Source organism: Panthera pardus, unplaced genomic scaffold (genome assembly GCF_024362965.1).
Source record: "Panthera pardus isolate Hobbes unplaced genomic scaffold, ASM2436296v1 HiC_scaffold_8, whole genome shotgun sequence".
Taxonomy (NCBI): domain Eukaryota; kingdom Metazoa; phylum Chordata; class Mammalia; order Carnivora; family Felidae; genus Panthera; species Panthera pardus.
Genome location: NW_026527013.1, coordinates 135,758,294 through 135,830,382, shown reverse-complemented (window position 1 = coordinate 135,830,382; position 72,089 = coordinate 135,758,294). Strand labels below are relative to the sequence as shown.

The 72,089-nt window shown below is 37.1% G+C and overlaps 2 protein-coding genes across 2 annotated transcripts; one reads left to right on the top strand and one right to left on the bottom strand.

Annotated features, from left to right (window-relative positions):
- Positions 1-19,346: 19,346 nt before the first annotated feature.
- ANKRD7 (ankyrin repeat domain 7) lies at positions 19,347-37,204 on the top strand. The gene is made up of 7 exons (XM_019418023.2): positions 19,347-19,746; positions 22,316-22,430; positions 22,584-22,757; positions 24,459-24,565; positions 25,236-25,373; positions 34,031-34,140; positions 36,028-37,204. Exons 1-7 carry the CDS (start codon positions 19,517-19,519, stop codon positions 36,033-36,035), a joined length of 882 nt encoding a protein of 293 aa, XP_019273568.1. The 5' UTR covers positions 19,347-19,516; the 3' UTR covers positions 36,036-37,204.
- A 20,619-nt stretch (positions 37,205-57,823) lies between these two features.
- On the bottom strand, positions 57,824-70,623 carry LSM8 (LSM8 homolog, U6 small nuclear RNA associated). Its single transcript, XM_019418024.2, has 7 exons — positions 70,539-70,623; positions 69,399-69,456; positions 65,584-65,782; positions 65,380-65,542; positions 64,201-64,241; positions 60,789-60,916; positions 57,824-58,082 (listed from the first exon to the last, which is right to left on the bottom strand). The coding sequence occupies exons 1-7, from the start codon at positions 70,621-70,623 to the stop codon at positions 57,992-57,994; spliced, it is 765 nt and encodes a 254-aa protein (XP_019273569.2). The 3' UTR covers positions 57,824-57,991.
- Positions 70,624-72,089: the final 1,466 nt, after the last annotated feature.

Below are 72,089 nucleotides of genomic sequence, written 5' to 3'. Positions count from 1 at the left end.
TTTCAATATATAGCAGGGCTGGAGATTTACTAGACAGTTTACAGCACCAACAGGTTATGCTGAGCTCAGCAGAGTTGCCAAGCAAAAAGAAATATTATATGAGGGCAGCATTTGTTCTAAACAAAAAATCCAAGCATATTTCTTCCTTATTTAAATTTGCTCATGGAAACCATTTTCCACAGGTAAGTGAACAGTGAATGTGTTTGCAATGTGCTATTGCATTCCTACCCGGTGCAGAAAAGATGGGAACCATGTTTTCATAAATAAAAAGCGACAGGCCATGTCATTGCCCTCCTCTTTAACTCTTCCCCCTGTGAGTGTATGTGCAGTAGGGAAGGTTCTGCTTCACACCAAGCCAGGGAATTGAATATTGATGGAATTTGCTGACAGTTAGTGGATGAACATTTCAGCATAGAACACAAAGGTCATGTTTGCTCTAAATTCAGTATGTTTAATTTGATTTGGCTAGTTAATTATGAATATAGTGCTTGCAAAGGTAAATCAGGTAAAAAAGAACCACAGTACAAGGAATCCATAAACTATTTAATTTTCAACCATGTTCTCTCCAGTTACACAACTCCTTTGGTATGGGGTCCAAATTTAAAAGTTAATGTAGTTTACTTTAAAAGAAAATTTGGGTGTACTATTAAATCATTTGTAAATGTCTTTGATAATTTATAGACAGCATAAACTAAGGAGTAAAAGGAAAACCATTGTTGAGACATGATTCCTTAAGTCACCGAAAATTTATTCTGTGTGTCCTGCATGAGTCAAATTCACAGTAAATTCTGAGAGAATGCTCAAATAAGTCATTACGTTACCTCCACTGCTCTCAGGACTTTTTTTTTCACTTATGCTAATTGTATGCAAGGTCTTAGGCAAAACATTTGCCTCATTACCTAGACCTAGCATCTACAAATTTATTTTAAGGATACCAGCCATCTCAGGGAAGAAATATAGTTAGGGGTCTCCCTATCTTTCTACTACAATGAAATAAATTTATAGAAAATAAATAACTTGATTAAGAAAGTGGCTACAGTAAATCCTTGAAGAACATAAAAGTAAAACCTGAAAGAAAATATAACTTCAGAGTTACATAAAAATCATTTTATAGTTGGGATGCATAGTTTAAGAATTTATTTTTATAGATGTAGAGGCTAATTTAAGTCATCTATTATATAATCAGATTATACATAATAGTGCTGGATACTCTAAGGGACACAAAGATTATAAAGCACCACCACTCAGAAGGCTGTGCTTACAGAGATAAGATATATTCATATATTCCCACAAAGATTAAATGCCTGACAGTATACGACAATGTGTGATAGTATATTGCTGTGAGATGATGTCTTCCTTTAGGTTTTTAAACCGTGTGTTCACACCGTTGATTCAGTATTGGTATCAGCCTCTCCCACAACTCTTCCTAGAATGTCACAGCCCTTCAAATGCTGCTCAGCTCTCCTTAAGGCTGTCCTTACCTTCTCCAGTGAAAGTAAGCCCTCTGCATGACAGCTTCTGCTGTTCTCAGCTCAAAGATCTTATAGCAATGTTTTGATCAAGCAAGGTGAGACTGTGACAATAGTAGAGTATTTCTACCCTGAGCACTAAATTCCAAAATAGAAAGAGAAAAAAAGAAGTTTTTTTCCAACTTTTTTCCTCTTTTTTATATTTTTTATTCTTCTTTTTTAAAGTTTATTCATTTATTTTGGGAGAGACAGCGACAGTGTGGGGTGGGGGGGAAGGGGCAGAGAGAGGGAGAGAAAATCCCAAGCAGAGTGCACACTGCCAGTGCAGAGTCTGACACAGGGCTCCAACTCACAAAACTGCAAGATCATGACCTGAGCTGAAAGCAAGAGTTGGACACTTGACTAAACCACCCAAGCACTTCTCTCTCTCTCTTTTTTTTAAATTTAAATTTTCTATAGCTGACAACTGCTGGCTAGGTATTACTGACAATTTATTTTTAATACTCTGCTAATATATAGTGTGAATCTATACACTGAATTCATTTTTAAAAATTTTATATTTTAGTGATCAAAAATGAATAAGGCCCCTGTTATAGACTAGGTTACACATATATTATTTAACTTAAATTCTCCCAACAGATCATGTTGTGGATGAAACTGAGGTTTGGTTTGGAGACCTACTCATGGTTTCAGAGGTCAAAAATGACTGGGCATAGATTCAAATCCAATCTCTCAGTGGAAAACATGGAAATTTTTTTTACCACTCATTGAGTCAGGGTTTATGATTTTATCCTGTTATGCTGGGGGGATAGAGACTGAAGACCCAGATATAATCATAGCAAGGCTGGAAGGTGATTTTCTTCATGGCCTCTTATGAAGGGTTATATACTGGTAGTTACCATGACAAAATGACAACGTAAAATATAAATATGTTCAGAATAATATAGCCTACTGGTTCTTAGGGAAGAATAAAATCAACAGCTCTGAATATGTTTGTGAGTTTATAAACAAATAACACACAGAAAACTCTAGGCTTTGTGTGTGTGTGTGTGTGTGTGTGTGTGTGTGTGTGTGTGTGTGTTTTGTTTGTTTGTTTTTTTAATGGAGTAGAGGTAGCCAACAAATACCAAACACCTGGAAGCAACAGGAAGTGATAAGTCTCACCTAAGGTTGTTCCTCAGGTTTGAAAGAGCCCCACAATAAGTTTTAAATACTAAAGAAGAGGAACAAGGAAACATCTGGTGCCTAAGAATATAAAAGAATTGTCAAAGTTCATAGAGTTGGAAGGGTAATATTCCCAAATAATGTAAACTTTATTAGAAAATAAAGTTATGTGTTAGTCATATACTGAATACTTATGTTAGCTTTTTCTACACATCTGAATAATATTATCTAAAATAAGAAAAGTTAATATTTAATATGCCCTAGAATTTACTAGATTTTAGTTACGTATAACTTAGAATGCATTGAAAGAACACATAATTGCATTATGAAATCTATGGGTTATTTTTATATTTTTCCCAAAAAGTAGCAGCATTCCCAGTGTTAATTTTAGAAAAAAGTGTGTATTTTCTCAGTCAGTTAACAAATACTTACAAATACTTATAAACTATGAGGAGTACTATGTATGTAAGTTAAATTTAAATTCATTTGAAAAATACAATTACATTTCCTGATATAAGAGCATGAATCATCAATTTTATTTGTGAAACTCAGATGCCACCTATTGTTTAGAAAAATAAATACATCATTTTTGTTAAAATTCTATTTTTACTACCAATTTTCATGTCTCTGGAGAAATATGAACTCTGTACACCTAGAACAGAAGCTGGCTCTCCAACTGTACAGAATAATTGGCGGTTTCAAGGACATAAAAATATTAAGTGAAGCTGTGATATTTATTATTAGGTGGGAAGAAGTAAACTATTCTTAAATACCCATATCTTCAGAGGAGTACATTTTGCCCTAGTAATTATTTTTATATGTATATAGTTTTTACTTTTAGATCAATGTCATTTCATATGCAATCGTAAAAAATAATAGAGAAATATTATTTATGCTTTAGTCTGTTTTCCCCCATACAAAAACTAAACTACAAATAACCAGGATATTGACATTGGTAGGGTCAGGACATAACTTTCATCATCACAAGGAAACCTTCTGTGACCTTTTTATAGCCACACCTGCTCCCTTATTACCTCCCACCACCTCCTTAATCCCTTGCAATCACCTATCTGTTCTTCATTTCTATAATTTTGCATTTAAAGAATGTTATATAAATGATATCTACCATACAATATGTAAACTTTGGGGACTGGCTTTTTCACTCAGCCTAATTATCTGGAAATTCACCCAGATTGTGGTATGTATCAATAGTCCATTTCTGTTTTATTGTAGTAGTACTTTATTGTATTTATTTGTTTTATTGTAATAGTATTCCGTGCTATGGATATACCATGGTTTGTTTAACCATTCACTCCTTGAAGGCCATCTAGGGTATTCCCAGTTTGTGGCTATTACAAATAAGGATACTATTAACATTTGTGTACTGAGTTTTGTGTGAACGTAAGTTTTCATTTCTCCGGGATAAACTCCCGGGAGTGCATCTGTTGGTTTGTACAGTAGTTACATATTTATTACTTAAAGAAACTGCCAAATAATTTTCCAGAGTGGCTGTACCATTTTACATTCCATCATGATGTGTGAGGGGTCCAGTTTCTCTGTATCCTAACCAGAATTTGACACTGACTCTGTTTCTTATTTTAGCCATTCTGATAGATATGTAGTGGTATCTCATTATAGTTTTAATCTGCATTTTCCTAATGATGTTGAAATCTTTGCATATGCTTATTTGCCATCTGTAGATCCTCTCTAAAAGGTGTTTTCGTGTATTTTGTCCCTTTTTCTAGCTGGATTGCTTTATTTTTATAATTTTTTTATTCTCCAGTTTTGATAGTTCTATATATATTGTAGAAGCTTCTAGTGTTTTGTCAGATATGTAATTTGCAAATGTTTTCTTCCAGAATTTGGCTTGTATTTTTATCCTCTTAACAGAGCATAAAGCAGGGCCTTTCATAGAGCAAAGTTTTAAATTTTTATCAAGTCTACTTTATCAGTTTTTCCTTTTATAGACCATTCTTTTGGTGTCAGGTCTAAGAACTCTCTCTAGCTATTGAGCCTGAAGATTTTCTCTTATTTTTGTTTTGTTTAGAAGTTTCATAGTTTTATATCTTATATTTAAGCCCATGATCTGTTCTGAGTTTATTTACATATCAGATGTGAAACTCAAGTCAAGTTTCATTTTTTGTCTATGGATGTCCAATTGCTCCAGCACCATTTTTTGAAAAGGTTATTTTTCCTCCATTGAATTTCTTTTACAAAATAAAAGAAAAGCCAGGCTTCGTCAAAAGCCAGGCATATTTGTGAGTCTATTTCTGTGTTCTGTCTTCTATTCCATTGATCTGTATGTAGATCTCTCCACCGATACCACACAATCTTGACTACTGTAGAAATAATAAGTCTTTAAATCAGGTAGAATGATTCTTCCCACTTTATTCTTTTTCAAGAATTTTCTAGTGCCATTGCCTTTGCAAATAAATTTTAGAATCTTGACTATATCTACAAAAAGTCTTGCTGAGATGTTGAGAAAATTGCATTAAACCCACATCTACTTTAAGAGAACTGTCATCTTTACTATAAGACTTCTAATCTACAAACATATTGTGTCTTTCCATTTCTTGAGAATTTTTTTTATGTTTCATCAATATTTTGTAATGTTCACTGTACAAGTTCTATACATGTTTTCTTAAGTATTTCATTTTTTCATTTATTAGTATGTGGAAATACTGATTTTTGTATGTTTATCTTATTCTTGCAACCTTGACAAACTCACTTACTTTAGCAGTTCTTTTGCAGATTTCTTCAGATTTAATACATATATAATCTTCTCATCTGAAAATAGAGACAATTGTATTTTTTCCTTTCTAATCTTTATGCTTTTTGTTTTCTTTTCTTGCCTTTATTGCACTGGCTAGAACTTCTAGTACTGTGTTGAGTAATTAAGTCATCTGAATCAGAATTTTCTTTGTGGGAATGTGTTTAGCTATGTTAGACATCTAATAGATGTCTACTCATATATTTCTCCTTTAGTGAGCTTTAAAAATTTTCTTTTTCTTTTCAGAAATTTGTATATTTCATCTGTGCAATTAAATTTATTGGAAGCTGCAACATTATTCCATTATAATCCTTTTAATGTCTGTAGAATCAATATTGATGGTCTTATTCATTTCTTTTTGTGTGTGTCTGTGTTTATTTTGAGAGAGAGTGAGAAAGGGGGAGGGGCAGAGAGAGAGGGAGACAAATGATCCAAAGTGGGCGCTGAGCTGACAGCAGAGAGCCTGATGCCAGTCTCAAACCCATGAGCCGTGAGATCATGACCTGAGCCACTTTCAAAAGCTTAACCGACTGAACCACCCAAGCACCCTAGCCTTATTCATTTTTTATTTTAATTTGCAACTTCTGTTTTCCTGATCATTTTGGCTTTAGGTTTAGTAATTTTAGCTTTGCTGAATTGTATTGCTATTTCATCAATTTCTGCTCATGTATTTTTTTCTTCATGCTTTATGTTTTTTCCTAGTTTAAGGTGAAATTTTAAAGCATTCACTTGAGACAATTCTTCTTTTAATATAAGCATTGATAGCTATAACTTTCTAAGGACTGTTTTAGTCATTTTGCTAAAGGTACTTCAGAAGCATTCTACACTTTTTACAGGTTCTCATTTCATTCTCTTTTAATTCAATATATTTTCTAATATACCTTGTGATTTCTTTGAGATAGGATTAATTAGAAATATGTTGTTTAATTTCAAAATATTGAGGGATTTTCCAGATACATTTTTATTAATTTCAAATTTCATGTTTGTCATAGAACATAATTTTAATATTTCAGTCTTTGTAAGTCTGTTGAGATCAGTATTGTGCTCCCAGAATATGTTCAATGTGGGTAAATGTTCTATGTGCACTTGCAAAAAAAGACAATACAAATGTGTTCTTCTGTTGCAAAGTGGAGTGTTCTATAAATGTTAATTATGTCAAATTGGGTAATAGTCTTTCCATATGCTTGCTGATGTTTTTGTCTATTTGTTCTATAAATTAATGAAAGAAGAGTGTTTAAGTTTGAAACTAGAGTTGTAGATTTGTCTCTCCTTTTAGTTGTATCATATCAATTTTACTTAATGTATTTTGAAGCTCTGTTACTATATACATACATGTTTAGGATTGGATATTTTCTTCATTATATGAACCCATGTCATTATGCAATGTCCTTCTTTATTCCTGGTAATATTTCTTGTTCTAAATCTACTTCATCTAATATTGATATAGCTAATCTAATTTTATTTCAATTAGTGTTTATATGGCATATCATTTTGTTTCATTTTTAATCCCTCTTTGTCCTTGTTTTAAAGTAGGTGTTTTATTTATTTTTTATTTTTTTCAATATATGAAATTTATTGTCAAATTGGTTTCCATACAACACCCAGTGCTCATCCCAACAGGTGCCCTCCTCAGTACCCATCACCCACCCTTCCCTCCCTCTCACCCCCCATCAAACCTCAGTTTAAAGTAGGTGTTTCATAAATAGTATAGAATTGGATTTTGCTTTTTTGTCTGATAGTGATTTTCTCTGCCTTTTGATTGGGTGTTTAGAACCTTTATATTTAATGAATTATTGATATGTTTAAATTTAAATCTGCCATATGTTACTTGTTCTCTACTTATCCTCACTTTTTGGGGCCTTTTCCCTCTTTTCCTACCTTCTTTTGGAATGACTGCATATGTATTTTTATGACATCTTATCTCCACTATTGACTTTTTGGTTAGATTATCTATTTTTTTAATTTTGTGTTTGTTCCTAGATATAATACACACACACACACACACACACACACAGACACACACACACACACACACACACATACACACACACACACACCTCATCACAGTCTTTCAATAATGTTATACCACTTCACATGTAGCATAAGAAATCTTATAATAGTATATTCTATATCCCCTCTTTTTTTATTTGTATTTATTTTTAATTTTTTTAAACAAAAATTTTTATGCTTATTTATTTTTGAGAGAGAGAGAGCATAAGTGGGGAGGGGCAGAGAGAGAGAGAGAGAAACACAGAATCCAAAGCAGACTCCAGACTCTGAGCTGTCAGCACAGAGACCAGGGTGGGGCTCAAACCCATGAACTGCGAAATCATGACTCAAGCCGAAGTGGGATGCTTAACTGACTGAGCCACCCAGGCGCCCCATATTTCTCTATCCTTTTCTACTTTGCGTCTCAAATCAAGATATTCACAAGCTGTATTCTTACCTGGTGCTCAGGGGTTTCTTCCAAGCTCATATAGATGCTGAAAGAACTCAGTGGTTAGTGTCTTTAAGACTAAGGTCCCTATTTCTTGCTGGCTCTTGGTTAGGGGATGCCCTCAGATCCTAGAGGCTACTCTCATGTTCTTGCCACATGGACCCCTTCATCTTTAAAGCCAATAAGAGGATTTCCCTCTCGTCAAATATTTCTCATACTTACATCTCTGACTTCTGTGTCTGACCTCTAGATCTAGATTTAAATGACTCATATGATTAGATCAAGCTCAAAAAGAATAAGCTCCCTTTTGCATTTAAGGTAACATAATCATAAGAAATGCTAGCTTACCATATTTACACATGCCATCCACATTCAGGGCAGGGGTCACTTGGAGTCATCTTATTAATTCTGCCTATCACGCAAAGCATGGAGACTCATATAAGGTAAAACATAAGTCTTAAAGAAGAAAGATAAGAGACTTTCTTTTTTTTTTTATTTTTTTTTTAATGTTTATTTATTTTTGAGACAGAGAGAGACAGAGCATGAATGGGGGAGGGTCAGAGAGAGGGAGACACAGAATTGAAACAGGCTCTGGGCTCTGAGCTGTCAGCACAGGGGCCCGATGCGGGGCTCAAACTCACGGACCGCGAGATCGTGACCTGAGCCGAAGTTGGCGCTCAACCGACTGAGCCACCCAGGCGCCCCGAGACTTTCAATCCATAACCTCTCCATTTAACTAAAAATCTCACTGGACAGTAAGATGTTTTTCGTTTTACAGTGTCATGTCTACCACATGCCTGACATATAATAGGAATTCAGTCAGTATTTGTTGAATGGAACCCCTGACTTCTCTTTGTAAATAACAGAAGTCTAAAGTATCTGTTGATTAACATTATTCTCCAACAATCTCAATTGCCTTAATTGTTCAAGTCAATCAGGTGTCCTAGATTACACTTGTAGGGGCGTACTGGTTGAATACTCCAACAAAATCCCAAGTGAAATCAGTTTCTAGTAAAAGAAACACAACCCTAATCACTATTTCCCTGCATTGTGAGAACTGTAAGTATGAAAGATGCAAAAGGAAAGCATCAGTCATCACACATGCATATGTGATGTAAGTCTATACATTAATATAGTAACCAGGAAGTAGGACCTATGGAGCACTTTCTTGGTTTCTGACAGATGAAATCAGAGAGGTGATGTTTCTAGATAGCTGACACATTGCAACCATTTCTGTTGTCTCTCAACTCATTTTTAATCCCATCTTTCTTTTTTTCTGAGAAAACTTTTAATACCCTTTTCCATTTCCACTTTGTCTAGTTGCCTCTTTTCCCAGCTCCCTCTGTTTCTTCTTTGCTACTGCTTTCAGTCTCTTCATTATCCTTTCTCTCCATGTATCCTTCTCCACTCTCCCTTTCTCTTCTCTCTCATTAAATCCCTTGTTCTTCTCACCGCTATCCTATCTACTGGTTCACCTCCTCTCCCTGACTAGTACTTGTTCTCTTAAACAATTGTTACTTGCTTTTTTATAAATGAGCTTTTCATTTTCTGTTTCTGAATACTAAGTCTGTAATAAGAACAATATGTTGCTTTATCTATGATGAGTATACATATCTCTAATATCAGCATATAAGGACAAAATGAAATATTAAATTTTATCTTATGTAATCTGAACTCTTATACACAAATAGAAATCACACATTGCACCAGAATGTCTCTAATCAGTTTCCATCTCTATATACACCCTATACAGAACCCTCTTACAAAGCTGAGCAGTACTTATATTGTCCACTAGATGGCAAATGATCACTCAAGGAGACTGACAATAGAGAAAAGATCTTATAGAATTAAAGATTTGTTATAAAGAAAAGTCAGATTTTTTTTTTTTACAAGTACAGTAAGTACCAAATAAAATATCCTAAAATCACCTTAAATCTTTATCCAGGACAAAATCCTTCCAAATTCCTATTTATAATTATTTATGAATCAGAAACAAAGCAAAAATTAAAAAATAGAAGTAAGTTTATAAGGAGGAAATGTTTCTTAGCTATAGGGACTAAATAAATGGTTCACAATTATTCATCATTTAAATATAAATAAATAAAATGAAAAGGTACCATAAGCAGCTCTGTCAGTAAAATGGTCTAGGTTTTAAAACACTGTAATCACTTATAACTTATGTCTAGGGGGGAAATATGAATGATCATATATAGAGGACATATTTAAATAACAGTTTAGTGAAGGATAAATATATTACTAATGAGGGTGGAGTTCATTTCTACAAGGAATTACCAATTTAAAATCTATTGAACCAAATCAAAATCATCTCTACATTTATCATATGCAATAAAAAATGACAGGTAATACATCAGTAGCCTTAATATTCCAGGTATTCATACAATTCAATAAAAAAGTGGGACTACATCAAACTAAAAAGTTTCCGCACAGCAAAAGAAACAATAAAATGAGAAGGCAACCTACAGAATGGCTCAACATATCTGCAAATCATATATCTGATAAGGTGTTAATATCCAAATGTATATAAAGAACTCATACAACTGAAGATAAAGAAAGCTAACAATCCACTTAAAAAGTGGCCAGAGGAACTAACTGTACAGACAGTTTTCCAAAGAAGACACACAAATGGCCAACAGGTACATGGATAGGTGCTTGACATACTTCTCATCAAGGAAATGCAGATCAAAACCATAATGGGGTATCACCTCACACCTGTTAGGATGGTCACCATGAAAAAGTGCCTTTCCACAACATTGTAATTTACAAAAGGAAAAAATATATGATTAGGGTAAGTGTCTTGAGATGGGAGATTATCTTGGACCCAATGCAAATAGTCTCCTTACATGTGAAAAGGGGAGGCAGAAACCTAGAAAAGGCAAGGGGACAGATTCTCCCAGAGAGCCTCCAGAAAAGAAAGCTGGCATCTCAATTTTAGCCCTGAGAAACCCGTTGGGGACTTCTGATCTCCAGAACCGTGGGGTAAAAAATTTGTGTTGTTTTCAGCCACTGTGTGGTAAATTATGACAGCAATAATAAGAAACTAATGTAATTCCTTAGCAAAGAAATATCAGATATTTCTTTTAAAGTAAGAAAGTGATTGCCTAAACTTGAGTAAGATTTGCTTAATAACTCAGAAAATACTGCAGGATAAAAAGCACTCATCTTATGGAACACATAATGAAAATTATTTTCCTTGTAGCTGATAAAATAATTATTTGTGGAGAAAGGCTTGATTTCTTGATAATGTACTTAAGTAAGTACATTTTAAGTGAGATATACACTCTGGAGCTGACAAGTTTCTTGCAAGTTTCATGGGCAAGAGGAAAAACATTCTGCATCATAAAAGAGATGGATGGTGGAGTGCTGGGCTGAGCTGCTCTGGGTCAACTAGGGGAGGGGAGGGATGTAGAATCCAGGAATAGAACCCAGAGTATGTGTCCTGGGAACTGGGTGAAGGAAATGCCAGAAGCTGCAGGGCCCCTTCTCCATTTCTATACTGATCAGCCTTTTGCTGGGGTAATGAACAATCTCATAGTCTCAGTGGCTTAAACAGTAAGTAATATGTCTCACTCATGAGTTTTGGCAGTGGTTCTGTTGGGCCCAGCTGGGTTCCCAGTAGCAGCTAGACTTGGGTTCAGAGCTGCACGATGTGTGTTTCATGCTGAGACTCAGGCTGCAGAAGCAAGCCTGTCTAAGCATGCTGTTCTCACAGAGGATGGTAAGAGTGCAGGGGGGTAATAGGCTTCTGTTAGAGGAGAGCAACTTGTCACTTCAGGGAGAAGAGGGTGAATGTTTGCTGAACAACACTCCAGTCCACTGTAATCCCAGAACACTTCAGTCAACTAGGAAACTAATGGTGAACCTGGTGTCATTTGAAATGTGGTAAAAGCCGTAGTGTATGTTGAGTTTTGCATTAAAGTCTGCACAGGACTGAAACAGTAAGCCCAAGGGAATATGGAAGATAGCAAAAGAAAAAACTGGGTTAGTATTACTTCTTTAACCTAAAGGAAAAGGAGGGTGAACCCCAACATTCTGATAAGCAACATTTCTATCAGGTACTGTACTGAATAATTTCATTCTCATGTATTTTCTCAGGCTTGTGAAGTAAAGGGGGAAAAAAAAAACTCAGAAAGGTTAAGAATATTGCCCAAGTCCCTGTAGTTTGTATTCCATGATGGTAATTCGGGAATGTATCATTAAGGAAAATTGAAAAACTAAGTCAATGGGCATAAGAAATGACTCTAAAAATAGAAGGCTAGAAAAACACAAAAAGATGGCAACCTCTATCAAAATTGGGAAGGATGGTTTTGCATGGAAATGAGGTTAAAACAAGCTGGATCAGTAGCCCAGGAGAAGTCATGGTCCATGGATTTCTGGAAGACAGCAGTGCAGCCTCAGACCCCAGGAGACTAGCTGGAGCCAGCAGAAGCTACAGTTTTAGAGAGATAGCCAAGGAAACAAATTCAGAAGAGTTTGTAGTGGAGCTGAAACAGGGGCACTACTGGCCCATTAGAAATACCTTTGAGGGGCACCTGGGTGTCTCAGTCAGTTAAGTGTCTGACTTCAGCTCAGGTCATGATCTCACAGTTCACGAGTTCAAGCCCCACATCAAGCTCTGTGCTGACAGCTCAGAGCCTGGAGCCTGCTTCAGATTCTGTGTCTCCCTCTCTCTCTGTCTCTCCTCCCTCTCGCACTCTTATCTCTCTCAAAAATAAATAAACATTTAAAAAAAAAAGTACCTTTGAAAGTTAGAAAAATGTGCCCTTTTTTCCTTTGTCACAGACCTGTGTCAAAGTACGTGGTTTGGCCGTTCCCACTTGTTTCTTCCAAGGAGGCAGCCTAGATCTGCACCACCTTATGCCATCGTACTAGTTTGGCTGGGATAAGAAGGGAGAGATGGAGGTTAAGGACTTCAGTTATAGAAAAGGGTATTCCTCTAAGCTGTCCACACGAGTGAGAAAAAATAGTCTATTTATATGGCTGTCTAGTCGAGATTTAAATATTCACCTTATGTTGGATAGGTGTTAAATAGTTGTCTTTTTGTTGTTAAACTTCTTAAAGGAAGAATAAATGTGCTGTATCTTAGATATTACCAGACACAATAAAAAGTAATTCACAATTTGGCAACATTCTAAGATTTTAAATACTTAGAACTCACAACAACGAGTCACAATTAAATCAAGTACCATTGCACTAAACTTGCACTACAAAATACTGTTTCAGAGTATGCATTTTCCTGAAATGGGCAGTCAACATGAATTCAGTTATAAAATATACAAAATTATCTATTCTGTCTATTTTTTTATTAGATGTCCCACATCAAAATTCCACTCAACCTTCAGGACCTGATTCAGATCCCAGGCTAACCTTGGTCGAGGTTCCACAAATAATATTAGATGATCCTGATTCTTGTGTGTTTTGCTTGTGCCTCTATTGTGGATTTTTTTTTAAATTTTATTAGTGTTTATTTTTGAGAGAGAGATGGAGAGAGGGACAGAGTGTGAGCAAGGAGGGGCAGAAGGAGAGAGACACAGAATCTAAAGCAGGCTCCAGCTGTCAGCACAGAGCCTGATGCAGAGCTCAAATCCACAAGCCATGAGATCATGACCTGAGCTGAAGTCGAATGCTTAACTAAGTGAGCCACCCAGTCACCCCTGTGCCTCTATTATGAATTAACTTTTATGATTATAGGTAAGTTTTGATTAGAAAGCCTAGAAAATCTACTTATTCTTCAAGCCCAGCCCAAAAGTTCTTTTTTATTTGAAATCACCCCGACCGTCCATAACCTACTCTGTCACTCCCTCCCTCTAGGCTAATATTAAAGGTAGAGTACACATCATGCGACCCTCACTAACTTATATAGCTGAGAAAGAATTTCTTTAGTGGTGGGGGCTAGAAGGGTCGAGGTTAACTAAACATTAGTGAGCTCATTGAAGGCAGAGAATGTAAGATATCTTTTTCATCTTTGCTCCTCTGAAATAATATAGAGCCTAGATCAGAGTTTCTAAGCCTGGGAACTATTGACATTTGGGGCCAGGTAAGTACCTGTAGAGGGTTGCCCTGTGCATTGTGGAATATTTAGCAGTATTCTTCTTCAGTCTCCACACCCAAAAATATCTCCAAACATGGCCAAATATTCCCTGGGGGATAAAATTGCCCTGGTTGAGAACCACTGATCTAAACCATTGTGGGAATTAGTGTGCATTGACTTGATGTAAAGAATTATCAGGTTTTGTTCTCCACCTTACATCTTCCACATCATGTAGCACTAGAAAGGAGTTCAACAAATGTATTCAAATGAATAAATAAATCTTTCCTCTGAGCCATTAAAAATAGGGTTTACAGAGATGGTATGTTTTCATCTATTCATGAAAGAGACAGTATGGAATATTGGCTAACGAGGCAAGTTCTGGAGTCAGATTGGGTGGGTTCAAATCTATGTCATATGAGTTTATATACCAACTCTCAGCTTGCCAGTACAGTAACCTTGAGCAAGTCATTAAACTTTGCTGCACCTCAGTATCCTCACTATCAAATGTTGATACAAATAGTATTTAGCTCAATAAGACTATGTGAAGATTACATGATAAGCTATGCAAAACACTTGGAGCAGTACATGACAAGAATCAGTTATTATGTATATATTATGTGCATATATCAGTATACTGTATAATACAGTATAATGTATGTTGTCTATTACAGAACATGTATCAGTATACTGTATAATACAGTATAATGTATCTTGTCTATTACAGAACATACAGACATATACAATCATTTTCAAAGCAACACATAATAATTGGTATAAAAAGGTTCTGATATCCACCCAGTGGATTTTTTTTTTTTTTGTATGCTTTGAGTGCTATGTACTATTCTTTGAAGATTTCTGATTTTAGGAGCACACTGAGGATAGATTAGGGATTGGCATTCTTCGTGGCCGGGAAGCTGCTTACTGAAGGCTCCTGTGGAGATGGACTGGGGTCTGTGATTTTGGCAGTTACTTCTGGTGGACCAGTTTCACATTAAGTTCTGTGTTCACACTCCCATCTGCCACCCTCAAGTTCTTGTTTAAACAGTACATCCTGCTTTTTACCTCTGATCCATGGAATTAAGGAGAAGTTCTGTGTCCAAAGTTGCGTTCAAGAATTTAAAAGGTAGATAGAAGCAGAGGTCATTATTCAATTGTTTATCCATTCATTTGACAGACATTTATTGAGCATTTAGTGTGGAAAATCTTGTTATGGAAGTTGAGAATTAGCCTGGAACAAAGCATTCAAAAGTGGCTGCCCTCTCAAAGCTTACTTTACGGTGGCAGGAACAGCACTTCAGGAAAGGAAAGCAACAAGGTCAGAGGCTATGAGACAGGAACATGCTTAGTGCGTCAGGGAGCCACTGAGAAACCATGGTGGCTGGAGCTATGTGAGCTTGAGTAAGAAGGACCTGAGGTAGAGAAGTAAAGGGTGGAGTGTGAAGGAGGAGGTCACAAATTGCACAAGCCCAGGTCATTATAAGAAATTCAGCTTTTACTGCGAGGGAGTTAGGAAATCATTGAAGTATTTTTATCAGACAAATGATACCATCTGAAGGCCCTTTAACTGGATCATTCAGGCTGCTGGGTTCAGAATAGACTGGGGCAGGGTGGCATACAAGAGCAGAAGCATGAAGACCAGTCAGGATTTTCCTATAAAGTACTAAAGTAAAACTACAAATGAGAGAAATGATGTTGGCCTATGCTACATGGACAGCAGTGGTAAAGTTCTGCATGTATTTTGGAGGCAATACATTTAGATTTTGCTAACTTATGAGCTAGCTGATGTGGCCATTGAGAAAGGGGGAAGTCAAAGATGATGCTAAGACTTTTGACCTGAGCAACTTTTGACCTGACTTTTAAAGAATGGAGTTACCTGTTTTTAAGTAAGAGAGTGACAGAGTGGAATGTCAGGTAGAGATGTGAAGTGTAACATTCACGTAGGAAGTCAGTAGGATTCGTGGTCCACCCTGACAATAGGAGTTGTTACTGGAAGTAGGGTGACATCCAGCCCCATGGCACTCACCTAGAGTGGGAAACAGACTGTTGTGCTATCTTCCTGGATAAGGGGAGAAGCTGATTGCAGTGGACAGCTTGTGGGCCCAGAGACCATGGCTACAGCATAGAAGACGGATTCCAGAGATGTAGAGTATAATGGCGCCATGGACAATGACTGTGGGGCCCCAGGCCACCATGTGACAGAAACAGGGCATCTGGGTGGAGACATGACAGAGTAGTGAGGAGTGAAAAGTCCACTTGCCCACCACAGAATCACACTGGAAGGGGAAAGGGGACAGCAAGTCCACTCAGCATGGAATGGGCAACAGCCAGCAAAGCAAGGCCAAGACCCAGCTGGCCAGCTTCAACCCCTTCACATTCAGAATGAGTTCATGAAGGTTGATCTGCCAGATTGAAGGCCTCGCTGAAAGAGATCTAGGCCCTTCTGAAGGACAAACAGGTACTCCTTTTCTTGTGCATGCCCAGCGCTCTGACGCAGCAACACGACATGTTGAGGAAGAAGAATCTATAGGCAATAGATATACTAGTCCAGAATTCAGGACAGGGGACCAGATTAGAACTCTCACTTTTGGAGTTGATAATGTATAGATAACCTAAAGCCATGGGACTGAATGAGAGAGATCACCCAGAAGGGAATATGGATAGGGGAAGAAATCAAATGAATTCTGGATATATTTTGTAGTTAGAGTTAACAGGATTTGCTGGCAATTTAAATGTAGGTATAAAAGATAAGATTCAAAGATGACTGACTCCAAGGATTTAGGGGGGGGCACAAAATGAAGCTATTGATGGACTGACCCTGGGGTTCTCCAATACTGGAGATAAAGAGGAATCAGCAAACCGAGAAGGAATTGTTATAAAGGAAGAAATCAAACTAGGGAAGTGTGATATCTTAGAAGCCAAGTGAAGACAGTGTTTCAGGGAGCAAGTAATGGTCCTTGAAACCTGTGTCGAATGCTACTGGATTAATATAAAAACTGAGTGATGACAATGGGATTTCACATGCTAGAGATCATGATCAATCATACTTAAAGCAGTGTTGGTTGAGAGGGATGGGAACAAAAGAAAGGTTGCTAAGAGAGTGAATCTTAAAAGTTCTTAATCACAAGAAAAAAATTTGTTGTAACTTTGATGACAGATGATAAGTAGAGTTACTGTGTTGATCATTTTGCAGTATATACAAATATTGTTGCAGGATTGTTTTACCTTAATACTCAGGATTCATTGTCTCGCTACTTTGAAGAATGAAGAGGTGGACCCAAAATGAGCAGCAGGCAAAAGTTTATTAGAGTTTAAGATTGGAAAGGAAGAATAGTATTAAAACTCTCTTTACAGAGGGGTGCCTGGGTGGCTCAGTCGGTTAAGTGTCTGACTTCGGCTCAGGTCATGATCTCACGATCCGTGAGTTCAAGCCCCACGTCGGGCTCTGAGCTGACAGCTCAGAGCCTGGAGCCCGTTTCAAATTCTCTGTCTCCCTCTCTGCCCCTCCCCTGTTTATGCTCTGTGTTTCTCTGTCTCAAAAATAAATAAATGTTAAAAATTTAAAAAAAAAACTCTCTTTACAGAGAGGGGGATATTAGAAAGTGAATGCCCATCGATTGTAGGCAAGGGTCCTTGTTTTATAAGGTTCAGGTCAACACCCCCCCCCCCTTTTCCCTTCCCCCTAATTCCTTCTCAGGTCCTATCCTCACTGGCTTGATAGCTCTAGGTGCTGGGTGGTCCTTTCCTGATTGGCTCGTTTCCTTTGTATGAGGGATGGTCTATGGCCATATTATTCCTTGTGGGTTATAGGTCTTATGGTCTACTACTTATTTTTAGTCAGGTCTTTTGTCAGATCCCTGAGGGGAACCTGAGGTAAAGTAGGTGGTGTGTTACTTTCTCAAGAGGAGCCTTACACCTGAGTGGGGCAGGGTATGCTGTGGTCAGACACTCCCAACTTTGTTCCAAAATATGTCTCTCCACCCAGGGATCTCAGGTCCTAATCCTTTTCCTCTCTGCCTATTTTATCCTATCTTTTCCTATCATAATATCAATTCATTATGTTGTATACCTGATACTGATATACTGTTTTATGTCAGTTATAACTCAATAAAAAATAGGTAATGATAGGAATTGCTATGGGAACAGAAGAAGAAAAATGATATAGAGAGATTATAAGATTATAGACAACTCTAAGGAGTTTTGCTGTAAAGGAGAGAAATGAGGCAATGAATGTTGTGGAGGAAGGTGTGGTCAGTTTTGTTTGTTTTTAGTTTGGACAAATATTAGTATGTATTTATGCTAATAAGAGTTAGTTAACAGAGAGACAAACTTTATAGACACATGAGAAAGCAAGAGGTTGCTGAAGCAATGTCCCTGGGCAGGCTACAGAGGATGGGTTCCAGTTCACAGGAGAAGTGCTAGCCTTTGCTAGAAACATGGACATATCATCAATATGAACAGAAGAGAAGGTAAAATATTTTTTGGTAAGTAGGTGGGTAGATGTCCTGGGAGTGTAGAAATTTCTTTTGTGATTAATTCTTTTGTCTAAATGGATCAGGATACCAGGTCATCAGCCAAGAATGACTTTGGAGAGAAGATAATGAAATGGTTAAGGAAGGTGTGAGTGTAAATGAATCGGAAATATTTGAGGATTGCTGGAACGTAGGGCAATCTTCTTAAGGTGAATCTTCATGAACTAAAGATGAGACAAGATAATGTGGCTTTGTTTTTTCCTTCAGTCACATTCAGTGACTCAAGAAAGATAAGTTTAGTTGGGAGTTTTAGATTTACCCAGGACTGTGGTTTAGGCAGCAAGTAAGAAAAAGATTGAGGGCTAACATGAAGGTATAAGCATTGGAGTGATGATAATGATTAACCATGGAATTTAATCTCGTTAAGTAGGGAAATGTGGACACAAAGTGCAGTGGTCAAGGTCAGTGAAGGTTGCAGAATTAGTGCACTGTAGGTGCAGTGAGTTGGAAGGATTTTTGAAATTTTGTGACGTGAAAAGGTAAGCTGGAATATGAGAGGTAACATTGAAAAGTAAGTTTGATATTGAGATTATAGAAGGATCTCAGTCACTGTTAACTATGTGTTAGATCCTGTGAACCATATGGATGAGGGTGGGGGATAGGCTGGAGGGCAAGGTCCCTGGAGAAGATCCATCCCCACCACAAGGAGGGTAAATCTCAGCTTTCAAGAGTTTAAGTCATTAGGTTTATACTCGAACGAGAAGGGGTTATTTCTAAGAAAGTTGGTAGGTTTCTACCAAAAGGCTTTTGATCTACTAGTAAGACTCACGGTGTAGCAGTCAGTCAAAGATCTTAAGTGAGAGTCCGGGTTTGGGCGTCTACAACCACTAAATCCTGGTTGTCGCTCAAGGTCCTGGGCGTTGCCAGGCAACTGAGGCGCCTGCGTTGCCCCAGGCAAGTGGCCCAACCCCTTTGTCTTTGCCCGCTTCCTGTCACTGGTTCACTTCCTGTCTCTGGCTAGCTTGGACTGCTGGAGTGGGGTGAGGACCTGCCCGGGCGCACCCTCAAGCCAGGGGGTCCAGGCCCCAGGGGCAGGTCGGGGGGTTAGGAGTGACCGGGACATCCTGGTCCAGCTGAAGGACTGTCTCCTTTGCCACCATGAAGAAGCTTCTCACCTTCTGGAGAAGGAAGGATGAGCCTCAAGGCCCCTCCTCGCACCTGCCTGTGGCCCAGGCCAGTACCCACCACCCCGCCCAGCCAGGCTACAACCTTCGAGATAAAGATTTAAAGAAACTTCACAAAGCTGCCTGGGTCGGGGATTTGGAGAAGGTGAAGGAGTACCTTCAGCTCAAGAAACGTGATGTGAATGTACGGGACAGACAGTACAGGTGACCAGACGGATGAAGGGCAGTGTGGAAGGGAAGTTGGGTCCACTGGGTCCTGTAATCAGGAGCAGGACTTGTCTGGGCTCCTTCATGGGTTGTCGCTACAGGTTTTCCACAGTGGAGAGGTCAGGTAACCACTGACAGAGGGTCACGTGCCCAAATCCAGCTTGTTATTTTGTTTAATGCTTACTTGGATATTTGAGGGCATCTGTGCCTTCCCTGATTGCCACCACTTCCCCCGCTGCATTAATCTACATCTGGCATTTCACCCTTTACCCAAACTACTGTTTTTAACTTGATACATATATATTGTCCTAAGCCATCCAAGATTTACCATATTACTAATATACTAATAGGAAAAGAGTAGAGAGACCTCTCAGAATAGTGGTTGTTAAGATTTTAATATTTTGAGACAGCAAAACAATTGACTTTAATGTGGATCTCTGATGATTTTTTTCAATTGCAGAGTCTCTTGAAAAAGTCCATCAACAACCACTTACTGCAAAAACAAAATTAATTTTATATATTAAGAAACATAGAAGTTATGTGTTTGACATTAATAACAAAATATGTACTATCTGTGCCTACCTTAAAATCTTTGGGGGCATTTTCAACTTATAGGGTATGAAGAGCATTATTTTTCACCATAACTGGGTAACTGGAAACTATGGTTATTAAGATTTATGTCAGTTTGCTGATAGTATTATGCCCTTTGACAAAAACAGAGTTATCTAAATTTATCCAACTTTTATCCTACACCACCCCATTCAATTACTTTACAAGGTCATAGATAACCTCAAAATGACTTCATTCAGTGGTCAATTCTCAGTCTTACCTGGCTCATATCTCAGCCAAGTATCTTCCATGCCCTATAAGTTGTATTCGAAATATTGACTTGTCTTTTAGGACACTTGGTTCACCTGGCATTTCTCCTACCTCTGTGGACACTGCTTTTCAGACTCCTTTGCTGATTTCTTTTCCTCTCCCTGCCTGGTAAATATTTGAGGGCTCAGAACTTGAAACGATTCTGTCTCTTAATCTTCACTTGCCTGGTGAAGAGAGATTATCTTTAAATGTCCATATTCCAATGCCTTCCAACTTTTTATCTCAAGCCAGACCTCTTCCCTGAACTCTGGACTCATATACAAATACCTATACTTCAGTGTGGATATCTAATAGCCTGTGGTGTACTGGTAAATGTTTAATAGCAAGCTCTGAGGTGAGGGTGGGAGTGGAGCTAAGGGAGGAGAAGCCCTGATTTCAGGCTACCAGTGTGATGTCATTTAGCTTGAATAGTTCCTGAAAATTTAGTAATTGATTTGTGAGAGCCACTGGCTCCACTACTCACTCTTTACAAATCTCAAGCATCCCCAAACGGCGCTTCCATTTTCCCTCCTTAGATCTTCATTTCTCTTTCTAGAAATCCCAAATCCTTTCTTTCAGTTGTTTGGTCAGAAACATTCTTGCCTCCTGGAGTCATTCTTGACTCTTCTCATTCTTTCATACCACCCATGTGATTTTCTTGGCTCCACCTTCAAGTTGTATCTAAAATCCAACTATTTCTTGCCACCTTCACAGTTACCGTTCTAGGCAAAACCTCCATCGTATCTTAACCAAAATTGCTGCAATGGCAGGAATTTGTTTTTTGTCTTTTAACCCTTTCAATTTATTCCCAACACAGTAGTCAGAATGATCCTATAAAATGTATGTAAAATGAATCATTCCTTGCCTTAACAACTTCCCCTGGCTTTCCATCTCATTAAGGATAAAGGCCAAAGTCCTTCCAATGGCTCATTCAGCCTTACATGATATGCACTCTCACCCTATTCTCTCTCTCATCTTACATCCTATGACTCTCCCTTTCCTTCATATCCAGCTTCCCTGGCCTCCTCAGTGTTCCTCAGAAATGCCAGAAATGTTAGGACCTTTGGACTTGCTGTTCCCTTTGCCTCGAGTGTTTTCCCACCAGATACACACATGGCTTCCTCTCTCACTTCCTTACAGTGTCTATTTAATAATCACCTTATCAACGAGGGCTTCCTGGGCAACTCTATCTATAATTATAAGTTCTCTCCTTGCTGACATTTCCTGTCCTTCTTCCCTGCCTGATTTTTCTCTTTAGCACTTAATACTGTCTGGCATGCTTTTCTATTTCCAGCTTTTTATTTACCTTTTCCACTAACATTTATGATCCATAAGAGCAGGTGTTTTTGTCTGTTTTGTTTGCTGCTGGATCCTCGTCATCCAGAACCCTGCCTAGCCATAGTAAATGATTACTAAGACATTTTTATGATGAAGGTATGCATACATACATACATAGGTATTTTTTGACACATTATAGTTAAATTTTCCTTGAAGTGAAACCAGTTAAATATTTGATCTTCAAGGCATTTGCACAGCCTTATTAGTTCAGTAAAAAGCAATTAATATAAATTTTCTATAAAGATCAATAAGTACCTGAAGCAAATACCTTAAAAGTATTTGATCTGGCATGTTCTTGTGTATCGCAACTTCTCAAACTAAGACTTATCTTAGACTTACCTTAATTTTGTGTTCTGTCATATTGATATAGAACCCCTTTGCACCTGGCCTGTGCTAATGGATATTCAAATATTGTATCTCTCTTAATTGAGAAACAGTGCGAAATAAATGTCTGCGATGGTGAAAAAAGATCTCCATTGACTAAGGTGTGTTAATTTTTTCCTTTTCAATTGAAATGCATTTGAGTTCTTCTACTTAACTTGGGTTGGATTTCATCTTTTAAAATATAGTACCACACGTTAGTTTAATATATCCTGGATAGTAAGTTGGTTACTCATTTATTCTTGTTGTATCGACAGGCAGTACAGTGTGCAAAGGAGGACTGTGCTACTATTCTTCTGGAGCATGGTGCATACCCAAATCTGGTAGATTTCGATGGCAATACTGCTCTCCATTATGCCGTCTGTGGCCACAGTGTCTCATTAGTTGAAAAATTGCTTGAACACAAAGCTAATCTTGAATATCAAAATAAGGTAGTGTATTAAAAATAACATATTTTAGAAAGCAATGGAAGAAGGTATTTATTGCAGATGATTTATGTCTGTTGAAACACATGTTATATGAAGCATGAATTTTCCAAAATGAAATTGGGGAAAAGGAGAAGGAGAATAAGATGATGAAATACTGATAAGGTTTTCTTTTTTAAAAAATCTTGGTCCATTTCATGTTAGACTATAATGCTGACCTCCAAAACAGCATTATGTTTAACAATGATAACTGTTCAAAGGCTTATATCAAATGAGAAATATCTGATTTCCCTAGAAGTGGATATTGGTTAAAAATCATAAGCCTACATTTTTTTCCTGTCTTATTTATATACTCATAGATAATGAAAATGGAGTTGACATAGAAAATCACTTACTATACTAAAAGTAATCCAACTCTCCTATAGAGATGAGGGGTTTTGTTTGTTTGTTTTTGTTTGTTAAAAAAAAAAGGAAAAAAAAGCTTCTTAACACTTAAGTTCACTGATATTTTGTCTCCATGACAGCCCAGAATAAATGCCCAGGCTTGGAAGTTTAAATGAAATTCTGTGGAAACTCAAGCGTAATATTATTACATGTGAATTGATGGTTTGTAATATTTACATTAAATACTAGGTGCTTATCACTTAAATACTCCAGGCTTCTCTTGCCCACAATTTGAATTAAGCCTAAAGTAGAAACTTTAATTTTAATTTTTAGTGACCCAACTCCAGTTTGTTTTCTTGGTCTCTGAAATCATATTTTGTTATATATCAAAACCTTTTCAAAATTAAAGTATATATTCAGAGGTTTCTTATTAACACACTTATCTTTTATTTTTATTTGTCTTTTATTTTATTTATATCTAAGTTAACATATAGTGTAATAATGGTTTCAGGAGTAGAATTTAGTGATTCATCACTTATACATAACACCCAGTGCTAATCCCAACAAGGGTTCTGCATAATGCCCATCACCCATTTAGCCCATCCTCCCACCCACTATCCCTCCAGCAAGCCCTCAGTTTGTTCTCTGTATTTAAGAGTCTTTTATGGTTTGCTTCCCTCTGTTTTTATATTATTTTTCCTTCCCTTCCCCTATATTCATCTGTTGTGTTTCTTAAATTCCACATATGAATGAAATCATACGATATTTATCTTTGACTGACTTATTTCACTTAGCCTAATACATTCTAGTTCCATCCACGTTGCTGCAGATGGCAAGATTTAATTCTTTTTGATCACAAGTAATATGCCATTGTATATACACACCATATCTTCTTTATCTATTTGTCAGTCAATGGACATTAAGGCTCTTTGCATAATTCAGCCATTGTTGATAGTGCTGCCATAAACATTGGGGTGCATGTGCCCCTTTGAATCAGCGTTTTTGTATCCTTTGGATGAATACCTAGTAGTGCAGTTGCTGGGTCATATGATAACTATATTTTTAATTTTTTGAGGAACTGCATACTGTTTTTCAGAGTAGCTGCACCAGTTTGCATTCCCACCAGCAGTGCAAAAGAAATCTTCTTTATCCACGTCCTCGCTAATATCTGTTTTCTGAGTTGTTAATTTTAGCCATTCTGACAGGTGTGAGGTGGTAACACACTTATATTTTAAATTAAACCTAAATCTAAAATGTATATAATAAAATGCATAAAATATTAGTACCATAGTTTAAATAATCATTTTGAAATAAAATTTTCAGGATGGGTATACTCCACTTTTACTTGCCGTTACTGAAAATAATGCAGAAATGGTAGAATATCTTCTGAAGAAAGGGGCAGATGTGAATGCTTCAGATAAGAATCAAAGGTATAATACATTCTAAATAAGAGCATATAACTCTAGCTACTTAATAAGATGATATGTGTGTGTGTGTGTGTGTGTTTATATATATATTTGTGCCTATATGTTTATGCATTTTGTGATATTGATAAAAGATCTGGCCATTTATTTTGGGCAAATTACCTAGATACCCAGGATCTGTTTTTTTCTGTAAAATCAAACATTTGGGCCAGATTAGTAGGTGGTGGTGGTGGTAGTGGTTGTTGTTGTTATTATTATTATTGTTATTATTATTATATTACTTATAACATTAGAATTAGAATCTTACACAGAACTCAATCTCTAAATTCTAGATGCTGTAGTTAAATGAGGCAGAGGACCCAGAACCCCAGAACCCCAGACATGCCCCTCCCTAACATTTTGAGATTTTTGAGATTTGGGTTCCAGGGAGCAGGGATTGAAAACCTTTGAGCTAGCTGCTTCCTAGAGACTCTTCTATCTTTAGACTCCATGATATAATCTGTGATTGATAAACCTTTTCGAGTAGATCTGCTCCAGTTTTTACATTCTTGCCCTGATTCTTTTCCTGATAGAGATTCTACATTTGAACAGTACATTTAGAAGACTAACGTTTAAAAAATGTACAAGACATGTCTAAGACCCATAAATACACATTTATGTATCTCTCTTGCTCCAGAACAGCCCTTATGATTGCTCTAAGTGATGAACCAACAAATTTAGTCAGTCTTCTTCTTCAGCAAGAAGTGAACCTATCTTCCCAAGATATTTATGGATTCACAGCTGAGGACTATGCTTCCTTTAATGGTTTTACTGTGTAAGTGGTACTGCATATCTTTTAACAGTTGTATGGGATTTGATCATAAGAACCATGAGCCCCCAAAGTAAAAAGCTGGAATGGGCTCTGTAGTGGGGGTAACCATATTAGGAACTCTGGTCCCAGGGACCCAGGGATCCTTGATTTCACCTGGTTGTGGGATCCAGTCAATATAAGAACTATAAGTGGGCCAAGTGTACAGCTTCACTCCCAGTGGTATGGGAATTTGAAGTCTGTCAGGACAGTGATTTCAGCAACTAGTGACATAGCCAATAATAAAACATCTGTGTAAAAGCGTTGGGCAAAAGATGATTAATCTACACAAGCCCCTTTCAATGTTTTTATGCATTAGTAATATAAATATTTTATTCAAGCTTTGAATATTGTTGTTATGTCAGCTAACTTTAGTCTGATAAGTTTTCAGAATTCTCATTAACCTATATATTCTCATTAATCTAAAAGACAAAACTTTTGAGATAATGGGGGAAGATGGTGGCATAGGCGGATGCTGGGCTCACCTTGTCCTGCTGATCACTTAGATTCCACCCACATCTGCCTAAATAACCCAGAAAACCGCCAGAACACTACCAGAACAGACTCTCTGGAGCCAAGCATAGACAAGAGGCCCACGAAAGAGGGTAGGAAGGGCGGAGAGGCAGTGTGCACTACCCGGACTGGCGGGAGGGAGCTGGGGCAGTCGAGGGGCAGCCCGCCTGGCAAGGCAGAGCCCCCGAGTGTGACTTGCAAAAGCAGAGGGGCTGGACTCCGTGAGTTCTGACAGCCAGTGGGACTTAACATCTGGAATGTTAAAAGTCAACAGCTCTGCTCAGAGAGCGGATTTCAAAAGAAATCGGGTCTGACTGAGGCCCACCCACCAACACAAGTTACTCTAGATAGCACAGGGGAAGTGCCCTGAAGTTTGGCACCACCCCAGGGACTAACCAAAATGACAAAACAGAACTCTCCTTAAAAGAAACTCCAGGGTGTAGTGAAACCCAATGAATTGATCAAAAATGATTTAAGCAATATAACGGAATAAGAATTTAGAATAATAGTCATAAAATTAATCGCTGGGCTTGAAAAAAAGTCTAGAGGACAACAGAGAATCTATTGCTACAGAGATCAAGGGACTAAGAAATAATCATGAGGAGCTAAAAAAAATGCTATAAATGAGGTGCAAAATAAAATGGAGGCGACCACAGTTCGGATTGAAGAGACAGAGGAGGGAAGAGGTAAATTAGAAGATAAAATTATAGAAAAAGAGGAAGCTGAGAAAAAGAGAGATGAAAAAATCCAGGAATATGAGGGGAGAATTAGAGAACTAAGTGATGCAATCAAATGCAACAATATCCGTATCATAGGAATTCCAGAAAAGGAAGAGAGAGAAAGGGGCTGAAGGTGTACTTGAACAAGCCAGAGCTGAGAACTTCCCTGATCTGGGGAAGGAAAAAGGCATTGAAATCCAAGAGGCACAGAGAACTCCCTTTACACATAACTTGAATCGATCTTCTGCATGACATATCATAGTGAAAATGGCAAAATACAAGGATAAAGAGAAAATTCTGAAAGCTAGGGATAAACAGGCTCTAACTTACAAAGGGAGACCCATAAGACTAGTGGGTCTTAGACCCATAAGACTAGACCTATCTACTGAAACTTGGCAGGCCAGGAAGGAATGGCAGCAAATCTTCAATGTAATGAACAGAAAAAATATGCAGCCAAGAATTCTTTATCCAGCAAGTCTGTCATTCAGAATAGAAGGAGGCATAAAGGTTTTCCCAAACAAACAAAAACTGAAGGAATTCATCACCACTAAACCAGCCCTACAAGAGATCCTAAGGGGGATACTGTGAGTGAAATGTTGCAAGGACCACAAAGTACCAGAGACATCACTACAAGCATGAAACCTACAGACATCACAATGACTCTAAACCCATATCTTTCTATAATAACACTGAATGTAAATGGACTAAATGCTCCAACCAAAAGACATACAGTATAAGAATGGATAAAAAAAAAACAAGACCCATCAATTTGCTATCTCCTAGAGACTCATTTTAGACCTGAGGACACCTTCAGATTGAAAGTGAGGGGATGGAGAACTACGTATCATGCTACTGGAAGTCAAAAGAAAGCTGGAATAGCCATACTTATATCAGACAAACTAGACTTTAAATTAAAGGCTGTAACAAGAGATGAAGAAAGGCATTATATAATAATTACAGGGGTCTATCCATGAGGAAGAGCTAGCAATTATAAATGTCTATGCACCAAATACGGGAGCCCCCAAATATATAAAACAATCACAAACATAAGCAACCTTATTGATAAGAATTTGATAATTGCAGGGAACTTTAATACCCCACTTACAACAGTGGATAGATCATCTAGGACCACGGTCAATGCAGAAACAAGGGCCCTGAATGCTACATTGGATCAGATGGACTTGACAGATATATTTAGAACTCTGCATCCCAAAGCAACAGAATATACTTTCTTCTCGAATGCACATGGAACATTCTCCAAGATAGATCACATACTTGGTCACAAAACAGCCCTTCATAAGTATAAAAGAATGGAAATCATACCATGCACACTTTCAGACCACAATGCTATGAAAGTTGAAATCAACCACAAGAAAAAGTCTGGAAAACCTCCAAAAGCATGGAGGTTAAAGAACACCCTACTAAAGAATGAATGGGTCAACCAGGCAATTAGAGAAGAAATTAAAAAAATATATGGAAACAAATGAAAATGAAAATACAACAATCCAAATGCTTTGGGATGCAGTGAAGGCAGTACTGAGAGGAAAATGCATTGCAATCCAGGCCTATCCCAAGGAACAAGAAAATCCCAAATACGAAATCTAACAGCACACCTAAAGGAACTAGAAGCAGAACAGCAAAGACACCCAAAACCCAGCAGAAGGAGAGAAATAATAGATATCAGAGCAGAAATAAACAATATAGAATCTAAAAACACTGTAGAGCAGATCAATGAAACCAAGAGTTGGTTTTTTGAAAACATAAATAAAATTGATAAGCCTCTAGCCAGGCTTCTCAAAAAGAAAAGGGAGATGACCCAAATAGATAAAATCATGAATGAAAAATGGAATGATTACAACCAGTCCCTCAGAAATACAAGCAATTATCTGGGAATACATTGAAAGAGTATATATCAACAAACTGGACAGCCTGGAAGAAATGGACAAATTCTTAAGCACCCACACATTTCCCAAATTCAAACAGGAAGAAATAGAAAACTTGAACAGACCCATAACCAACAAAGACATTGAATCAGTTATTAAGAATCTCCCAACAATCAGAGTCCAGGACCAGATGGCTTCCCTGGGGAATTCTACCAGACATTTAAAGCAGAGACAATACTTATCCTTCTCAAGCTGTTCCAAAAAATAGAAAGGGAAGGAAAAATCCAGATTCATTCTATGAAGCCAGCATTACTTGATTTATGATTTGATCCTAAACCAGACAGAGACCCAGCAAAAAAAAAAAAGAACTATAGGCCAATATCCCTGATGAATATGGATGCAAAAATTCTCAATAAGATACTAGCAAGTCAAATTCAACAGCATATAAAAAGAATTATTCACCATGATCAAGTGGGATTCATTCCTGGGCTGCAGGACTGGTTCAACATTTGCAAATCAATCAGTGTGATACATCACATTAATAAAAGAAAAGAAAAGAACCATATGATCCTGTCAATTGATGTGGAAAAAGCATTTGACAAAATTCAGCACTCTTTCTTAATAAAACCCTCGAGAGAGTCGGGATAGAAGGAACATACTTAAACATCATAAAAGCCATTTATGAAAAGCCCACAGCTAATATCATCCTCAATGGGGAAAAACTGAGAGCTTTCCCCTTGAGATCAGGAACACGACAGGGATGTCCACTCTCACCACTGTTGTTGAACATAGTGTTGGAAGTTCTAGCATCAGCAATCAGACAACAAAAGGAAATCAAAGGCATCAAAATTGGCAAAAATGAAGTCAAGGTTTCACTTTTTGCAGATGACAGGATATTATACATGGAAAACCTGACAGACTTCACCAAAAGTCTCCTAGAACTGATACATGAATTCAGCAAAGTTGTAGGATACAAAATCAATGTACAGAAATCAGTTGCATTCTTATACACTAATGAGGAAGCAACAGAAAGACAAATAAAGAAACTGATCCCATTCACAATTGCACCAAGAAGCATAAAATACCTAGGAATAAATCTAACCAAAGATATAAAAGATCTGTATGCTGAAAACTATAGAAAGCTTATGAAGGAAATTGAAGAAGATATAAACACATGGAAAAACATTCCATGCTCATGGATTGTAAGAATAAATATTGTTAAAATGTCAATACTACCCAAAGCTATCTACACATTCAATGCAATCCCAATCAAAATGCACCAGCATTCTTCTAGAAGCTAGAACAAGCAATCCTAAAATTTGTATGGAACCACAAAAGATCCCAAATAGCCAAAGTAATTTTGAAGAAGAAGACCAAAGCAGGGGGCATCACAATCCCAGACTTTAGCCTCTACTAGCTGTAATCAGCCTTAGAGGCTTTAGCCTCTAAAGCTGTAATCATCAAGACAGCATTGTATTGGCACAAAACCAGACACATAGTCCAATAGAATAGAATAGAAACCCCAGAATTAGACCCACAAACGTATGGCCAATTAATCTTTGACAAAGCAGGAAAGAATATCCAATGGAAAAAAGACAGTCTCTTTAACAAATGGTGCTGGGAGAACTGGACAGCAACATGCAGAAGGATGAACCTAGACCACTTTCTTAAACCATTCATAAAAACAAACTCAAAATGGATAAAGGACCTGAATGTGAGACAGGAAACCATCAAAACCCTAGAGGAGAAAGCAGGAAAAGACCTCTCTGACTTCAGGGGCCGCAATTTCTTACTTGACACATCCCCAAAGGCAAGGGAAGTAAATGCAAAAATGAACTATTGGGACCTCATGAAGAAAAAGAGCTTCTGCACTGCAAAGGAAACAATCAACAAAACTAAAAGGCAACCAACGGAATGGGAAAAGATATTTGCAAATGACATATCTGACAAAGGGCTAGTAGCCAAAATCTATAAAGAACTCACCAAACTCCACACTTGAAAAACAAATAATCCAGTGAAGAAATGGGCAGAAAACATGGATAGACACTTCTCTATAGAAGACATCCAGATGGCCAACAGGCACATGAGAAGATGCTCAATGTCGCTCCTCATCAGGGAAATATAAATCAAAACCACACTCAGATACCACCTCACGCCAGTCAGGGTGGCTAAAATGAGCAAATCAGGAGACTATAGATGCTGGTGAGCATGTGGAGAAACAGGAACCCTCTTGCACTGTTGGTGGGAATGCAAACTGGTGCAGCCGCTCTGGAAAACAGTGTGGAGGTTCCTCAAAAAATTAAAAAAAGATCTACCCTATGACCCAGCAATAGCACTGCTAGGAATTTCCCAAGGGATACAGGAGTGCTGATGCATAGGGGCACTTGTACCCCAATGTTAATAGCAGCACTCTCAACAATAGCCAAATTATGGAAAGAGCCTAAATGTCCATCAACTGATGAATGGATAGAGAAATTGTGGTTTATATACACAATGGAATACTACTTGGGAATGAGAAAGAATGAAATCTGGCCTTTTGTAGCAACATGGATGGAACTGGAGAGTGTTATGCTAAGTGAAATAAGTCCTAAAGAGGAAGACAGATACTATATGTTTTCACTCTTATGTGGATCCTGAGAAACTTAACAGAAGACCATGGGCGAGGGGGAGGAAAAAAAAAAGTTTAGAAAGGGATGGAGCCAAAACATAACAGACTCTTAAAAACTGAGAACAAACTGAGGGTTGATGGGGGGTGGGAGGGAAGGGTGGGTGGGTGATGGGTATTGAGGAGGGCACCTGTTGGGATGAGCACTGGGTGTTGTATGGAAACCAATTTGACGATAAATTTCATATTAAATAAATAAATAAAAGACAAAACTTATCATGTATGAATATGCATTTCTAAATTTTAATAGTCAATGAGAGGGGCACCTGGGTTGCTCAGTCAATTGAGTGTCCGACTCTTGATTTCAGCTCAGGTCGTTATCCCAGACTTGTGGGCTCAAGCCCTGTGTCTGGCTCTGTGCTGAGCATGGAGCCTGCTATGTATTCTCTCTCTCTCCGTGTGCCCCTCTCCCCAGATCACACACTTTCTCTCTCCTTCTCTCTAAAATAACATTAAAAAAAAAAAAAAAGTCAATGAGGAAGTAAGATGCAATGAACAGAAATTTACTTTATAGCTAATTAAATTAAACAATATACAGGATATTTTCCTTATAATTTCATTTTAAGGTAAAATTTTAATTTTACATAGACATTTTTTTCTAGTTTACTGTTTTCTTGTTTTTCTTCCACCTACTTATTCACATTTTAGTAATACATTTTAACCATTAATTCCATATGAGCATCTTAGGAGTGGTGGAAAAAGGAGAAAGAGAAGTAAATATATATATAATTTATATATATATATTTATATATATATTTTATATATATAAATATATAAGAAGTAATTATATTATATATAATATATATATAAATATATATAATATATAATATAATATGTATATTATACACATATACATATATATGTATATATATGTATATTATATACATATATACAAATATGTATATTATACATATATATTATTTATATGTATATTATATGTATATTTATATGTATATTACATATTATATATATAAATATTTATTCAGATGTTTATTTTTAAAGTCTAAATTGAACTTTAGAAAGTAAATATATGAAATTACATATATGAACCATAATTGAATATAATACTTTCTTTGCAATATTGGACATGTGTACCATGTTTTACCTTGGTTTAAGCAAACCATATGTAGAAAAATTTAAATAAAGAGAAAAATTACTGATGAATATCTATTCTATGAAAGGATTCTTCTTTTTTATAAAAAGAATTCCTGTTACTTTTAAATAGGGAATTTCCCTCATCATTTAAAAAGTTTGGGTAAATGCAATTAGGATACATATATATGTATGTTTAAAATATACATTAGTCTAAAAACAATACTTATATATCTAAAATAACTTTTTTGCATCTGTAAATCTTGTGAAGCTCTTATTGGCTAGTTCGATGGGAAGGAAATCTTACCATCTTCATTCATCTCCCCCAAATGGTTTTGCAGAACATTCTTTTTGTAGTTTACTCCATCATTAATTTCAGAATAAATAGAAGCATGTTGACCATGGAATATTATCCTCTCAATTTTATTTTAATATGTTCACTATTTAAAATTCTAAGCATTACATCATTTCTTTTTTTTCAGAGAGGTAAAAGGGAAGAGAGGTAATTTCCTAATGATGAAGCAATTACCTTTAGGATGTGGGAACTATGAGCATTCAATAAAAATTGCAAATAACTTCTAAGTTGCAATTGAATTCTCCCTGTCCTCTTTTCTGCTTTTATTCCTCTTTTTCAGTGGGAACTAAGCTCTCTGTAATTGTGACTTTTGTTGTTTAAATAGTTGTTGCCTATCTACGGTATTTAGCACATGGCTTCTGCTTATTGGTATCACTAGTTAGCTCTCTTCTTGGTGCACATCTATGGCTTAGTAAAAGTAGAAGCATAGAGTATGCTTTTCATATAGTTTTTTTTTAAAAAAAACTAAGCGAGACTGTCAAATGAGAGAATTATATTTAGCTATTTATTTTACAATTGGCTTTAACTCACATTGGCACATTCATTTCACTGAAATTGTGAAACCATATGTCTATTAATGAATAACTAGGTCGGCTCTTTTCAGGCATGGAGAAAAGATTTATTACCTACTGGATATGTTTCAGTCAGTCCCTGAATTAATTGTCTTCACTTTGTCAATTTACTGTTAAGCCCAAGTCTGATGAGTTGAATTGTGTCCTACCTCTACTGCCCACCCCCCCACCCCCCACAAATCATGTCCTAACCCCTAGTATCTCACAATCTGGATGATTGTATTTGGAGAGAGGGCTTTTAAAGAAATGTTAAATTAAAATTATTGTGCTGTAGGGTGGGTCCTAATCCAGTTTGACTAGAGTTCTTATAAGAAAAGGACGTTAAGACATAGAGACAAGAATGGTGCTTGCTGTCAGAGGGGCAACTTTTAGCAAGGGCACAGTCATCTGTTAGCCAAGGAGAGAAGTCTGGAACAGATCTTCCCCTTACAGCCCTCAGTAGAAACCAACCTTGATCTTGGACTTCCAGCTTCCAAAACTATGAGACAATAATGTAAATACCACCAAGTCTGTGGTATTTTGTTACAGCAGCCCTAGCAAACTAACACACCAACTATAACCTAAAGCTACTTTTTATACCTTGCTTATGGTTTATTTTGAGAGCAGGAAGTAAAGAAGAAACAGAGAATGGGAGTACGAGAAATAAAAATGGTGTCTGTTAATGGAGTTGGCTTAAAAGGAGGCTTCAGGTCAGCAGTGAATGTGTAGCATATTTAAGAAGGCATTAGCTAATGTCTAAAGTTTTGATTTGGTGATTATATATTATGAATTTAATTGACTATTTGTGAATTCTGGAATTTATATATATTTTCTCTTTGTTGATAGATATTATCAATTAATTGCCAATTATGGAAAGGGGAAGAAAGTTAAACAGGTATCTAACTCTAAAGATACAATCTTGGACACTACATTTGATACAGAAGAACTGAAGGAAGGTAAGAAGATACAAACTGAACAAGTAGTTTTCCTTAATGGTTTTCATTTGTTTGCTTTTTAGGAAGGGATACAGCCTTATCAAATAACATTTAAATTTGAAATAGAAGTTCTCCTATTTTGAAATATTAAATATTTTTAAAAACTGTTCTTTTTTTTTTTTTTTTTTTTTTTTTAATTTTTTTTTTTTCAACGTTTTTATTATTTATTTTTGGGACAGAGAGAGACAGAGCATGAACGGGGGAGGGACAGAGAGAGAGGGAGACACAGAATCGGAAACAGGCTCCAGGCTCCGAGCCATCAGCCCAGAGCCTGACGCGGGGCTCGAACTCACGGACCGTGAGATCGTGACCTGGCTGAAGTCGGACGCTTAACCGACTGCGCCACCCAGGCGCCCCTAAAAACTGTTCTTAAGAAAATTTGTAATTAAAATATTCTGATGTGTTGGCTAAAAATGTAAAGAGAAACTGAATGATTAAGATAATTTTTATTCGTAGTCTAGTTATAAAAAAACAAAATGTGACTAGTTGTAATAATGATGACTAGTTATAAAAAACAAATTTTTAAATAAATATAAAGCTATTAGTAAATTTTAAATTTTATTCTAAAAATGCATCAGGTAAATACATTTGAAAATTGTTAATATAATATCTCCATAAAACTTAAAATTAGGTAACAGTATTTGTGAAGAATTGAAAATACCGTGCATCTATGAAAATGATTTTTGGTTCTTATTTTAAAAAAACAACAAACATACATAGTTTTGGGATTTTTTTGTTTTTTTTGTTATTGGTTTTTGTTTTATTGGTCGATATGTCATACTTTGACTTTTTTTAATCAGATGACATAAAAATTTTTAGTTATTCTCTGTATTCACCAATAGCCACACTCCTCCCCTTCCCTTCACCTATAGTATAAAAAAGAAGAAAAATAAAAGAAAACTTAAGGCAGAGAGGGAACCTGATGGCAATAGGTGGTCCCATTACTATCACAACTATTCAAACACTCTTTCTTCATCGCCTCAAATCTAAAGTATCTAAGTTATGATACTTTGAGCAGTGCGTGGTCCTACTGCCTCTAGGTGAGAGAATTTCCCTGAATTTTCCTTATAACTTAATGTCACACACTCAAGAAATTTTGTTTCTTTGGACCCTTGTTCTTCATCCTAATGTGCTCCTCTCCTACTCTCTCTCTATCTTTTTTATAATGTTCACATACCTGTAAGAAGTAAGGAATTTCTGTGATTTACACTTCATTTCTTTAGGGAAATAAAGCAGTAGAAACTTAGAAATACCACTCTTATATTTTGAGTATCTCCTGAGGCTACACAATTAAAAACACCCCTCCCCCCACATCCTTTTATCAATGGCAATACATGTTACAGTTTTAAAATTTTTTTTTTCAACGTTTTTTATTTATTTTTGGGACAGAGAGAGACAGAGCATGAACGGGGGAGGGGCAGAGAGAGAGGGAGACACAGAATCGGAAACAGGCTCCAGGCTCCGAGCCATCAGCCCAGAGCCTGACGCGGGGCTCGAACTCACGGACCGCGAGATCGTGACCTGGCTGAAGTCGGACACTTACATGTTACAGTTTTTAGTGAAATGTTAATCTTTATGTCTTGAAGCATAATGGAAATATTAGGTCAAGAAAATTGCCAAAAGACATTGCAAAAGATGGTGAACTTTAAAGTTTGTATTTCTGTCAGATTCAAATGGGGTCATTTAATTATGCATTTTAAAAAATGACCATGAAATAAAGAAATATTATAATTATAGTATATAAATTATAATTGTTTTGTAGCTGAGGCATAGACTTTAAGAAATATACTTGGGAATGAAAATATCTGAACATAAATGAAGACATTACAAATATTACTTGTTTTCTAGACATGTAACCTCATTTCTACAAATCCTTTGCTGCTGCCTTGAATTAGAAAATCATTTTGAAAGAACAACTAAATGAACTGTCACAGCATTTGAAGAAAAGTTTGTTAAACAGAGCAGTTTTCGCCTTAGAAGATGTGAAGAAGTTTCAAAAGACAAACATCTATATCATGAACTGTCAGTTGAAAGGATACAATTTGTGTTCAGCTTATAGGCAGAAAAAAATCTTTTTAGTCCTAGTTTTGAATGGGATATTCATAAGAGGAAGCTTTGCAATATATTGTGTTAGGTATGCAGTAGAGCATTTAAATAAAGCAAAAACGAAGAAATAACTGATGTATAAAAATAGAGGAAGTTGCAGCTATAGAGGAAGAAATGATAAATAATCCTGTGTAAATGGAAATTCTCTCCTATTTACAAGTACTTTCACTAACAAAACCTTTTTTTTTTTAATTTTTGAGAAATACTGCAATAATACATATCATGAAAATTTGGGTATTACAGAAAAGAAAATAAGAAAATGAATCACCCATAGTGTCATCACCCAAACAAAATATCTGTTCATTTTTGGCATGTTTTGTAGTCTTTTAAAATCTGCTTGACTTTTTTTTTTCCTCAAAGGGAATTTACAGTTTTACATTTTTCTTTTTAAAAACAATACCTACTACATAGTTTTCACTGTGTTCCATGTCCTACCTCCAACACATCCATCACAGTGTAGCTTCAGGGTTCTTCCCTGGAAGACTCTTCCTTGAGTTGTCTGCTGGGACGCTTCCTCACCTCATATGGGACATCAATGAAGTCTTCTCTGGCTGCCTGGCCATTCTGTCACTTACAATGTTTTAGTATCTATTCCTCTCCCCCTTGCCTTTTGGATTGCAAGATCTGTGAGACCTTGAACTTTTGGTTCATAGTAAATCCTCACCACTTGTAAAATGTCTGGTGATAGGAAATATTCAGTTGCCAAATACAGGCATACCTCATTTTATTGCACTTTGCTTCATTGCACTTTGGAAATATTTTTTTGCAACTAGAAGGTTTGTGGTAACCCTGCATCAAACAAGTCTGTCAGCACCATTTTTCCTGCAGAGTTTGCCTACTTCATGTTTCTGTGTCACATTTTGGTAATTTTAATATTTCAAACTTTTTCATTATTATTATATTTGTTATGGTGATGCGATCAGTAATTTTTGATGTTACTATTATAACTGGCTTGTGCCACAAGCCACACCCACATCAGACAGCAAACTTAATCGATAAACATGTATTTTGACCACTCCATCAAACCTCCTGTTCCCCTTCTCTCTCCCTCTCCTCAGGCCTCCTTATTCTCAGAGACACAACAGCATTGGCATTAGAACAATTAATAACTGTATAATGGACTCTTAAGTGTTCAAGTGAAAGGAAGAGTCTCAAGTCAGTCACTTTAAATCAGAGGCAGAAATGATTATACTTAGTGAGGAAGGCATGGTGAAAGCTGAAATAGGCCAAAAGCTAGGCCTCTTGTGCCAAATAGTTAACCAAGTTGTGAATGCAAAGGAAAAGTCCTTGAAGGAAATTGAAAGTGTTAATCAAGTTAACTTAATATGAATTAAGAAAACAAAACAGCCTTACTGGTGATGTGGGGAAAATTTTGGCGGTCTGGAGACATCACCAGACACAACGTTCCTTTAAGTCAAAGCCTAATCCAGAGCAAGGCCCTATCTCTCTTCGATTCTATGAAGGCTGAGAAAGGTGAGGAAGCTGCAGAAGGTAAGTTTGAAGCCAGCAGAGGTCGCCATGAGGTTTAGAGCAAGAAGCCATTTGCATAACATAAAAGTGCAAGGTGAAGCAGCAAGTGCTGATGTAGAAGCTCCAGCAAGTTCTCCTGAAGATCTAGCTAATAATAATTAATAATAATTAGGATGATTCATGAAGGTGGCTATACTAAAAAACAGATTTTCAATGTAGAAAGAACAGCCTTGTATTGGAAGAAGATGCCATCTAGTATGTTCATAGCTAGAGAGAAGAAGTCAATGCCTGGCTTCAAAGCTTCAAAGCCAGGCTGACTTTCTTGTTCTGGGCTAATGCTGGTGACTTTAAGAGGAAGCCATTGCTCACTTACCATTCCAAAAATTTAGGGCCCCTAAGAAATATACTATGTCTACTCCTCCTGTGCTCTATACATGGAATAACAAAGCCAGAACATTTCTTTACCACATGGTTTACTCAAAATTATAAGCCCACTGTTGACACCTACTGCTCAGACAAAAAGATTCCGTCAAGATATGACTGCTCTTTGAAAATGCACCCAGTCATCCAAGAGTTCTCATGGAAATGTGCAAGGAGAATAGTGCCTGTTTTCATGCTACCATAGCATCCATTCTGCAGCCCATGGATCAAGGAGTAATTTTGACTTCCAAGTCTTATTATTTAAGAAATACATTTTTGTACACCTTTGTGAGGCTAGAGCTGCCATAAGTAATGATTCATCTCATGCGTCTGAGCAAAGTAAATTGAAAACCTTCTAGAAAAGATTCATCATTTTCGATGCCATTAGAACATTCGTGATTCATAGGAGGAAGACAAAATACCAACATTAAGAGAAGTTTGGAAGAAGTTGATTCCAACCCTCATGGATGACTTGGAAGGGAAGGGTTCAACACTTTAGTGAAGGAAGTAACTGCCAATGTGATAGAAACAGCAAGAGAACTAGAATGAGAAGTGGAGCCTGAAGATATGACTGAATTGCTGTAATCTCATGATAATGCTTTAATGGATGAGTTGTTGCTTCTTATGGATGAGCAAAGAAAGTGAGTCTTTGAGATGAAATTTACCCCTGGTGAAGATGCTATGAAGATTGCTGAAATGACAACAAAGGATTTAGAACATGGTGTAAACTTAGTTGATAAAGCAGCAGCATGTTTTGAAAGGATTGATTCTAATTTTAAAAGAAGTTCTACTGTGGGTAAAATGCTATGAAACGGTATCACATGCTACAGAGAAATCATTTGCAAAGTCCATCGATGTGGCAAACTTCACTGCATTATTTTAAGAAAAGTGCCATTGCCATCCCAGCCTTCAGCAACCTCCACCCTAGTCAGTCAGCAGTCGTCAGGACTGAGGCAAGACCCCCCACCAGCAAAAAGATTATGACTCGCTGAACGCCCAGATAATGGTTAGGATTTTTTAGTAAGAAAGTATTTTTAATTAAGGTATGTGCATTATATCTTTAGACACATGCTATTGTACACTTAATAGACTACAGTGTAGTATAAACATAACCTTGATAGGAACTAGGAAACCAAAACATTCATCTTAATTTATTACCAAGCTGAGAATAAATAGCCCAGGAACTCAAGATGAAGTTGAGCATAATTCAGACCCAGTGGTGACTTTCTGTGTTAGCAGGGATTCAACAAGCCACTAAAAGCAAGGCACAAGAAGTCTCCAAGGGAACTGCACCCAGCTGAAATCAGGATCTGCAGTGATAGGTGATGTAAATCAAGTCTTGCCGGGTGGTCTAAGGAAACTGTGGAAATAAAGATAACCCAAATGAGAATAAATAGAAGCTATTCATTCGGATATTATAGTAAGGGAGTCAGCCATCATCACTTACATTTGACGGAGACTCAAAGGAAAGTAGGAAAATGAGAAAGCTCTAATATTGAAAACAATGGAAGACTTCAAGTATGCTGTGATTGGGGGTGGTTGGCATGGGGAAGCTAGAGATTGGTTAATAAGAAATGTTGCATTTTATGTGATTAATTTGAAGAGCATATTTGGCTTTCTCTGGTTGGTGCTGAGTTGGAAGCAGAAGGAGGGAGCAGTGAAACACTGGGAAACTGGCAGTTATTGACAAGGTTTTGACCATTCTGGGATGATTGCTGCAGAGTACTGTTTTCATATACGATCTGGCTATTGTCCATCTGTGTATTTACTCTTTCATATGTATTCTAATATTAATTTCTTTGCCTCCTTCTGACTTCTGAGTATTAAGTCTTGAGAAAATGTAAGTACTTAATCAACAAGTTACTATTAAGATGTTTAAGTTATTTTTCTGCCTTCTACAATCATTACAAGAGAAAAATTTGCCAACTTCTACACTTCCTATATATATTTACTATTTCCATTGATGTTTCAGTAGCACAGTGGAAAAGATATGGTAGAATCAAAAGTCTACCTAGCCCCTCAAATGCAGAAGAATTTTCAAGGTCCTTAACTATAGCTTCAGTTCCTTCAATGTAATATAAGGATGATACACTAACCACTTCCCAAGATCGTTCTCATGAGGCAGATCTTTTCTCCTTTATCCTATGGTTATACTACACTTTAGCATCCTTGGAATCATGGATCTTTGATATAAATTGTATTGATTGGCTAAATGATTCAGATATTCCCTTACTGTGAAGTATTACGTTTTTGTTTTTGTCCCCCCCCCCCCCCCCCCAGAGGCTAAAAAGCTTCTCTTGCTATCCATGTTTTCTTCTTTGGGATTATGTCCATTGGAGACATACTTCTACACTGAGATTACTAGTTTAAAGTATAAAAGTATGTATGCTTCATAAAATACACTACCAATATTTTTCCAAGGTCTTTCAGTGTTTTTTAAATTATTTTTTTGTATTTATTTATTTTTTGGCAGAGAGACAGAGAGACAGAGAGAGAGTGGGGGGAGGGACAGAGAGAGAGAGAGAGAGAGGGAGGGAAACACAGAATTCAAGGCAGGCTCTGGGCTCTGAGCTATCAGCACAGAGCCCGATGCGAGGCTCAAACCCACGAAATGTGAGATCATGACCTGAACCTAAATCGGATGCTTAACTGAGTCCCCCAGGCACTCCAAAAGTCTTTCAGTGTGTTAAGATCCACTGGAATCAAAAGTTGGCTGAAAAAAAAGATTTGACTATACTGAAAAAAAAAATGGAAGACCAGAAACTACAGTGACAGAAGCCAATTTCTTCTTTGGCCATCTTGTCATATTTTATAAGAGGAGGAGGAGAGAAACACATGAAACAGATTTATATGAAGGATTTGTTTTGAATAATAAATTTTAAAATGAAAATCCTTAACACAAAAACATTTTGCTTGTAATTAAGCTATTTGCAGACAGAGAGTTGATGATGTTAACATTTCTCTAAAGTTGTGTGAGGAGAAATTTCTTTAAATCTTGACAGTGCCATCTCTATGATCAAATTCATGAAACTTACTTGGCATCAGGGATAAAGTTTAAAGGTAAGGTTTTATTGAGTGAGGCAGAGCTGGAAGAGGAGGGGAGGAGAGATGACGAAATGCCTTTTTTTCTTTTCATCTGGACAGGGTACTTCCCTTTTTCTTCATAGGTTTCACCTTGGGCACATGTGTTGTCACACTCTGAAACCATGGCAGGGACGGGGGTTGCTGCATGGGCTCCCAAATTATAATCCCCACTACCTTCCAGATGTGGGAGTGGAATCAGCTTCAGGAAGGAAGCTTCGGCCATTAGAATCAGTAAGTAGAAGAAAAACAAATGCAAGGTGCCAGGGGAAGTTTTCTGGGTGCAAACCACAATGCCACAGGCTATTACCATTACTGTCCACAGGCTGTAGTGCCCTCCTGAACACCTCCCCACCCACTGCTGTAAGTACAACCATATCTAGCAAATGACACAGAAGGGCCAGTTCAGCACCTGCTCACTGTGTGCCTATGGCTAGAACAAATGCCCTTGCTCAGAGCTGCTGCCTTACAGTTAGGTTTAGTTTCAAAGGGTTTAGCTTTGTTCCTTTCCCTGGAAGTACGAGGTTATAAGGAACAGAGCATTGATGCTGTGGGTCGCCGCTGCAGGAACTGCTTCTGTGACCTCATGCTTCTGGGGGGGGGGGGGGACCAGGTGGCAGAAAGAAACAGGAAACTAGGAGAGCATCAGGATTCCTTTAGGCGATCCTCAACCCACTCCCCTAGACAATGAAATAGGTTGTGTTCTTCCTTGGAAAGGAAGGGTTAGTGACACATCAGATCCTCCACCCAGAGAAGAGACTGCAGGGCCATGGGCATGAATGGTGACGAGCCTGAGTCCCACTAACAGAGCTCAGGAAATCCACAGGGTGCTGTGTGGGGAACATGAGGAAAGTGCCCTGTAGCCTTTTGATAGGGATCAATAGCCTCACCTACAAGTCATAAAAGAGCAGGTAATAGGGACAGTGTGACAGGAGGCCAATGGGGCGCGGCCAGGAAGAAGTGGAGACATTCTGGGAAAAGACTGTGTGTCTGCCCTGACTCCACCCCCCGGAGTAGATGGACACTATCTGCATCCCCTGTGAGGCATTGTTTCCCCTTCGAAGTTTCCTTAGCAGCTGGGACATAGTAACACTTAAAACAGTAACTTCAGGGGGCACCTGGGTGGCTCAGTTGGTTGAGCGTCCAACTTCAGCTCGGGTCATGATCTCGCAGTTTGTGAGTTCGAGCCCGGCGTCGGGCTCTGTGCTGACAGCTCAGAGCCTGGAACCTGCTTCAGATTCTGTGTCTCCCTCTCTCTCTGCCCCTTCCCCGCTCATACTCTGTCTCTCCCTGTCTCTCAAAAATGAATAAACGTTAAAAATTAAAACAAAACAAAAAACCCCCAGTAACTTCAGGGGGGACCTGTGTGGCTGAGCTGGTTAAACATTGGGCTCTTGATTTTGGCTCAGGTCATGATCTCAGGGTTGGTGGATCGAGCTCCACTTGGGGCTCTGCTTGTGAAGCCTTCTTGGGATTCTCTCTCCTCTCTCTCTGCCCCTCCCCCTCCTTGCATGCATATGCTCTCTCTCTCAAAAATAAATAAACATTAAAAAAAAATCGTAACCTCACATAGGATCCAAGACACTGTGTGTCTGTCAGCCATTTATCAAAATTTTAACATCAACAACAGAACTAAAAACTTTTAGCTGGATCCTGATCTTTTCATAATGCATTATAGGACACATTATTGACAATTTTAAAGAGGTTTAACTAAGCTTAAATAGTAATAGAAAGTACATAAACCACCATGTCCTTTTTTAATATATACATTTTATTTATTTTTTTAATTTTTTAAAATGTTTGTTTTTGAGAGCAAGAGACAGAGCATGAGCAGGGGACGGGCAGAGAGAGAGGGAGACACAGAATCCAAAGCAGGCTTCAGGCTCTGAGGTGTCAGCACAGAGCCTGATGTGAGGCTTGAACTCACAGACTGAGATCATGACCTGAGCAGAAGTCGGATGCTCTACTGACTAAGCCACCTGGGCACGCCTACTCATTTTAAATTATCAAATATTAGCATATTATAGATAAGTCTGTAATGAGAGAAAAAAACTCTTGTAGGAACTTGTGAACTAAAAATACTTTTGATAAAATCATGTTTTTAAAATAGACTTTATATTTTAGAGCACTTTGGGGTTCACAACAAAATTGAGCAGAAGGTACATTTCTCATATGCCTCTGTCACAAATGCACTGCCTCCCACACTATCAATATCACTCACTGAAACTACACTGGTTACCAAGGATGAACCTACATTGACACATCATAATCACCCCAAATCCATAGGTTACATTTACTCTTGGTCTTGTATGTTCGCCGCCCATTCATTCCACACTCCCTCCAGCCCTTGACAACCTCTTTTTCCTGTCTCCATAGTTTTGCCTTTTCCAGGATGGCTGGAATCATATAGTATGTAGCCTTTTCACATTGGCTTCTTTCACTTAATAACATGCATTTAAGTTTCCTCTATGCCTTGTCATGACTCGGTAGTGCATTTCTTTTTTTCTTTTTATCTTTTCTTTTCTTTTCTTTTTTGAGAGAGTGCGAGCGAGTGGGGGAGAGGGGGAGAGGGAGAAAGAAAGAAACTTAAAAGAAAGAATCCCTTAAAAGAAAGCCCTAATGAAGGGCTCACTCCCACGACCCTGGAATCATGACCTGAGCCAAAATCAAGAGTCAGATGCTCAACTGACTGAGCCATCAAGGAACCCCAGTGCATTTCTTTCTAGCATTAAACAATATTCTATTGTCAGGATGTATCACAGTATCCGTTCACCTCCTGAAGGAAATTTTGGTTGCTCCCAAGTTTTGGCAATTATAGATAAAGCTGCTATAAATGTTCATGTGCAAGATTTTTCGTGGCCATAAATTTTCAGCTCCTTTAGGTAAATACCAAGGGGTGTGATTGCTGGATTGTCTGCTAAGAATATGTTTAGTTTTGTGAGAAACTGACAAACTGTCTTCCAAAATGGGTGTACCATTTTGTCTTCCCACTAGCAATGACTGAGAGTTTCTTTTGTTCCATATCTTCACCAGCATCTGATATTGTCAATCTTCTAGGTTTGGGCTGTTGTGATAGGTGTGTAGATCTCTTAGTAGTTTTAATCAACATAGTTGTTTTAATCATAGGTATGTAGGTAGGTAGAGAGGTATAAACTGTATGCTTTACTAAAGGCATCTTAGAAAAACCTTTGGAGTGGAGAGGTCCTCCATGTTCTTGAACAAAAACACTCATTAATCTAAAATATGTAAACTTTTCTCTTATTATTTTAGTAATTTTCTATAACCCAAATCAAATATCAATATTTTAAAAATTAGAATCATTTGTGATGCTTTTCTCGTATACCATTATGATGATATTAAGAAAAGTTTTGGAAAAAGATAAAGATATTTATAAATTTCCACTAATTAAAATATTGTTTTACTGACAGAAGAATAGGTGGACAAATGAATGGAATAGAAGAGAAAGTCTAGAAACATCCCCAAATATATATGAGAATCAATACTTGATCATTATGAAAATTCAAATTAGTAGGGAAAGGTTAATTCATAAGTGCCGGCCCAGATTTTTAGTACTGAACTGCACTTGGAGTCTTAGAGTACAGCTCTTTTAGTGCACACTGAAGTGCTCAGGCGTTGTTTCCGAAGCATTCCCTCTTGTCAGTTGGAATTTTATGTGGAGCCCAGATCATCACCCAGACTCTCTGCTAGGTTCCCTTTTGAGCCCTTTGTTGTTCTTGCCAAGAAATCAGGGCTGGGACTAGGATGAGGAAAGTGGGACACTTAGTGTGTAAATCCAAGGAGTGCTAATAGGGACCAGCTTAAGCCATCAAATTCAAAGAGTATTGCAAAAAGGGATCAGTCTCCTTTCTTTGCTCCTAGATGGTCTCCGAAGACCTATGTCTGATGTAGCTGCCTGTGTCAGATTGTGAAAATTCCTATGTCATCTTCCTCCAGAGCAGTGGGGGACCACTTACTTTCAATTCCAACTACTAAGGTCAACTACTCAAGTCCTAAGTTTGATATAGTAATGAAAACCTCCTATGTGGCTTGTATCTGTACCTTAGTTTTAGGAGACGCTATCATAATTTTCAAGGTTCAGCAGAATTCTCTAAATCTAGGGAACCTAAGTCTCTCAGGGAAAGTTCATTCAAACCCATCCATATATGACAATCCAAATATAAAGGTTAATGTTCATCTTCTAAAACAATTGGGGATCAACATGGAGATTGAGCATTATTCTCACTAAGATCAGTTGGTTTGGAATGTTTGTGGATAGAGTGGGAACAGTATTCTAAATCAGACTTGACCTCTGTTAGCTGTCTCCCATTAGCATGATTAGCCACTGTTAATAGAGACCCTAAAATTTTTATATGCAATCACAAATGTGTTATCTAATGACTTATAATATATGTAACTTTAGTTACAAATGATGCAGTAGCTGGGAGCAAGTCATGAAATTACAAGCCACAAGGAATAAGCCACCTAATAAGTAATATTGGGATTTAAAATATTTTATGAAAACTGCAGAAGTTGGAAACTGTAGCAACTATATGAAAACAGACAGTGGGGGGCGCCTGGGTGGCTCAGTCGGTTAGGTGTCCGACTTCGGCTCAGGTATCGATCTCACGGTCCGTGAGTTCGAGCCCCGCGTCGGGCTCTGTGCTGACAGCTCAGAGCCTGGAGCCTGCTTCGGATTCTGTGTCTCCCTCTCTCTCTCTGCTCCTCCGCCATTCATGCTCTGTCTCTCTCTGTCTCAGAAATAAATAAACATTAAAAAAAAAAAAAAAAAGAAAACTGACAGTGGAATTTATTTAAGGATCCAGAATAGGATAGTAACTAAGTTAATGAGCAATTTCTTCTGTTGCTTCACTATCTCACATCATTAAAGCCCCACAACAACACTTAGGGATTAGGAAAGTCAGGCAAGATTCACATCTTAGAGAAGACAGTGGAGCCTAAGAGAAAGTACTTGACCAAGAAAAAATAGTTATGTGTCCAAACTGGGAGAAGAGCTAATCTTCAGGACTTTAAAATCTTCCCATCATATCATGCAACTTCTGGTTAATTTAATGAAATGTACTGCCCTCAATTCAGGACTACTCAATGATAATTTTTTTACTGAAATGCTAATATAAAGTTAGTATAGCTCAGAAATTTGAAGTATATAAAAATTATATACCAATTTTATATAATTATTTGTAGTTATAAGCTTCTGTTCTGTTATAAATATGAGTATTATGTAGTACAGTTGGTACATTATATCAGTATTAAAATAGCAATGTTATTTATGACTTCTTTCTATATAATAGTCACCATGTGATTTTCCAGAAAAAATAATAAGGGAGATCCAAATATTCTGTATCCAAACATAGCTATCTAGTTAAAACTTCTGATAATGAATTTTCTCTTGGTGGTCCTGCCAAATATACAGAAAGTAGGATTATGACAGTTTTGATAATAAAAGAGCTATTTAAAAATCAGTGTGTAAGTTTTATTGTTTTCCTTTCTTAAAATTCTACAATTTTTAAAAAATGTTTATTTACTTTTGAGAGAGAGACAGACCGTGAGTGGGGGAGGGGCAGATAGAGAGGGAGACACAGAATCCAAAGCAGGCTCCAGGCTCTGAGCTGTCAGCACAGAGCCCCTCGCGAGGCTCAAACCCACGAACTGTGAGATCATGACCTGAGCCGAAGTCAGACACTTAACCGACTGAGCCACCCAGGCGCCCCTTAAAATTCTACAATTTAAAATTAAGATGTTAATTGGGAGATTCTGAAATCATAGTGTAACATTTTTTGTATGAAGAGAAATGTAGTTTCAAAAGTTTACTAAGTTCATTAAATACATATGGTACCTTTGTATAAATTAGAAAATAATTGTTATTTGTTTCTATACAGTTACAAACTGGATTTGTTATAAAATGGATTTATTATTTTTACAAGTTATTTCTAATAAATTAAGTAATAATTATTTATAATAAATGATAAGTAATAATCATTTATAAGAAATGATAGCAACATATTCATAATAAAAGTACCTGTGTATTTAAACCGGGACTGTAAATAAACACAAAGCAATAAGAAATTTCAGGTTATATTTTTAATTTACTTTTGCAGATCAGTATGGAAGTTGGAAAAGCAATTCCTTATTGAGGATCACAAGTTCTTTTATATGTTGTTACGTTAACAATCTATTAACCTTTCTCTTTAATAGGTTGAAGACAATGAGTTGTTCCCATTAGAACAAAATATTTTTCTTCCATTTGTTGGCTAATTATCATGTTTCACTGTCTTAATCTATTCAAGTTGGTATAACAAATTACTATAGATTAGGTTGCTTAAACAACAAATATTTATTACCCACAATTCTGTAGGCTGGAAGTATGAGATTAGAGTGCTAGCATGATCTGGTTCTTGGTGAGGGCCCTCTCTGTTGACTTTCTGTGTCCCCAGATGGCTGAAAGACCATCTCTGGCTTCTAAGAGGCACTAATCCCATTCATGAGGGTTCCCGTGACTTAATTACCTCCTAAAGGCCCCCTTCTCCAAATACCATCACATTGGAATTAGAATCTGAACATAGGACTTTTGGGGGGACATAAACATTTACTTGGTAACATGTACTAATTTTGTTAGAACAAGATATTTTATTACCATCAGCCAGATTTGTAGTTGTATAATAAATATACATCCAGCCCATCTCTGGACTTAAAGTTTCAATAGAAGTACAAAAATGTGTCACAAAAACAAAAATGCTATGATGTAAGTTGTACCCTTAGATGTGGTGACTTGTGCAATGCAGATTTAATAAACTGTGTGAAGCCATCTTAGTTTGGTCTAAGTTCGTTAGACATTCTATGAATCTGGCATTTTACTTCAGATCAGAAATACAAACATGAAATAGAGGTAGTTCTCATCTTCAAGGTACTCACGTTAGAGCAGAATTAATTTCCATGGTTCTAATCTTTTCTAAGGAAAACATTGTTTTCATCCATTCATTTATTCACTCAACAGATAATTGTTTTAGTTGTATTAGTATTTCTTCTTAGTATTGGGGAATGGAAAGTATTTTTCTTACCTCAGTATACATTAAAGATTATTTGCTTTGTGTGTTTCCATATGCTTTTGAGGGTAATATCTATATTGTCTTACTTTGATCTTTATATTTGATTTTCTAGGCAGCTAAACCATGCTATAACATACTGTAATAGAAGGGTCAGTGGATGGCTTTTAAATGGTTAGAAAACAAAAATGCCAAGCTAATGAAAAATATTTTTCTTGTCCTTTGACATAGGGCTTGTCATAAGAAAATGACATCACTCTTTGGACCATCCTACTGTATGAGAGTCCAGATTCTCTAGCACTAAAAGAGAGAATCTCAAGTGGTCACCACTTAAAACTAGAATCACAGACTTTTCCACAACCATCTCCTTATTGGAAACAGAGTCAATACAGAATATAAATGCTGTTTCAAAGGCTCCTCATTGATCTTCTTCCCTTGAGGGACAAATCTGAAAACAGCCTGTATCACACAATATGGCTTAATTTCTACTAGTTTTTCTGTCATGAAAAGTACTTTTAAAAGATGGCACTGTTGTGGCTTACATGTTATAAACGAGAGTTCTCCCACTAGAGAGAGGGATACCTAATGTCACACTCTGGGAGCTTGACTGTGTTGATGTAAATTATTAATTACATATCCGGCAGGATCCACTCTGGAAAATTGCCACCACCTGCTCAGTGGTTCATCTTGGAGTTAATAAGTATAAACTCCAAGTAGTTCAGACCTTTTTCATTTATTCTTTCAAGAGAGAAGTAGATATGTTTGCAGGGTACATAAAGTGGCTAGGATTAAATGAGTTACTGGCATCTCTCAGAGAACAGGAAATAAGTACACTTGTCTATTTTGTACTCCTCTCCTCTGGCTACTGGAAAGTTTATGCAAGGATCATTGTCTCTTACCTGTTTTCTAACATTGCATTGTATAGTCCCTCTAGACCTTATAATGGGTTCTTCATGCTAAACTGAACAGTTTCTACCTACATCTCCTCTTTGAACTAAAGAATTAGCAAAGTATGCTGTCACCTGACTGCCCCCAATGGAAGAGATCTAGAAAAATTGTGCTACTTAAATTTGTTGTTCAGTTGTAGTACCAAATTCCATTCATGATGCCATTTTGTGTTGATTTGTTAGGTTTAGGTTACGATTATAACTATACCTGTATCAAATTTTGATAAATCACATTGTCCTTTGCATCTAATGATTGTGATAGTGGGGAAGATTTTAATGTATCAACTACCTACCAATAGTATACTTAATACTCATTCTGGAATATTCTCCAGGGGTGTTCCAAAGGGATACTTTGTGGAAAAGCATAAGAGTATTATATTAATAATATTATTTTCCTTTTGCTGATTCAAATTCATTTTATTTTTTAGTTATGGATGAAAGTTCTGAAGAAGACTTACTAGCAGGTAGGATTTTTATAGATTCATTTATTACCTTTTAAATAAGGAAATGAAGAGAAATGGAACTAACATTCATTCAGTGTTTGACTCTGGGCTAGACAGGACATTATGTGCTTGATGTATGTTCTCTGTATAATAATCATAATTGCTCTGCAAAGTTGTCATGCTGTCATTTTCTTTTTATTAATTACAAAATTGTGGTTTAGGGAGCTTGATTAATTGGCCCAAGATCCCTTAGGTAATACATTCAGCCCCATAACTTAACTCCAAGCCTACCAGGCTTTCAAACCAATTCCTCTCCCCATGGGTACACCCATAGTAGCAAGAGACAGGATCCAGTTAAGATCCACCTCAAGGGATGCCTGAGTGACTCAGTGGGTTAAGTGTCCAATTTAAGCTCAGGTCATGATCTCGTGGTCCGTGGGTTTGAGCCCCGCGGTCAGGCTCTGTACTGACAGCTCAGAGCCTGGAGCCTGCTTTGAATTCTGTCTTTCCCTCTCTCTCTTCCTCCCCCACTCTCACTCTGTCTCTCTCAAAAATAAACATTAAAAATTAAAAAAAAAAAAAAAAAAAGATCCACTTCAAGAAGTCAGATTTTAACTGCTTTGGTTTTATTATTTTCTGAGAAGCCTAATTAGGCCTAGAATGTGTTTGTTCTAATGTGTTTGATAGTTAAAGTAGTAATCAATACCTTGTTTTTGCCATAAGGGTTTGAGGGCAGATCTCAGCTGTGGCCTTAAGACTATAGATTATTTGATTGCCTTCTCAGATTAAGATCAGCAAATGAAAAAGATACTTAGGGTGAAATCCAAAAAAAAAAAAACAAAACAAAACAAAACCCAAAAAACAAACAAAAAAAAAACCCCAACCAGTTACAAGCTTCCAATAGTCCTCTCCCAGTGGAGTTGCAGATAGCCTCTAATTTTCCCAACAACGTCTGACGACATGTGCCAAGTGTTGCTAATCTGAGCAGCTCACCCAAGCCTTGGCGTTCGGGGTTTCTATCAGTTCAGTGAACACTGTTGATTAGATAGATAGATAGATAGATAGATAGATAGATATGCAGCTCCCACCCCCTTAAGTTAAACTGAAACCAGCATGGCCCAGGACTTCAGGTATATGAAAGCTCTCTTCTCAGGAAGGATATTCCAAGGACTCCGAGGTTACCTCCCCAGAAGACAGAGGGTCAGGCCAAGTCCTTTCTTTGGAGTGTGCAGGATTGGAGCTTTTCCTGCACAGATACATCAGTCTATTCCTTATTACTCAAGGAATTATTACACATCTTGCTCATTCTGGCCTTTGTGTCTACCAATGCTGAAAGCTGTCTCAACCATTATGCAAAGCCTTACTATCCCTAAGGACCCAGCACAAATCTGTTTCCATGAATTCTCCTCCGTGCTCTCCCACATCTCTGCACATGGAAGCATTTGCAAACTCTGCCATACATCGGGCACATTTATGTATTGCCCTCAAATAATCACTTTGTCATCTTTCAGTGAAGATTCTCATATAGCACATTCTCAGGAAGTAAAGTTGTATTGACAAATTGCTTGGGTTTATTATTCATTCTTTAATGTAGAATTTTATTTGCCCTAAACGGTTTATTAGAAGATAAACTTCCAATCTTTGTAAGATAGTTTTAATATACAAAATTAACTGTGCAAGTTCTTATCATTCTTAATTTCAGACTTCTAACACATTTCCATTTCCCATCTATCTTTTCATGCTAGAGAGATCTAATCTTTCTAGGACTTCTAATCATTTTGACTTTAATTGCTTTTCTCTGTACTTTCGCTACCTCCAGCATTTAAAAAAAGTGGTGATCAAAACTTATCACCTTTAAGGGAAAGATACTTTTACTTCGTTAACTTACAGCTCTGTACAGAATCTTACTAGTATTTTTCCCATCAAAGAGCTTTATCAGGAAATGCTCTTACTTTTGAGTACTTTTCCTACCTCACAATAGACAAAGTCCTTCATTCAATATTAGGATGTATGTTGGGTGTTATTAACATTGACACATTACTTTGTTCCAGGCAGTGTTCTAAGTGTTTACTATCTTAATCTTCATTTAACAACTCAAGGAGGGTTGTCCCATTTTTATTAGAGCATCTAAGACATGGGAAGATTAATTTGCTACAAAAGCTAAGTCTGATTCCCTTCACTGACATACTACACTGGCCTCACCTGACTCTAATTTAAAAATCCCTAAAAATTACACCTCCTACTTATCTTCAGTGTCTCTGGTCCTTTTCTACATAATTACAGTAGAGTTTACCCAAGTCGGGCTGAGATCTCTAAATACTTTTTGAAATAAAATTTTAACTTTTAAGAAAAATTAAAACCTTTTTAGCTATTATGTCATTAACATCATTATTTTTAAAATGTTATATAAGCCATAATGCAGTGCTTTCTGGCAACTTGTATCAGCTTACAAACTTACCCTTTGTAGAGTGCAATTTATTATAATCTATGATTTTCCTGGTATAAGACAAATTAAGTGAAACAAAAGATATATTGTGCATATTTTAAGACATCAAACAGAACGTTATTTTCACCTGCTCCCCAATACACACATACACACGCACACGTTTTTCACACACGAATTAAGTTATGTATCCCCCAGAGATATGCCCCCCCCATACCCCTGCTCCTGAATTCTTTTCCTTTTAATATATTTCAAATGAAACAATTTGGTACCATTTTCATTATTTGGTATTTTGAAGACAGTATACAGGGAAAAGAAAACAAAAACCAAAGGTTTACAGTATAATTGAAAATTACCCTAATGAGAAAAGAGAAGCCATATATTTGAAAGAACACTGGGGTAGAAATAATAGGATGGGAGTTGGATCTTAGTTGTAGCAATACTTTACCTGTGCCACTTCTGGCAAGTAATACATCTAGAAGATAAAAGGATGTTTAAAAAAGAAACATGTACACAAAAGATGGAAGTAAAAGGTATAACAAAGAAAATCAATACAGAAAGGGGAGGTTTAAAAATTTTTAATGCTGCACCTAAGATCTGAAAGATGTCTTGCAGAATATTCTCAACTCCTCCATTCACCAAATAAAGATCGTGGGCAGCAGATGGTATTCTGTTAACTAAGGAGAGAAAATGGCTGCTGAAGTCCTCTTTTGCCTTTATTCTTACTGTTACACAACTACAGAGACTCTGCAATCTTAAAACATGAAAAAAATTAGAACCACTTAAAAAGACAGTTTCTAGTTGCTTTAAATGAGTATAAGCCCTGTAAGTGACTTCCTAAGGTACTGAAGGAATTTAACAAAATAACTCATGACCTTGGATAGTAAACCTTTGAGTCAAGATGATTTGGTTGAGGTGCTAACAAGCTTCACAAGGACAAAAACTTGTTAATGTCATTCCCTGGTATATCCACAGTTTAAAGCATGGTACCTAGTGTGCCTTAATGGCTTTACAAATGTCTCTGATAAAATTCCAAAGTACTGAATATTTTTCAGTTTGTGGAAAAATAGAAAAGGAAGCACTGATCACTAGGAGGCAGCGTTGATTCACGAAGACTGAATATGCCCATGTCACATAGTTTCTCTGCTAAAAGAGAAATGAAGATCACAGCAGAGCATTTGACCAAATTTCACATAAATAGTCCCTATAAGCAAGATGGAGAAAAAAGACTAAATATCTTATAATTAAACAAATTGGTAGCTGGCTGAATGGGAACACTGTGTTGTTTAATGGATCAGTATCAACTTGAGTGGAGAGTTCTCACCTGTCAATATTGTTTTTCAGTCTTAAATATAAACAGAATTTTTACCAAATTTGACAATGACTTAAAAACTGAGAATAACAGCCCAAGGTAAAAAAACAAAACAAAACAAAATGCCAAATCAGTAAACAAGAATATTAAAATGAATAAATTTATAAACTGAGGTATATAACTACACAAGTTCAGAATGGATATCCTAGTTTATGTGAAAAACTTATGTTTTCATTTAAACCCCATCAATCAAGTGTATATGATTGCCATAAAACAAATTTATTTATACTGTATATTTGTTAAATAATATAAACTTACTACACATACCTTCCACTTCACCTTAAATCATCATAATATAAATACTCCAGTCCCTTACATAGAGATATGGTAGCCAGTGGGACTCTGAAAACCGAAGGTGCAAGACCGCCATTTCCAGTTTGGCCTTTGAATACCTAGAATAAGCTGTTTACTGTAAAATCCCATAAATCAAATCAAATTTTGTAAAGGGAATCTAATTTTATTTGTCACAATGCCCAAAGATCCATATTGTTATCCATGTCTTAAAGGTAAGGATTTTGAAGCATAATTAGGGACTCATCAAGGCATATAATAGGTCTTTTAATAATTCTACCACACTTTCCTTACTTAGTTAGCTATTTATTATTACTTTTTGCATCATTTCAGATCTACTGAACCGTATCAGTGAGTGGGACCTGATGATATTTAAAGCAATTCAGGTAATTTGAAAATGACCCATAACACAGCTTTGCAAATTGCCTTAGATCATCTAAATATTTCTTTCAGTCAGGCCTCAGGAATTTGATATTACACTTTCTACTCATAGGCAGTTTATAAAAATACGAAGACCTGATCAAATTCAAGCCCTGTTACTCATAAGTGTGACCTCTCATAAGGCACTTAACCCTGCTGAGCATCAAATTACCCATGTGTAAAATGGTCACTGTTGTAAGCATTTAGCATCATGCCCAACACATGATATGCACTTAACCTACTAAATTTTGAAGGTGAAGGCCCAAATTACACTGTATGGCCGGTTAAAGATTGCTCTATAATTCTGGGTGGTACCCAAGCAGGTTGACATGCCATTGTGAAGACATTATACTTGCTCATCCACGTGGTGAATCCTTTGTTACATGTCTGAGAAATAGGTTGACATGGAGAGCCTACATTTATTATTAAATATTACTTAAAAGTTTTTATCATATCTCACATCAGGTTAAAAATTCTGAATGATTTTACAAAGGTGTTAAACAATATACTTAAGTAAAGCATATATTAATAAAGCTTATCTTTATCTCTTATTCTTCTGGTATCAAGATTTGTAATATTGAAGCTAAAACTGTCAGCATGTAAGGCCATTTGATTTAGCAAAGTACATTAGCCTAAAAGCAGTGTTCTAAACTATTGCTTTAGCTGGTTTTTCAGTTAAAAAGAAACAAATTAAGTCCTTTTGCAGTTAATTGCCCTTTACAAAAAAGTTTAGTGAAATATCTTGCCAAGACAAATTTATTTGATTCATTAAGCTGGACTTAGATAGTGCCAGAATCACAGAGCAGAGCTAATTATTGGTTAAAATTTATTTGAGGCTCTTTAGTGATTGCAAAATAAAAGTCTCATTAAAAAACATAAACACTTGACACTGCGTAAGAATCAAGTTGCCACTCATGGTTGTGGTTCCTTTACAATGCTCATGCAAAAAAAAAAAAAAAAAAAATCCAAATTGAACTGGTTAAGAGCACAAAAGAAACCCTACCATGTGCACCCAGAAATAAAGAATTGCTTATACCATTTTTTTGTTTTGTTCTTAAAAAAAATTTTTTTTGAAGGTTTACTTATTTTGAAGGAGAGACAGCATGAACAGGGGAGGGGCTTAGAGAGGAGACAGAGAATCTGAGGCAGGCTCCAGGCTCTGAGCTGTCAGCACAGAGCCCAACACAGGTTTCAAAATCACGAGCCATGAGATCATGACCTGAGCCGAAGTCGGACTGAGCCACCCAGGCAACCCAAGAATTGCTTATATCATTTGGTGTGCATTTCATTTGGTTTGCTTTCCCTACTATTCACAAAAATATCCAAGTCATATTTGGGGAATGATTTTTTTTGACATCCCTCATTACTGTGACGGAGGGTGGGGGGGACTAGGATTTGTTTACTACTTTGTGTGTGGTTTGTATTATATCAAGTATGTTGACAAAGTATCTGACTTGGACTTCATTTGTACTGTTAGAATACATTTCACTTAGCAAATGAATATCTGTATTCCTTATTTGATTTTTGGAAATAGTTTACCCATTTAAAATACCATCATTTACTTAAATAGCACATTTGGTTTATAGTTCCTAATTAAATTACCTGTTTTACTCACTTTGCATTATTTTCATTTTATTAATTATAAAACTTTATACTACAAAAGAAAAATGTTTTTTTAAGTTTTATTTATTCAAGAGAGAGTGAGCTTGTGGACACACTCGGGGGAATGGGCACAGAGAGAGAGGGAGAGAGACAATCCCAAGCAGGTTCTGCGCTGTCAGCACAGTGCCTGAGGTGGGGCTTGAACACATGAACTGTGAGATCATGATTGGAGCCGAAATCAAGAATCAGACGCTTAACTGACTGAGCCACTCAGGCACCCCTAAAAGCAAAATACTTATGATAGCCAATACTAGCTAAACTTCCTCTAATCCTGAGGCAGATCAGAACATCAACCAAGATATGCTGGGTGACGGTGCCTTGACGACCAGTAAAGAAAACTATCTCAACAGATCTCCTTATAAGTCTTGTTTCTGTGAAAGAGTGAAGATACTTTCCTCTGAAAAATGTTTTCTTTTTGCACCAAAAAACTATCATATCTGGCAAGTAGAGAGTTAAATATTAAAAGTACAAATGAAATCTACCTCTAAACTCTAAAAGGATCTATTCCAGAAGCTCTTTTCAGATTTTAAACAAATTAGCCTTCATCTTTTCTTATTGAGCTTGTATTATTTTCAGCCAAGGGTCAGCAAACTATGGCCTACAGGCCAAATCCAGCCTGCTACCTGTTATTATAAATGAAGTTTACTGGAATACAGCCACAACTCTTCATTTATGTATTACCTATGGTTGTTTTCATGACAGAACAGAATTGAGGAGTTGTGACGGAGACCATATGGCTCTCAAAGCTTAAAATATTTGCTATCTGCATTTTTACAAAAATGCCAACCGTAACACTTGCCAACCCTTAAACACTTTCATTTTTTAAAAAAGAAAAACTATTTTAATTTTTTGTTTGAATTACAAGAATGTAAATATTTTTCTATTTTCTACTCACCACAAAGTTACAGACTCTGGCCCTCAGGGAACTGATTAGAATTTCTGTGGACCAGTCAGAGATCTCAACAGTATTTTAGCATTGTTTCTATGAATTCTTTAAAAAGTCCACAGTCAACTGGGGTGCCTGGATGGCTCAGCTGGTTGAGTGCCCAACTTCAGCTCAGGTCACGATCTCACAGTTCTTGAGTTTGAGCCCAACACTGGGCTTGCTGCTGTCAGCATGGAGCCTGCTTTGGATCCTCTGTCCCATTCTTTCTCTGTCCCTCCTGCTTGTGCACTCTCTCTAAAAAATAAATATATTTTTTTAAAAAGTCCAGTCAACTGTACAAGGGGTTTTAGAAAACAGCCCATTTGTAGATGAGGGACATTATCTACTTAATTGATTCACTCAAACAGTCAACCTATTCTGTTGATTATTGCTCTGAGAAACCAGGTTTACTTCTTTTGAAAATAGGTTTATGGAACCAAGGAGTCATGGAAGTTCTTGACAATAATAGCGAGCACTGCCTCAATACAAACATAAGGTTTATTTACTCACATTTATAAACAACAAAAAACTGTTAATACTAAAAATTCTCCAATTTTTAAGATTAAAACTAAGATGGCTTTTAAGACTATACGGAATCATTCTTTTTTCAAATAATATCAACTTTGTTAGCATTTTTCCTTTCCTTAACCAAACACATTTTTTACCCAGGCTTCTAAAATGCTAGAGAACAATGAACCACCAGGGCAGTGTGATAAATGGGGATGGTTCAGACAACATGACACATGACTTACCTTTCTGTGACTTTCTTAAAAATTGGAAACGCGTGTATCTTGCACCATTGATGGTATTCGGATGCTTGATTTAACATAACACACAAATTTCTCTTTTTAACTAGTTTTCTATAAATATTAAAATATCAAAATATTTTTTCCAAAAGTTCTCACAGTACACATTAGATTTTCATACTATTTAAGAGAAAAATAAAACTAAGCTACCAAACCTGATTTAGGCAAAAAAATAAATAAATAAAAAAAATAAAAAATTTTCAAGGAAATGTAGAAATATTTTAATTTACATATCATACTACAATGAATCAATATATGGAGTCAAAAGTCCACAATTACACATTCATAAAAATTACATACATCATCCTCAGAATAATCAGTTTCTATACAAAGATTTACAGATGTCCAATGTATGTAGTTTTTCCTCAGTGTGCTACAGAGTTTAGAGGTTCTGCTCGAATATTCCCCAAATCAAGCGCAGAATCTGTCTCTTCATCAATTTCTCCAATGACTGCACTGTAGTTATTTAAGGAGAAAAAAAATCAGTTAAAATAATCTCACTTGTAAATAAAACTGAAAGGACACAGTAAAAACTACTTAAGGTGACAAGCAAATACTGTTTTCATGAAGTAGTGAATTGCAATTTAAGTCACAAAACTCAAGAAGTAATTTGAAGGCAACATTATTGTAGGAACCAATTATTAAGACAGATTGTATACAGTGTGATTGGATCATGAGTCTTCAAAGAAAAAAGGCACATATCAGATAGATAAGGTACAAAACCCTAAAACTGGGGCAACTGGGTAGCTCAGTCGGTTAAGCATCCGACTTAGGCTCAGGTCATGATTTCACACCTCGTGAATTCAAGCCCCACATCAGGCTCTGTGCTGACAGCTCAGAGCCTGGAGCCTGCTTTGGATTCATTGTCTCTCTCTCTCTGTCCCTCCCCCACTCATGCTTTATCTCTCTTGCTCTCTCTCAAAAATAAACATTAAAAAAAAAAATCAAAATCCCAAAACTTCCAATCCTATGATTTCAACTCAACCCAGGGACTGTGTTAGGGTTGATCACAAAATCACTACTAAATAAGCAAATAAGTGTCTATTCTTTGAGTAACTTTAATGAACTAAATCCATCAGAGTATACGTAATACCCATTAATTTCTGTTTCAAGATTTCTCAGTTTACTCAATTTAAATCCAAGACCAAAATGTACAGTTCTTGGGAAGCCTCAGTGGCTCAGTCAGTTAAGTGTCCAACTTCAGCTCAGGTCATAATCTCACAGTCTGTGAGTTTAAGCCTCACGTCAGGCTATGTGCTGACAGCTCAGAGCTTGGAGCCTGCTTCAGATTGTGTGTCTCCCTCTCTCTGCCCTTTCCCCACTCGTGCTCGGTCTCTCTCTCTCTAAAAAATAAACAAACATTAAAAAAAAAAAAAAGACACAAAGATAATAGCAACGGGTACTCAGGTAACTTAACACATGATTTCTTGATGTGATTGGCTAGGGTTAAAGCCAGCAAAACTTTCCTTGATTCAAGGAATCACTACCATAACATCTACAATGAAAACGTTAATACCATGCTAAGCACCAAGCCACGGCTCTCCATCTGGATACAGTTGTTGTTATATCCAGACCACAGGACATATATGAAACATTATTCCACAAAAAAATTGGTTGTTTAAATTAGTTTGGCTTTAATAAGAGTAGCATCTATTAGTGAATACAAGTAATAGAGAATTTGCCCAATTTTGCTTTAAACTCTACATAGCCTTCAGCTCTAAATGAGAAGTACCAAACTCTGGTTAAAATAAATATTGTTTTCTCAATATAAAACAAATCAAAGATCTCAATTCCACCTTAAAAATTTTAGTATCATTTGAAATCCTTAAGGAAGACAGTGGAGTACTGGTACAGGTTTTAAAACTGGCTCTCCAAAGGAAAAGAGGGAGGCAGACCTGCAGTGTTTACTCACATCCATAGTGCAAATACTCCCACTATGGTCAATTTCAAGCTACCACCAAGACATCAACCAGCTTGCAAAATTCCTGAAAATATAACAATCTGCCTCCATGAGCCAATCAAGCTGGCTCTAGCACACCACTGAGTCTACACCAAAGTTTAAATTTTTTAAAAAATGAAGTCCAAAAGTTTTATTTTTAATTTTTTTTTAAAATCAAAGTAGGAGAAAGCTTCTTAAAATCAATTATTAGGCAGAGATCCAATATAAAATAATCATTATTATTCTCATCAGGGAACCTGGTCCCCACCAAATACTCTGCCTTTCTCTCGTATTTTATAGCTCATTTTATAACTTCACACCTAAAAGTCACCTCTTTAGAATATTTTGTAAACTCCCCAATTTTGATTAAAGATCAAATAATTTATCCATCCAAAGGTGATTTTCTTAAGATAATTTAAATGAATAAAGTATTCCCTCATCTATATCCTATTGTCTATATTCGATACCCTATTTGTCTTCCAAAATAATGTGTAATATATCTTTTGCTTCCTTCCAACCATGTTTTAATTCTATATTCACTAGAAAATGGATTCAACAATCTTATAGCCTCTATAACTACACTAATACAATAGCTACTAGCCACATGTGACTATTAAAAGTAATTAAATGAGGTAAAATTTAAAATTCAATTCCCATCACACCAGTTTTCAAGTACTCAATGGCCACACCTGACTAGTACCTTAGGACAGTGGACAATGCAGACCTACATTTCCATCACTGCCACAAGTTCTACTGCACAGTATTGCTTTATACTGTTGCAGATTTTCTTAAATTGCTACCACTAAAGTGTATTTTCAGTTAACTGATGCTACAGCATAAACATGGGGCATCTTATTGTACTAAAATATTTAAAGAAAAAAATAATGGATAAGTACTTACTCATAAATTCATCAGTTATAGAGCATGAATTATTTAAAACTGTTCACACAAGAGGTTTCAAAGGCATTTCAAACCCTAGCCTTGGACCCTAGAAGTATATTTATATTTCTCTAAAATTAGGATTATTTTGGAAGAACACTTTAAGAAGGCTCTCTAATGAAGTATTCAGTGTAAGGCAGGGCCCTTTCTGGATCCTATCTAGGCCACTTAACTATCATAAATATGACCAATCTCAGTAGATAAAAACCTCTTTTCCATACAGCAAGGTAGTACACCTATAGCAGATTTGACCTGCCCTTAAAAAGAAGACCTATGTTACTTACACATTGTCACCTCTTACGATGTATAGCCCTAGCACCACCTGTTCTACTCCCTGTGAAGAGCTGAATACTCGTTCATGGCTTTCATCCAGAATCAAATTAATGGTCTGGTCAAAACCTTTCAGTGTTCCCTGTAAAGAAAACATTCAAAAGAAAAAGATAAATATTCTAGTTTACCTGAATATAGACATTAAATGACACAAAAATTTTAGTTCCAGGGACACTAACAGAAGTATTCATTTTAAATAGAAGTCCACTGAAAATAGAACACTTCTTTATAACCAACAGTGCCCTGGGGCACAAAACTTACCTCTGGGTTTTTTAAGACAGGAAAAACCACACCACACATGTGACTAGAGTGCAGAGTTGTCCAGAGTTACAAAGAACACCCATGTACCAATAAGGAAGTAGTCTAAAAGCCCATGTAGTGTAGGAGCTAACATTAGACATAGACTATTACAAATAAAATACAAGGGAAAACTATATAAATATACAAGAAGAAGAAGCATATACACAGCAACCATAGCTGGTAACAGAACAGTATCACTTCGTTCTACATACTAGTAGGAGGCCTGTGCTAAACACACTGTACACAGTATCTCAAATAATTTTAATCCTTTGAGGTACATACCATAGTTATTCCCACTTTAGAGAAGAAACATTGAGGCACAGAGAGGTTAAGTCATCTCTCAAGGTTTCATGGGTAGAAAGCAGCAGAGTTAGGAGTTGAACCACAAAAAGCTACCTTCAGGGCCATGCCACTGAACTACTATATTATACTACTATGAACGAGCAAATAGAATTTACCATTCTTCAGAGATTCAAATCAGTCCCATAAATATATACAAACTTCGACTGGTGGTGACAGCTAACGCTTAAGGAGTACTTCCTATCTGCCAGTGTTCTATGGGCCTCACATGTATTTATTTAATCTTCCTCAAACCCGGTAAGGTAAATACAAATAGGATTGTAATTAGTAGAAGCAGAACTTGAAGGAAATATTCAGAGAAAATTTTATGGAAGAATCCTGGTTTTGAATAAAGGAAGATATGGATCTAGCACAACACAGTCACTCAGATGCTTTTCAAGTTTCTGAAGAAATGTCAACTTACAGTTGTTTTGGTTGGTTAATTCTCTCAACCTATTAAACTGTTTCATGTTTTGAAAATCAAAATATGTAAAATCAGAATATAACAAGAGAAAACGATAACCTAGAATTTGGATGAGAAAGAAAATCTGGAGTATTTACTAAACTAATTAGTATATAGTTGTTACCACACCGAGACATAGCCTCTTGACTTCATTTTACATGTAAGCATTCTATCCAGTGAGCCGGGGTCAAAAAAATACAAAATTACTAAACTTTGGTATTCAAAATGCTCTTTTAAAATAACTTTCCTCCTTTTTAAAATTTTTTTAGTGTTTATTTATTTATTTATTTTTTTTTGAGAAAGAGAGAGTCAGAGCAAGCGGGATAGAGGGAGAGGAAGACAAAATCTGAAGCAGGCTCTAGGCTCTGAGCTTTCAGCAAAGAGCCCGATGCAGGGCTCAAACCCACCAGCTGTAAGATCATGATCTGCGCCGAAGTTGGAAGCTTAACCAACTGAGCCACCCAGGTGCCCCTAACTTTCCTTCTTCTATAAAATTAAAATATTTCTCAAACTTAGCTATCCCATTAACAAAAACAGGAAAAATTAAACTTGAGGTATTATTTTTTTTTTAAATAAAAAAAACTATTTGCAAATATTTAATAGCAATAGATTTCTTGAAGTGTCAAGATGAGATAAAAATGTTTCAAACTGTCCTTATTGACAACATACAATGAGGTGCCTAAAAAACAAAAAGATTGTTTTCTTAAGAAGGAAGCAAGGCAGGGCTGCCTGGGTGGCTCAGTCAGTTAAGAAGGAAGCAAGGCAGGGGCACCTGGGTGGCTCAGTGGGTTAAGCATCTTGACTCTGGATTTCGGCTCGGGTCATGATCTCACAGTTAAGTGAGTTCGAGGCAGGCATCAGGCCGTGTGCTGATGGTGGGGAGCACACGTGAGATTCTCTCTCTCTCCATCCCCGCTCCTCCCTACTCACGCTGACTCTGCCTCTCTCAAAATAAATAAATAAACTTAAAAAAATTTTTTAAAGAAGGAAACAAGGCAAATGGACTTTTTTTTAAAGAGTCAAATTGAATTTAAATCTCAGTTTTGTTCTGCCACTTATTATCCAATGACTCTGGGAAAGTGACTCACTTTTTCTGAACCTGGTTCCTAACCAAGAATTCAGGGATACTTCTACAGAGTTGTATTGAAGATTTAGATGTAAAGTGCCTGGCACATGATATACATTTAAATAAATGGCTAAGTTTAACACTTTGATAAATCACTTAGGGACTCACTTGGAAAAATCACAAGGATTAAAAAGAAGACAAAGACCCAACTGCAAAATGGGAAAATAAGAGATTAAATTACATGAATTAGATACAATTAGAAAACAGAGGGGGCGCCTCGGTGGCTCAGTCGGTTGAGCGTCTGACTTCAGCTCCGGTCATGATCTCACAGTCTGTGAGTTCGAGCCCCGCGTCGGGCTCTGTGCTGACAGCTCAGAGCCCGGGGCCTGTTTCAGATTCTGTGTCTCCCTCTCTCTCTGACCCTCCCCCATTCATGCTCTGTCTCTCTCTGTCTCAAAAATAAATAAACGTTAAAAAAAAAAAAATTTAAAGAAAACAGAGAAAGCAGCTTTAAAACTTTTTTTTTAACAATGTATGAATTATAAGTGAAGAAATAATTAAGTAGCCAAAAATCATGAGATAAATTCCTCAGATCAAGAAACAGATCAAGGAGAGAATCCAAGAATTTTCTGGAATTATAAAGGGGATACTGTGATAAAAGGTCAAATAAAATGATATAAAAGAGTCAATTATAATTTATCCTACAGAAAACAGAGGTCATGCAACCTACAAATATTAAAAATATATTAACAACCATACAAGCCTTAAAATGTTCATTATTCTATATATGTAGTATCTACATCATAAAGAAGTTTCTAAGAGGCATACACAAAATTTCAAAAGAAAGCCTATGATTCATGTCGGCGATGTCAGAGCATTGAATGGGGGAAGGAAATAAAAAATGTTAGAGGAAGATAAATATAAAATACAGGCAGATGTCTGAAGACTATTCTCGAAGCTCTCCGAGGACAGAATCTGTTATTCATCTTGGTTCCTAGAAGCTTTGTATATAAATTACACCCAACGTTTATTAATGAAGAAAATATGGATCAGCAGCTATTTATGATAAAGAGGTGAATCATAACAAAACTGCAATGCAGGTGTACTGTGATGCTTAGGCATTAGAGATCAGAAGTTTGACTTAAAACTTTACAACCAAGAAGCTTACAAGGAAAGGATGAATATGCTAAACACTTACCACAATCATTCTCCCATCAGAAGTAATAACTGCAACAGTTCCTGATAACTGAATCAAGGAAAGCATTTTCAGGGAATGAAAATAAAAATGTTAGAATCTGGTAAAGAAATGGTTTTAATTAGTAGGAAAAACGTGGACGGAATCAAGATATTATTCAACACAGCCACTACATTCACAAGATAACTTTAAGTATTTATAACTTCCTCAATTAAATTACACAATTAAAACAGGAAAAAGAGAATCCCTTTCTGTTTGTGATCAGTTGTTTCCCATCTCAAAACAGTTGAGATGTTTGGTACTTTTTCACTGGGGAATGTTGCCAGTTGGACTTTGAGCAAGACATTTCCCCCATTCCTCAACCTGTTCTTTGATCTCTAAAAGGAAAATTCAATCAGTGCTAAATCAATCAACGTTGACTCTTTTCAAACGTGTTAAGACACTTTATTCTAGGACCTGGCCTCTGGAACTCAAAAAAGAAGCTATAATCAGTGTCACAAGGTGCCAGTACGCTTGCATTATTAAGGCTTTAGTATTTCACTTTTGTCCCAAATTTGTACAGGAGAGCAATGTAGTGTTTCTGTCCTGAGATTTTAAAATGGTAACACCTATATAGGGTACATTAAGACTTCACATGGGGTTTTAGAAGTTATTTGCCCTTCGTGGAGAGCAATTACAACAACGAGCGTTATTGTCATTCTATCAACAAAGAAGTTGAGACTTTAAGTGGTAAAGGGTCAGAAACTCAATCTGCGCACCATCTTTAAAGTTTCTGGTATCGTCGAACAATGAGCAAAGCCAATGAATAAAGTAAATTCAAGGATTTACAAGACCCTTCTCCCCAAATGTGAACGTATAGGCCTCTAGGGAAGTAGCGTGGAGGAACAGATGGCTGATTACTATAGAGACAGGCGTTTCTATAGAGACAGGAATATTTCGGTTTTAGGTGAAAATTAAAAGGCGCCCTGGGCCCCCAGGACCGGCAGGCTCTAGCCCCAGGAGCGGGATTAGCGGGTCCCAGGTACTTAAGCCCCTCACCCGCAGCCCAGGCCGCGCAGGGGCCGGACATCCCAACCGCCCGCCGGTCCCGACCCCCGATCTCTCCAGCACCAGCCCTCCCAAGTGCGAACGCGGGCTTCGCCGTGCCCCGGCTGGTAGCTGTGGCAGCCGGCCCGAGGATACGGTTGATGTAGTTCTCCAAGGCGGACGTCATGATGCTCGGCCCGGCCGCTCTAAGCAACACAGCAGCAAAGGGGACAAGAGGAGCTAAAAAGGCCCGCCAGGGACCGGCAGCGGCTCCCGCCGAGTGGCGGAAGCAAATATCGCGAGAGTTACAGCCCCGCAGGTTAAGTGGATCGGAAATTTAAAGAAACCGGCCAACCACACTTGAGAGTCAAAGCGGTAGCGAGTTAGTGCGCCTGCGTGGTGTGTTCCGCAGTTTTTCCGGTCGGCGATCTCAGGAACCAAGAGTGGCAAAAACGAGCAGCAGGCGGAAGAAAGGAGGAAGTTTCTTGAAGGTGGGGTAGGAGGGAGAAGGTGGGAGAGCGAGTTTTCTAGTGGAGTGAAAGGCAAGTAGTAGAAGTCACTGAGGGAGAAGGTTGAGAGAAGACAGGGAAGGCGGGAGAAAACGAAATAAGGTGTTTTCATCACAAGTAGAGAGATGAATGTGTTCTCATATGAAATGTAGGTTCAGGGAACTGGAACGATCCCTAGTTTTCTGCCACACGGGCCGAAAATTAATATTTTAGAAGTTAAGTGGCCCAGGACAAAATTGTGCACGTTGTGACCATATAGTATACATCTCTGGAGAACACTACAGTAAAAAGCATGTTCGCGCATTCTACATTTCCCTCTAAAAGTGCTCCAACGTGAAGGCATTGTTACTAATTTATTTAAGAAACCGAATACAAAGATGTGTGAGCCTCCGAAAACCGCCTCCCTATTACCGTGCCACAGGATCTCTGTGTCCTCAGGGTGAAATTAGTAAATATAAGGCAGATCTGCCACTGCTTGCGAAAAGACAGATTCAGGAAGAGGCTTCCACATAAGCACCGGATTGGGTTTTAGACTTGGCTCTGCTAACGAATTATGCGGTCGTCCTTGCCCAAGTAACAGCAACTTACCTGGATCTCAGTTTGCGTATATCCTGTCACAGGTATTTTGGGTATCGCCATATATTACTAGAAAACGTCACTACTATTTTACTGTAACTTATAACTTGAGGTTAGAAAAGAATCTATATACAAAATACCGACGAAAGCTATTTTTACAAAATTTCTAAATGGTTTTAGTTAGGCTTGTGATTTCTTAACTGAAGTATTGTGGGTTTGAAATCACTTGCAGTTTCAGCCTTTTTCTTCTGAAAAGTGAAGCATCTGTTTTCATTACGGCATACCCACACAATTACCTACAGATCACTCCCAAATGGTTAATATTTTATATACTGAAAGGTATTCTGGCCTGTTTGAAACTCCAGATAGTCAGGAATTAGGTGATGATTGTCCCATTATTTTTAGGGGGGAAAATGAAAGTATCTTCCATACATGAAAACATGAAGGTATTGTGCGATTTGCAAACATTAGACATTGAAATAATGAAAAACAGAATGCTGATTAGTGATAAATGAGGTATCATTAGTAAAGAATTTAAGAAAAAGAATTTTGCTATATTTTTAAAATGAATAATCTGTAAGTTTTTCACCTCTTAGAGTGCTTATGTTTGAAAATGTTTATTAACATTATATAGTAACAATTTTATCATAAATACATTACAACTATGACCCTGTGTGGTTTCCAGTAAATTAATATGCCAGATAAATAGCAGATGTGTAGTGTTTATGTAGCATCACTTTGGTTTGAAACTTTTTTTACACGGGTCTTAAAAATGCTGTATTTTCTGTAGTCCATAAGGGTCACAAATGCTGAGAGAAAGCCTATGGATAAAAAGTCCAGTTAGTAAGACAAAAAAAAAAAAAAAAAGAATTATATCCGGATGACCTTGGGATTATATGGACAGAGAGTTCAACACCTCATGAAGGAAAATTAAGTCCCATCAGGGGAAAAGGATAAATATAAACATCTGACAACTGAAAAACCAAGGTGTACAATGAGACCTTTAATTTCGATCAAAACCTCTCAAAGTGCTACTCATTTAAATGATACTCTATTACTGTTAAAAAGAGTCAACCAAAGTATGCTGGAATAGATACTCGTTTTATTCAATTAGTCCTGAATCTAAACCTTAAGGAGAAAACTACGTTTTGCTTTCATATGTAGTTCATTTAAGACTAGCTTATAGGCACGCCTGGGTGGCTTAGTCAGTTAATCGACTGACTCTTGATTTCGGCTCAGGTCATGATCTCATGGTTCATGAGCCCAAGCCCTGCATCAGGCTCTGCGCTGATGGTGCAGAACCTGCTTGGGATTTTCTCTCTCCTTCTCTCTCTGCTCCTCTCCCCTCCCACTCATTCTCTCTCTCTCTCTCTCTCAAAAATAAATAAATAAACATTAAAAAAAAAAAAAAAGGCTAACCTAAAATTTTTTATATCTCCCAGCCCAATCATGAGCCTCCCTCTTGTTAGTAATCCAGTCGCCTGTATCCAGAACAACAGATAAGATTAATCAAGAACAGGACCAAAAAGAGAAAGCAGTATCCCTAGACATCTGACATCCTGGGAGTTACTTTTTGTTAGTAGAAACCAATGTGTATAAAATGGGTCTCTCTGGAAGCAGAATCAGGACATAACTCATCTCCCTTTGTATTCTGTATTCTTTTGTTAACCTGAAGAATCAGACTCATACTAGGATCTGAGGATACTAAATTTTCACTTTCCTGTGAATGGCCCATGGAAAATACTACTTTTAACCTAATGTGATATGAACTTTTATTTACTTTTATTTTTTATTGATTTACATTCCTGAGTTCCAAAAGTGTCAACTAATTAGTAATATATGTTGAATAGATCATTCTAGGATTTTCCAAGACAGAAAAGGACATAAATCATGGTCTCTCCTTACAAGTAAACTGAATGGGTACAGAGCTTTAATTATAAACCTGAAACAATTAGTACATGGAAAAACAATAAATATTCCAAATTTAAGGAAAGATAAATGATGTTAAAGTATTAGCTCATTTAACACTATAGATTACAAAGGGTTACCCATATTTCTTTTTTTGTCTTCTAAGTTATTAAGACAGACATTTTAAACTCCCATTTGTTAAGGGATGGGGGAAAAAAATCATATACAATTGACTTGTTAATTGAGAAGCAGTACAGGATCATGATTAAGAGGACTGACCCAGGAACTAGCCTGTCTAGATTTTGATACTGTGTAACCAAGTGGATTGCATAACTTTACCTCAGTTTCCCCAACTGTAAAATTGAGAAGATGTTACTTACCTCATCACATTGTTGGGGGACTAAAAGTAATTCTTATAAAACTTGGCATAAAATAAAGCACTTAATAAATATTAGTTATTATTACTCAAGGATATACATCACATAACCTTTCAGTCCCGAAGCTTGTTTTCCTACAATAGTTTGTTCACTGCCCTTTTTTCTGATTGGCCAAACTGAAGGGTTGCACATTTTAAGTGCTTGAGGAAGAGGGATATGTATTGGAATCTTGGAAGGTTTTTTTTTTTTTTTTAATTTTTTAATCTTTATTTATTTTTGAGAGAGTGAGAAAGTGGGGGAGCAACAGAGAGAGAAGGAGAGAAGGTGCTGTCAGCACAGAGCCCAATGCAGGGCTTGAACTCAAGATCTGCAAGTTCATGACCCCAAGCGAAGTTGGATGCTCAATTGACCGAGCCACCCAGGCACCCCGGAATCTTGGAAGGTTTTATGAACAGCATAAGACTTAAACTGGGGCTTGAAAAAAAGTACAAATACACTTTAGGAAAATTAATCTGACATTATTTATTTAGTGGTGGTAGGAACTAAGGATAAGAAGGCTAACAAGAATCCAGGTGTGAATATCTGATTTATAGCAGAAGGAATAGGAAAGCAGAATAAAGATCATTCAGAAATAATGGTTAAGAAAGACAGTGGGGCAGACAGCATATCGTGGGCTGCACTGTGACAGTGGTTGGTGAAGTGAAAGGATGGCAAGTGTAAGGAGACCCAGGAAAACAGGACTGCTGGGTAATAAAGTGGATGGTCCAGTCTGTAAAACTGTGTACATGTAACACTTGTTGCTTACCAGCTAGTGGTGAGGCTACAGAACGTACTGGTCACTCTGAAAATGGCAGTCACTTCACCTTAAAGGTCCAGTGGCGAATCAATGTATCTCAGGAGGTTCACTATTTGCCTTCATGAAGGATAATATACGTTAATAAAATACTTATATATGCTTTTATGCATTCTTTACATTATTTTTATTTTGGAAACCTAAATAGTAATAGAAACATTTTAGTTACAGTGTGCTATAATTATATTCCTATAAACATTACATTTTAAATTATAATTATATATATATATATATATTATAATTATATTCCTGTAAATACTACCTTTTAAAAAATAGCTCACTGGGGGCGCCTGAGTGGCTCAGTCAGTTAAGCATCCAGCTTCTGCTCAGGTCATGATCTCATGATTTGTGAATTCCAGCCCTGCACTGGGCTCTGTGCTGACAGCTCAGAGCCTGGAGCCTGCTTGGGATTCTGTGTCTCTCCCCCCACTCCTGCCCCTCTCCCAATCGCATGCTGTCTCTTACAAAAGTAAATAAACATGAAAAAAAAAGTTCTCAATGTAACAGAGCTTAAGGAAAACATAGATCTGGGAAGGACCGCTCAAAACTTGACCTGATGAGTAATAGTTCCCTGACTGCTCTCACTGAAATCACCTGGGGATCTTTGAAAACTGATGCCCGGGAACCACCCCCAGACATTCCGAATTAAATGGAATAAAGGGAGAGTCTGGGCATCCAGCCTCTCCCAAAAAGCTCCCCAGGTGACTGCAACATGAAGCAAAGTTTGGGAACTACTGAACTGCAGCATTAACAGGGACAATTCCTAACAAATAAAAGCCGTCGTTACTTATTTACCTTTTAAAAGAGTTGAAGTTAGCTTGAAAAATGAGTTTGTGGAAGAGTTGATACTGCTGACTGATTGAAACACGAGCAGGCAGTAGTTATCATCAGAGGTTGCAGGTAGAGAAGCAGTTGCAAACTTTGCACAAAATGTAGCAATGCCAGAGATGGATAGCTCTGATTCATGTCCTCTGTGGCTTTTGCACAAAGATCTAAGAGAACTGCAAACTAAGCACTATCAAAATGGAAAACAGGGTTGAGCTAAGCCAAAGGAAGAATGGGATGCCACACAATGAAATGTCATTTGGGTACTGTCTTCCTCCAGGCCTGGCGTGATCATGGTGGAGTCAGCTGCGTACTTTGCATTCAGCTGTTGTTTCTTGGTAGCACAAGACATAAAGTGCTAGGAAAAATTAAGTATGAACCAACCCGCCTTCTGTGTCATTCTAACATTTCCCCCCTATTTAATAATCACATGAGCTGATTTGCATTATACAAAACAGCGCTATAGCACAACAGACTGTTACTGTTCCACTGAGAATATGGGCTTTAAATGTGGTTAATCTGCCCCTATTCTCCCCTCCTGTGGTTCATCCTCCCTTTTAGTAGCAGCTACCTTTTTGGGTAGGAAGGTCTACAACCTCTGACTCTGTCCTAAGAGGATGTTTGAATTTGTACAGTGTGGGGTGACTTTATTTAAATAGCGAGAGTAGGACTAATCTAAAATTTTTTTTTTTTAACGTTTATTTATTTTTGAGACAGAGAGAGACAGAGCATGAATGGGGGAGGGTCAGAGAGAGAGGGAGACACAGAAGCGGAAGCAGGCTCCAGGCTCTGAGCTGTCAGCACAGAGCCCGATGCGGGGCTCAAACTCACGGACCGTGAGATCATGACCTGAGCCGAAGTCGGATGCTTAACCGACCAAGCCACCCAGGCGCCTAGTAGGACTAATCTAAATGGAACACGCATGCCTGAGCCATTTAATATCTTTTTTTTTTTTTTGTATAAATTGCCATCTATGTGTTATCACCATCACAAAGCAAGAAACATTATTTTAAGTTGAATGCATCCACTTGCATTTTTACTTTTGCTAATATTTAAAGCTCAGTGTCTTCAGTGGCTTGGATTGCAGTATAGGTAAAATTATATTTTCCTTTTCACTGGGATTTGGCATGACAAAATTGAAAAATCATATTGAAGGCAGACATTACTTTGACTTAGGTGTCTATAATCTTTCACGTGAACTCATTCCTGAATGGCATAATCCACACTGAAGGAATAGATTGATGTAGATTTGTTGTGACATTATATTGCAAGAAAGAGCAAATGTAGAGGCTCCTGGCTGACTCAGTCTATAGAGCATGCCACTCTTGATCTTGGGGTTGTGAGTTTGAGCTACATGTTGGGTGAACAGATTACTTAAAAAAATCTTAAAAAAAAAAAGAGATCAAATTTGATGTATTGGTATCCTTGGGGAAAAATACTGAAGTTAGGCTATGAGGGAAGAATAATACGAGAAAGTACAGAAGATAAATGGAGTGGTAGAGGGAAGTATTTGAATTATATTGACAAAAACTAAGCATGAGTAACCTTCAGTTACTTTTGGGAAGCAAATGCTGAAATTACGTTAAAATATGTATTGGGTAGTTAAGCCACACTTAACTGGGTGGCTCAGTTAAGTGTCCAACTTTGGTTTCAGCTCAGGTCATGATCTCATGTTTTGGGAGTTTGAGCTCTGCACTGACAGTGTGGGGCCTGCCTGGGATGCTCTCTCTCCCTCTCTCTCTGCACTTCCTATGCTCGTGTTCTCTCTCTCTCACTTGCTCACTTTCTCAAAAATAAATAAATATTTTTTAAAAATAT

Bases quoted from the DNA above. Each gene is read 5' to 3' on its own strand.
- ANKRD7 (XM_019418023.2), top strand. From the start codon at position 19,517: ATGAAGAAGCTTCTCACCTTCTGGAGAAGGAAGGATGAGCCTCAAGGC. The intron at 24,566-25,235 runs GTATAATACATT...CTCTTGCTCCAG, and splicing joins GCTTCAGATAAGAATCAAAG to AACAGCCCTTATGATTGCTC. The intron at 25,374-34,030 runs GTAAGTGGTACT...CTTTGTTGATAG, and splicing joins TCCTTTAATGGTTTTACTGT to ATATTATCAATTAATTGCCA.
- LSM8 (XM_019418024.2), bottom strand. From the start codon at position 70,623: ATGTCTTGTGCTACCAAGAAACAACAGCTGAATGCAAAGTACGCAGCT. The intron at 69,457-70,538 runs GTACCCAAATGA...TGGACCTTTAAG, and splicing joins GCCAGGCCTGGAGGAAGACA to GTGAAGTGACTGCCATTTTC. The intron at 65,783-69,398 runs GTAAGCAACAAG...CTTCTCCCTCAG, and splicing joins TGTAGCCTCACCACTAGCTG to TGACTTCTACTACTTGCCTT.